We start from the raw sequence: 72,089 nt of genomic DNA on the forward strand, positions 1-72,089 counted from the left end.
TTTTAAACTTCAGCAGAATGGAATAGTTCCGAAGTATTTTTAAACGTCAGCGGAATTCGTTGAACAATGAAAGAGTTCCGAAGCATTTTTAAACTTCAGTGGAATTTCGGGAACAATGGAAGAGTTCCGATGCATTTATAAACTTCAGCAGAATTCCGAGAACAATGGAAGAGTTCTGAAGCATTTTTAAACGTCAGCGGAATTCCTTGAGCAATGAAAGAGTTCCGAAGCATTTTTAAACTTCAGCGGAATCCTGGGAACAATGGAAGAGTTCGGAAGCATTTTTGTACATCAGCAGAATTCCGGGAACAATGGAAGAGTTCAGAAGCATTTTTAAACTTCAGCAGAATTACGAAAACAATTGAAGTGTTCCAAAACATTTTTAAACATCAGTGGAATTCTGAGAACAATGTAAGAGTTCAGAAGCATTTTTAAACTTCATCGGAAATCCTAGAACAATGGAAGAGTACCGAAGCATTTTTAAACTTCAGCGGAATTCCGAGAACAATGTAAGAGTTCCGAAGCATTTTTTAACATCAGCGGAATTCCGAGAACAATGGAAGAGTTCCGAAGCATGTTTAAACGTCAGCGGAATTCCGAGAACAATGGAAAATACCGAAGCATTTTTAAACGTCAGCAGAATTCTGAGAAAAATGGAAGAGTTCCGAAGCATTTTTAAACTTCAGCGGAATTCTGAGAACTATGGAAGAGTTCCAAAGCCTTTTTAAACTTCAGCAGAATTCCGAGAACAACGAAAGAGATCCAAAGCCTTTTTAAACTTCAGCAGAATTCCGAGAGCAATGGAAGAGTTTCCCAAGCATTTTTAAACATCAGCAGAATTCTGAGAAAAATGGAAGAGTTCCGAAGCATTTTTAAATGTCAGCGGAATTCCTTGAGCAATGAAAGAGTTCCGAAGCATTTTTGAACGTCAGCGGAATTCCTTGAGCAATGCAAGAGTTCCGATGCATTTATAAACTTCAGCAGAATTCCGGGAACAATGGAAGAGTTCCGAAGCATTTTTAAACTTCAACAGAATTCCGAGAACAATGGAAGAGATCGGAAGCATTTTTAAAGGTCAGCAGAATTTCGAGAACAATGGAAGAGTTCCGAAGCATTTTTAAACTTCAGCGGAATTCTGAGAACAATGTAAGAGTACCGAAGCATTTTTAAACGTCAGCGGAATTATGAGAACAATGGAAGAGTTCCGAATCATTTTTAAACATCAGCAGAATTCCGAGAACAATTGAAGTGTTCCGAAGCATTTTAAAACATCAGCGGAATTCTGAGAACAATGTAAGAGTTCAGAACATTGGAAGAGATCGGAAGCATTTTTAAATATCAGCAGAGTTCCGAGAACAATGGAAGATTTCCGAAGCATTTTTAAACTTCAGCGGAATTCTGAGAGCAATGGAAGAGTTCCGAAGCATTTTTAAACTTCAGCGGAATTCCGAGAACAATCTAAGAGTTCCAGAGCATTTTTAAACTTCAGCGGAAATCCTAGAACAATGGAAGAGTTCTGAAGCATTTTTAAACTTCAGCGGAATTACGAGAACAATGGAAGAGTTCCGAAGCATTTTTACTCGTCAGCGGAATTTCGAGAACAATGGAAGAGTTCCGAAGAATTTTTAAACATCAGTGGAATTCCAAGAACAATGGAAGAGTTCCGAAGAATTTTTGAACGTCAGCGGAATTCCTTGAGCAATGAAAGAGTTCCGAAGCATTTTTAAACTTCAGCGGAATTCCGGGAACAATGGAAGAGTTCGGAAGCATTTTTATACTTCAGCAGAATTCCGAGAACAATTGAAGAGATCTGAAGCATTTTTAAACGTCAGCAGAATTCCGAGAACAATGGAAGAGTTCCAAAGCATTTTTAAACATCAGCGGAATTCCGAGAACAATGGAAGAGTTCTGAAGCATTTTTAAACTTCAGCAGAATTCCGAGAACAATGGAAGAGTTCCGAAGCATTTTTATTCTTCATCGGAAATCCTAGAACAATGGAAGAGTTCCGAAGAATTTTTAAACATCACCGGAATTACGAGTACGCTTGAAGAGTTCCGTAGAATTTTAAACATCAGCGGAATTCCGAGAACAATCGAAAAGTACCGAAGCATTTTTAAACGTCAGCAGAATTTCGAGAACAATGGAAGATATCCAAAGCATTTTTAAATGTCAGCGGAATTCTTAGATAAATGGAAGAGTTCCGAAGCATTTTTAAACGTCACCGGAATTCCTTGAGCAATGAAAGAGTTCCGAAGAATTTTTAAACTTCTGCAGAATTCCAAGAACAATGGAAGAGTTCCGAAGCATTTTGAAATGTCAGCAGAATTCCAAGAACAATGGAGGATATCAGAAGCATTTTTAAACTTCAGCAGAATTCTGAGAACAATGGAAGAGTTCCGAAGCATTTTTAAACGTCAGCGGAATTCCGAGAACAATGGAAAAGTACCGAAGCATTTTTAAACATCAGCAGAATTCTGAGAAAAATGGAAGAGTTCCGAAGCATTTTTAAACTTCAGCGGAATGCTGGGAACAATGGAAGAGTTCCGAATCATTTTTAAACATCAGCGGAATTACGAGAACAATGGAAGAGTTCCGAAGCATTTTTACTCGTCAGCGGAATTTCGAGAACAATGGAAGAGTTCCGAAGAATTTTTAAACATCAGTGGAATTCCGAGAACAGTTGAAGTGTTCCGAAGTATTTTTGAACGTCAGCGGAATTCTGAGAACAATGTAAGAGTTCAGAACATTGGAAGAGATCGGAAGCATTTTTAAATATCAGCAGAGTTCCGAGAACAATGGAAGATTTCCGAAGCATTTTTAAACTTCAGCGGAATTCCGAGAACAATGGAAGAGTTCCGAAGCATTTTTAAACTTCAGCGGAATTCCGAGAACAATGGAAGAGTTCCGAAGCATTTTTAAACGTCAGCGGAATTACGAGAACAATGGAAGAGTTCCGAAGCATTTTTACTCGTCAGCGGAATTTCGAGAACAATGGAAGAGTTCCGAAGAATTTTTAAACGTCAGCGGAATTTCGAGAACAATGGAAGAGTTCCGAAGAATTTTTAAACATCAGTGGAATTCCAAGAACAATGGAAGAGTTCCGAAGAATTTTTGAACGTCAGCGGAATTCCTTGAGCAGTGAAAGAGTTCCGAAGCATTTTTAAACTTCAGCGGAATTCCGGGAGCAATGGAAGAGTTCGGAAGCATTTTTATACTTCAGCAGAATTCCGAGAACAATTGAAGAGATCGGAAGCATTTTTAAACGTCAGCAGAATTCCGAGAGCAATGGAAGAGTTCCAAAGCATTTTTAAACTTCAGCAGAATTCCGAGAACAATGGAAGAGTTCCGAAGCATTTGTAAACGTCAGCGGAATTCCGAGAACAATGGAAAAGTACCGAAGCATTTTTAAACATCAGCAGAATTCTGAGAAAAATGGAAGAGTTCCGAAGCATTTTTAAACTTCAGCGGAATTCCTTGAGCAATGAAAGAGTTCCGAACCATTTTTAAACTTCAGCGGAATGCTGGGAACAATGGAAGAGTTCCGAATCATTTTTAAACATCAGCAGAATTACGATAACAATGGAAGAGTTCCGAAGCATTTTTACTCGTCAGCGGAATTTCGAGAACAATGGAAGAGTTCCGAAGAATTTTTAAACATCAGTGGAATTCCGAGAACAGTTGAAGTGTTCCGAAGAATTTTTGAACGTCAGCGGAATTCTGAGAACAATGTAAGAGTTCAGAACATTGGAAGAGATCGGAAGCATTTTTAAATATCAGCAGAGTTCCGAGAACAATGGAAGATTTCCGAAGCATTTTTAAACTTCAGCGGAATTCCGAGAACAATGGAAGAGTTCCGAAGCATTTTTAAACTTCAGCGGAATTCCGAGAACAATGGAAGAGTTCCAGAGCATTTTTAAACTTCAGCGGAAATCCTAGAACAATGGAAGAGTTCTGAAGCATTTTTAAACTTCAGCGGAATTCCGAGAACAATGGAAGAGTTCCAAAGCATTTTTACTCGTCAGCGGAATTTCGAGAACAATGGAAGAGTTCCGAAGAATTTTTAAACATCAGTGGAATTCCAAGAACAATGGAAGAGTTCCGAAGAATTTTTGAACGTCAGCGGAATTCCTTGAGCAATGAAAGAGTTCCGAAGCATTTTTAAACTTCAGCGGAATTCCGGGAGCAATGGAAGAGTTCGGAAGCATTTTTATACTTCAGCAGAATTCCGAGAACAATTGAAGAGATCGGAAGCATTTTTAAACGTCAGCAGAATTCCGAGAGCAATGGAAGAGTTCCAAAGCATTTTTAAACTTCAGCAGAATTCCGAGAACAATGTAAGAGTTCCGAAGCATTTTTATTCTTCATCGGAAATCCTAGAACAATGGAAGAGTTCCGAAGCATTTGTAAACTTCAGCGGAATTCCGAGAACAATGTAAGAGTTCTGAAGAATTTTTAAACATCACCGCAATTACGAGTACGCTTGAAGAGTTCCGTAGCATTTTTAAACATCAGCGGAATTCCGAGAACAATCGAAAAGAACCGAAGCATTTTTAAACGTCAGCAGAATTCCGAGAACAATGGAAGATATCCGAAGCATTTTTAAATGTCAGAGGAATTCTTAGATAAATGGAAGAGTTCCGAAGCATTTTTAAACGTCACCGGAATTCCTTGAGCAATGAAAGAGTTCCGAAGAATTTTTAAACTTCAGAAGAATTCCAAGAAAAATGGAAGAGTTCCGAAGCATTTTGAAATGTCAGCAGAATTCCAAGAACAATGGAGGATATCAGAAGCATTTTTAAACTTCAGCGGAATTCTGAGAACAATGGAAGAGTTCCGAAGCATTTTTAAACGTCAGCGGAATTCCGAGAACAATGAAAAAGTACCGAAGCATTTTTAAACATCAGCAGAATTCTGAGAAAAATGGAAGAGTTCCGAAGCATTTTTAAACTTCAGCGGAATTCCTTGAGCAATGAAAGAGTTCCGAAGCATTTTTAAACTTCAGCGGAATGCTGGGAACAATGGAAGAGTTCAGAACATTGGAAGAGATCGGAAGCATTTTTAAATATCAGCAGAGTTCCGAGAACAATGGAAGATTTCCGAAGCATTTGTAAACTTCAGCGGAATTCCGAGAACAATGGAAGAGTTGCGAAGCATTTTTAAACTTCAGCGGAATTCCGAGAACAATGGAAGAGTTCCAGAGCATTTTTAAACTTCAGCAGAAATCCTAGAACAATGGAAGAGTTCTGAAGCATTTTTAAACTTCAGCGGAATTCCGAGAACAATGGAAGAGTTCCGAAGCATTTTTAAACGTCAGCGGAATTACGAGAACAATGGAAGAGTTCCGAAGCATTTTTACTCGTCAGCGGAATTTCGAGAACAATGGAAGAGTTCCGAAGAATTTTTGAACGTCAGCGGAATTCCTTGAGCAATGAAAGAGTTCCGAAGCATTTTTAAACTTCAGCGGAATTCCGGGAACAATGGAATAGTTCGGAAGCATTTTTATACTTCAGCAGAATTCCGAGAACAATTGAAGAGATTGGAAGCATTTTTAAACGTCAGCAGAATTCCGAGAGCAATGGAAGATTTCCAAAGCATTTTTAAACATCAGCGGAATTCCGAGAACAATGGAAGAGTTCTGAAGCATTTTTAAACTTCAGCAGAATTCCGAGAACAATGGAAGAGTTCCGAAGCATTTTTATTCTTCATCGGAAATCCTAGAACAATGGAAGAGTTCCAAAGCATTTGTAAACTTCAGTGGAATTCCGAGAACAATGTAAGAGTTCCGAAGAATTTTTAAACATCACCGGAATTACGAGTACGCTTGAAGAGTTCCGTAGCATTTTTAAACATCAGCGGAATTCCGAGAACAATCGAAAAGTACCGAAGCATTTTTAAACGTCAGCAGAAATCCGAGAACAATGGAAGATATCCGAAGCATTTTTAAACTTCAGCGGAATTCTGAGAACTATGGAAGAGTTCCAAAGCCTTTTTAAACTTCAGCGGAATTCCGAGAACAATGAAAGAGATCCGAAGCCTTTTTAAACTTCAGCAGAATTCCGAGATCAATGGAAGAGTTCCGGAGCATTTTTAAACATCAGCAGAATTCTGAGAAAATTGGAAGAGTTCCGAAGCATTTTTAAATGTCAGCGGAATTCCTTGAGCAATGAAAGAGATCCGAAGCATTTTTAAACTTCAGCGGAATTCCGGGAACAATGGAAGAGTTCCGTAGCATTTTTAAACTTCAGCAGAATTCCGGGAACAATGGAAGAGTTCCGAAGCATTTTTAAACTTCAGCAGAATTCCGAGAACAATGGAAGAGATCGGAAGCATTTTTAAAGGTCAGCAGAATTTCGAGAACAATGGAAGAGTTCCGAAGAATTTTTAAACTTCAGCGGAATTCTGAGAACAATGTAAGTTTTCCCGAAGCATTTTTAAACGTCAGCGGAATTACGAGAACAATGGAAGAGTTCCGAAGCATTTTTACTCGTCAGTGGAATTCCACGAACAATGGAAGAGTTCCGAAGCATTTTTGAATGTCAGCAGAATTCCTTGAGCAAAGAAAGAGTTCTGAAGCATTTTTAAACTTCAGCGGAATGCTGGGAACAATGGAAGAGTTCCGAAGCATTTTTAAACATCAGCAGAATTCAGAGAACAGTTGAAGTGTTCCGAAGCATTTTTAAACATCAGCGGAATTCTGAGAACAATGTAAGAGTTCAGAACATTGGAAGAGATCGGAAGCATTTTTAAATATCAGCAGAGTTCCGAGAACAATGGAAGATTTCCGAAGCATTTTTAAACTTCAGCGGAATTCTGAGAACAATGGAAGAGTTTCGAAGCAATTTTAAACTTCAGCGGAATTCCGAGAGCAATGGAAGAGTTCCAGAGCATTTTTAAACTTCAGCGGAAATCCTAGAACAATGTAAGAGTTCCTAAGCATTTTTAAACTTCAGCGGAATTCCGGAAACAATGGAAGAGTTCCAAAGCATTTTTAAACTTCAGCAGAAATCCTAGAACAATGGAAGAGTTCTGAAGCATTTTTAAACTTCAGCGGAATTCCGAGAACAATGGAAGAGTTCCGAAGCATTTTTAAACGTCAGCGGAATTAAGAGAACAAAGGAAGAGTTCCGAATCATTTTTACTCATCAGCAGAATTCCGAGAACAATGGAAGAGTAACGAAGCATTTTTAAACATCAGCGGAATTCCAAGAACAATGGAAGAGTTCCAAAGCATTATTAAACTTCAGCAGAATGGAATAGTTCCGAAGTATTTTTAAACGTCAGCGGAATTCGTTGAACAATGAAAGAGTTCCGAAGCATTTTTAAACTTCAGTGGAATTTCGGGAACAATGGAAGAGTTCCGATGCATTTATAAACTTCAGCAGAATTCCGAGAACAATGGAAGAGTTCTGAAGCATTTTTAAACGTCAGCGGAATTTCTTGAGCAATGAAAGAGTTCCGAAGCATTTTTAAACTTCAGCGGAATCCTGGGAACAATGGAAGAGTTCGGAAGCAATTTTATACTTCAGCAGAATTCCGGGAACAATGGAAGAGTTCAGAAGCATTTTTAAACTTCAGCAGAATTACGAAAACAATTGAAGTGTTCCAAAGCATTTTTAAACATCAGTGGAATTCTGAGAACAATGTAAGAGTTCAGAAGCATTTTTAAACTTCATCGGAAATCCTAGAACAATGGAAGAGTACCGAAGCATTTTTAAACGTCAGCGGAATTCCGAGAACAATGTAAGAGTTCCGAAGCATTTTTTAACATCAGCGGAATTCCGAGAACAATGGAAGAGTTCCGAAGCATGTTTAAACGTCAGCGGAATTCCGAGAACAATGGAAAATACCGAAGCATTTTTAAACGTCAGCAGAATTCTGAGAAAAATGGAAGAGTTCCGAAGCATTTTTAAACTTCAGCGGAATTCTGAGAACTATGGAAGAGTTCCAAAGCCTTTTTAAACTTCAGCAGAATTCCGAGAGCAATGGAAGAGTTTCCCAAGCATTTTTAAACATCAGCAGAATTCTGAGAAAAATGGAAGAGTTCCGAAGCATTTTTGAACGTCAGCGGAATTCCTTGAGCAATGCAAGAGTTCCGATGCATTTATAAACTTCAGCAGAATTCCGGGAACAATGGAAGAGTTCCGAAGCATTTTTAAACTTCAACAGAATTCCGAGAACAATGGAAGAGATCGGAAGCATTTTTAAAGGTCAGCAGAATTTCGAGAACAATGGAAGAGTTCCGAAGCATTTTTAAACTTCAGCGGAATTCTGAGAACAATGTAAGAGTACCGAAGCATTTTTAAACGTCAGCGGAATTATGAGAACAATGGAAGAGTTCCGAATCATTTTTAAACATCAGCAGAATTCCGAGAACAATTGAAGTGTTCCGAAGCATTTTTAAACATCAGCGGAATTCTGAGAACAATGGAAGAGTTCCGAAGCATTTTTAAACTTCAGCGGAAATCCGAGAACAATGGAAGAGTTCCAGAGCATTCTTAAACTTCAGCGGAAATCTTAGAACAATGGAAGAGTTCTGAAGCATTTTTAAGCTTCAGCGGAATTACGAGAACAATGGAAGAGTTCCAAAGCATTTTTACTCGTCAGCGGAATTTCGAGAACAATGGAAGAGTTCCGAAGAATTTTTAAACATCAGTGGAATTCCAAGAACAATGGAAGAGTTCCGAAGAATTTTTGAACGTCAGCGGAATTCCTTGAGCAATGAAAGAGTTCCGAAGCATTTTTAAACTTCAGCGGAATTACGAGTACGCTTGAAGAGTTCCGTAGCATTTTTAAACATCAGCGGAATTCCGAGAACAATCGAAAAGTACCGAAGCATTTTTAATCGTCAGCAGAATTCCGAGAACAATGGAAGATATCCAAAGCATTTTTAAACTTCAGCGGAATTCCGAGAACAATGGAAGAGTTCCAGAGCATTTTTAAACTTCAGCGGAAATCCTAGAACAATGGAAGAGTTCTGAAGCATTTTTAAACTTCAGCGGAATTCCGAGAACAATGGAAGAGTTCCGAAGCATTTTTAAACGTCAGCGGAATTACGAGAACAATGGAAGAGTTCCGAAGCATTTTTACTCGTCAGCGGAATTTCGAGAACAATGGAAGAGTTCCGAAGAATTTTTAAACATCAGTGGAATTCCAAGAACAATGGAAGAGTTCCGAAGAATTTTTGAACGTCAGCGGAATTCCTTGAGCAATGAAAGAGTTCCGAAGCATTTTTAAACTTCAGCGGAATTCCGGGAGCAATGGAAGAGTTCGGAAGCATTTTTATACTTCAGCAGAATTCCGAGAACAATTGAAGAGATCGGAAGCATTTTTAAACGTCAGCAGAATTCCGAGAGCAATGGAAGAGTTCCAAAGCATTTTTAATCATCAGCGGAATTCCGAGAACAATGGAAGAGTTCTGAAGCATTTGTAAACTTCAGCGGAATTCCGAGAACAATGTAAGAGTTCCGAAGAATTTTTAAACATCACCGGAATTACAAGTACGCTTGAAGAGTTCCGTAGCATTTTTAAACATCAGCGGATTTCCGAGAACAATCGAAAAGTACCGAAGCATTTTTAAATGTCAGCAGAATTCCGAGAACAATAGAAGATATCCGAAGCATTTTTAAATGTCAGCGGAATTCTGAGATAAATGGAAGAGTTCCGAAGCATTTTTAAACGTCACCGGAATTCCTTGAACAATGAAAGAGTTCCGAAGAATTTTTAAACTTCAGCAGAATTCCAAGAACAATGGAAGAGTTCCGAAGCATTTTGAAATGTCAGCAGAATTCCAAGAACAATGGAGGATATCAGAAGCATTTTTAAACTTCAGCGGAATTCTGAGAAAAATGGAAGAGTTCCGAAGCATTTTTAAACGTCAGCGGAATTCCGAGAACAATGGAAAAGTACCGAAGCATTTTTAAACATCAGCAGAATTCTGAGAAAAATGGAAGAGTTCCGAAGCATTTTTAAACTTCAGCGGAATTCTGAGAACTATGGAAGAGTTCCAAAGCCTTTTTAAACTTCAGCGGAATTCCGAGAACAATGAAAGAGATCCGAAGCCTTTTTAAACTTCAGCAGAATTCCGAGAACAATGGAAGAGTTCCGGAGCATTTTTAAACATCAGCAGAATTCTGAGAAAAATGGAAGAGTTCCGATGCATTTTTAAATGTCAGCGGAATTCCTTGAGCAATGAAAGAGTTCCGAAGCATTTTTAAACTTCAGCGGAATTCTGAGAACAATGTAAGAGTTCCGAAGCATTTTTAAACGTCAGCGGAATTCTGAGAACAATGTAAGAGTTCAGAACATTGGAAGAGATCGGAAGCATTTTTAAATATCAGCAGAGTTCCGAGAACAATGGAAGATTTCCGAAGCATTTTTAAACTTCAGCGGAATTCCGGGAACAATGGAAGAGTTCCGTAGCATTTTTAAACTTCAGCAGAATTCCGGGAACAATGGAAGAGTTCCGAAGCATTTTTAATCTTCAGCAGAATTCCGAGAACAATGGAAGAGATCGGAAGCATTTTTAAAGGTCAGCAGAATTTCGAGAACAATGGAAGAGTTCCGAAGCATTTTTAAACTTCAGCGGAATTCTGAGAACAATGTAAGAGTTCCGAAGCATTTTTAAACGTCAGCGCAATTATGAGAACAATGGAAGAGTTCCGAAGCATTTTTACTCGTCAGCGGAATTCCACGAAAAATGGAAGAGTTCCGAAGCATTTTTGAATGTCAGCGGAATTCCTTGAGCAATGAAAGAGTTCCGAAGCATTTTTAAACTTCAGCGGAATGCTGGGAACAATGGAAGAGTTCCGAAGCATTTTTAAACATCAACAGAATTCCGAGAACAATTGAAGTGTTCCGAAGCATTTTTAAACATCAGCGGAATTCTGAGAAGAATGTAAGAGTTCAGAACATTGGAAGAGATCGGAAGCATTTTTAAATATCAGCAGAGTTCCGAGAACAATGGAAGATTTCCGAAGCATTTTTAAACTTCAGCGGAATTCCGAGAACAATGGAAGAGTTCCGAAGAATTTTTAAACTTCAGCGGAATTCCGAGAACAATGGAAGAGTTCCAGAGCATTTTTAAACTTCAGTGGAAATCCTAGAACAATGGAAGAGTTCTGAAGCATTTTTAAACTTCAGCGGAATTCCAAGAACAATGGAAGAGTTCCGAAGCATTTTTAAACGTCAGCGGAATTACGAGAACAATGGAAGAGTTCCGAAGCATTTTTACTCGTCAGCGGAATTCCGAGAACAATGGAAGAGTTCCGAAGAATTTTTAAACATCAGTGGAATTCCAAGAACAATGGAAGAGTTCTGAAGCATTTTTGAACGTCAGCGGAATTCCTTGAGCAATGAAAGAGTTCGGAAGCATTTTTAATCTTCAACGGAATTCCAGGAACAATGGAAGAGTTCGGAAGCATTTTTATACTTCAGCAGAATTCCGAGAACAATTGAAGAGATCGGAAGCATTTTTAAACGTCAGCAGAATTCCGAGAGCAATGGAAGAGTTCCAAAGCATTTTTAAACATCAGCGGAATTCCGAGAACAATGGAAGAGTTCTGAAGGATTTTTAAACTTCAGCGGAATTCCGAGAACAATGGAAGAGTTCCAAAGCATTTTTATTCTTCATCGGAAATCCTAGAACAATGGAAGAGTTCCGAAGCATTTTTAAACTTCAGCGGAATTCCGAGAACAATGTAAGAGTTCCGAAGAATTTTTAAACATCACCGGAATTACGAGTACACTTGAAGAGTTCTGTAGCATTTTTAAACATCAGCGGAATTCCGAGAACAATCGAAAAGTACCGAAGCATTTTTAAACGTCAGCAGAATTCCGAGAACAATGGAAGATATCCGAAGCATTTTTAAATGTCAGCGGAATTCTGAGATAAATGGAAGAGTTCCGAAGCATTTTTAAACGTCACCGGAATTACTTGAGCAATGAAAGAGTTCCAAAGTATCTTTAAACTTCAGCGGAATTCCGAGAACAATGGAAGAGTTCCAAAGCATTTTTAAACGTCAGTGGAATTCCGAGAACAATGGAAGAGTTCCGAATCATTTTTAAATGTCAGCGCAATTCCATAAACAATGGAAGAGTTCCGAAGAATTTTTAAACTTCAGCAGAATTCCAAGAACAATGGAAGAGTTCCGAAGCATTTTGAAATGTCAGCAGAATTGCGAGAACAATGGAGGATATCAGAAGCATTTTTTAACGTCAACAGAATTCCGAGAACAATGGAAGAGTTCCAAAGCATTTTTAAACATCAGCGGAATTACGAGAACAATGTAAGAGTTCCGAAGCATTTTTAATCTTCAGCGGAATTCCAAGAACAATGGAAGAGTTCCGAAGCATTTTTAAACTTCAGATGAAATCCTAGAACAATGGAAGAGTTCAGAAATATTTTTAAACTTCAGCGGAATTCTGAGAAAAATGGAAGAGTTATGTAGCATTTTTAAACATCAGCGGAATTACGAGAACAATGGAAGAGTTCCGAAGCATTTTTAAACTTCAGCAGGTTCCGGGAACAATGCAAGAGTTCCGAAGCATTTTTAAACTTCAGCAGAATTCCGAGAACAATGGAAGAGATCGGAAGCATTTTTTAATGTCAACAGAATTCCGAGAACAATGGAAGAGTTCCGAAGCATTTTTAAACTTCAGCAGAATTGCGAGAATAATTGAAGAGTTCCGAAGCATTTTTAAACTTCAGCAGAAATCCTAGAACAATGGAAGAGTTCCGAAGCATTTTTTAACGTCAGCGGAATTACGAGAACAATGGAAAAGTTCCGAAGCATTTTTAAACGTCAGCGGAATTCCGAGAACAATGGAAGGGTTCCGAAGCATTTTTAAACATCAGCGGAATTCCGAGAACAATGTAAGAGTTCTGAAGCAATTTTAAACTTCAGCGGAATTCCGAGAACAATGTAAGAGTTCTGAAGCATTTTTACACTTCAGCGGAATTCCGAGAACAATGGAAGAGTTCCGAAGCATTTTTAAACTTCAGCGGAATTCTGAGAACAATGTAAGAGTTCCGAAGAATTTTTAAACATCACCAGAATTACGAGTACACTCGAAGAGTTCCGAAGCATTTTTAAACATCAGCGGAATTCCGAGAACAATCGAAAAGTACCGAAGCATTTTTAAACGTCAGCGGAATTCTGAGAACAATGGAAGAGTTCCGAAGCATTTTTAAATGTCAGCGGAATTCTGAGATAAATGGAAGAGTTCCGAAGCATTTTTAAACGGCACCGGAATTCCTTGAGAAATGAAAGAGTTCCGAAGCATCTTTAAACTTCAGCGGTATTCCGGGAACAATGGAAGTGTTCCGTAGCATTTTTAACTTCAGCAGAATTCCGGGAACAATGTAAGAGTTCTGAAGCATTTTAAAACTTCAGCAAAATTCCGAGAACATTGGAAGAGATCGGAAGCATTTTTAAATATCAGCAGAATTCCGAGAACAATGGAAGAGTTCCGAAGCATTTTTAAACTTCAGTGGAAATCCGAGAACAATTGAAGAGTTCTAAAGCATTTTTAAACTTCAGCGGAATTCCGAGAACAATGGAAGAGTTCCAGACCATTTTTAAACTTCAGCGGAAATCGTAGAACAATGGAAGAGTTCTGAAGCATTTTTAAACTTCAGCGGAATTCCGAGAACAATGGAAGAGTTCCGAAGCATTTTTAAACGTCAGCGGAATTACGAGAATAATGGAAGAGTTCCAAAGCATTTTTACTCGTCAGCGGAATTCTGAGAACAATGGAAGAGTTCCGAAGAATTTTTATACTTCAGCAGAATTCCGGGAACAATGGAAGAGTTCAGAAGCATTTTTAAACTTCAGCAGAATTACGAAAACAATTGAAGTGTTCCAAAGCATTTTTAAACATCAGTGGAATTCTGAGAACAATGTAAGAGTTCAGAAGCATTTTTAAACTTCATCGGAAATCCTAGAACAATGGAAGAGTACCGAAGCATTTTTAAACGTCAGCGGAATTCCGAGAACAATGTAAGAGTTCCGAAGCATTTTTTAACATCAGCGGAATTCCGAGAACAATGGAAGAGTTCCGAAGCATGTTTAAACGTCAGCGGAATTCCGAGAACAATGGAAAATACCGAAGCATTTTTAAACGTCAGCAGAATTCTGAGAAAAATGGAAGAGTTCCGAAGCATTTTTAAACTTCAGCGGAATTCTGAGAACTATGGAAGAGTTCCAAAGCCTTTTTAAACTTCAGCAGAATTCCGAGAACAACGAAAGAGATCCAAAGCCTTTTTAAACTTCAGCAGAATTCCGAGAACAATGGAAGAGTTCCGGAGCATTTTTAAACATCAGCAGAATTCTGAGAAAATTGGAAGAGTTCCGAAGCATTTTTAAATGTCAGCGGAATTCCTTGAGCAATGAAAGAGATCCGAAGCATTTTTAAACTTCAGCGGAATTCCGGGAACAATGGAAGAATTCCGTAGCATTTTTAAACTTCAGCAGAATTCCAGGAACAATGGAAGAGTTCCGAAGCATTTTTAAACTTCAGCAGAATTCCGAGAACAATGGAAGAGATCGGAAGCATTTTTAAAGGTCAGCAGAATTTCGAGAACAATGGAAGAGTTCCGAAGCATTTTTAAACTTCAGCGGAATTCTGAGAACAATGTAAGTGTTCCGAAGCATTTTTAAACGTCAGCGGAATTCCGGGAACAATGGAATAGTTCGGAAGCATTTTTATACTTCAGCAGAATTCCGAGAACAATTGAAGAGATTGGAAGCATTTTTAAACGTCAGCAGAATTCCGAGAACAATGTAAGAGTTCTGAAGCATTTTTAAACTTCAGCGGAATTCCGGGAACAATGGAAGAGTTCGGAAGCATTTTTATACTTCAGCAGAATTCCGAGAACAATTGAAGAGATCTGAAGCATTTTTAAACGTCAGCAGAATTCCGAGAGCAATGGAAGAGTTCCAAAGCATTTTTAAACATCAGCGGAATTCCGAGAACAATGGAAGAGTTCTGAAGCATTTTTAAACTTCAGCGGAATTCCGAGAACAATGGAAGAGTTCCGAAGCATTTTTAAACGTCAGCGGAATTAAGAGAACAAAGGAAGAGTTCCGAATCATTTTTACTCATCAGCAGAATTCCGAGAACAATGGAAGAGTACCGAAGCATTTTTAAACATCAGCGGAATTCCAAGAACAATGGAAGAGTTCCGAAGCATTTTTAAACTTCAGCAGAATGGAATAGTTCCGAAGTATTTTTAAACGTCAGCGGAATTCGTTGAACAATGAAAGAGTTCCGAAGCATTTTTAAACTTCAGTGGAATTTCGGGAACAATGGAAGAGTTCCGATGCATTTATAAACTTCAGCAGAATTCCGAGAACAATGGAAGAGTTCTGAAGCATTTTTAAACGTCAGCGGAATTCCTTGAGCAATGAAAGAGTTCCGAAGCATTTTTAAACTTCAGCGGAATCCTGGGAACAATGGAAGAGTTCGGAAGCATTTTTGTACATCAGCAGAATTCCGGGAACAATGGAAGAGTTCAGAAGCATTTTTAAACTTCAGCAGAATTACGAAAACAATTGAAGTGTTCCAAAACATTTTTAAACATCAGTGGAATTCTGAGAACAATGTAAGAGTTCAGAAGCATTTTTAAACTTCATCGGAAATCCTAGAACAATGGAAGAGTACCGAAGCATTTATAAACTTCAGCGGAATTCCGAGAACAATGTAAGAGTTCCGAAGCATTTTTTAACATCAGCGGAATTCCGAGAACAATGGAAGAGTTCCGAAGCATGTTTAAACGTCAGCGGAATTCCGAGAACAATGGAAAATACCGAAGCATTTTTAAACGTCAGCAGAATTCTGAGAAAAATGGAAGAGTTCCGAAGCATTTTTAAACTTCAGCGGAATTCTGAGAACTATGGAAGAGTTCCAAAGCCTTTTTAAACTTCAGCAGAATTCCGAGAACAACGAAAGAGATCCAAAGCCTTTTTAAACTTCAGCAGAATTCCGAGAGCAATGGAAGAGTTTCCCAAGCATTTTTAAACATCAGCAGAATTCTGAGAAAAATGGAAGAGTTCCGAAGCATTTTTAAATGTCAGCGGAATTCCTTGAGCAATGAAAGAGTTCCGAAGCATTTTTGAACGTCAGCGGAATTCCTTGAGCAATGCAAGAGTTCCGATGCATTTATAAACTTCAGCAGAATTCCGGGAACAATGGAAGAGTTCCGAAGCATTTTTAAACTTCAACAGAATTCCGAGAACAATGGAAGAGATCGGAAGCATTTTTAAAGGTCAGCAGAATTTCGAGAACAATGGAAGAGTTCCGAAGCATTTTTAAACTTCAGCGGAATTCTGAGAACAATGTAAGAGTACCGAAGCATTTTTAAACGTCAGCGGAATTATGAGAACAATGGAAGAGTTCCGAATCATTTTTAAACATCAGCAGAATTCCGAGAACAATTGAAGTGTTCCGAAGCATTTTAAAACATCAGCGGAATTCTGAGAACAATGTAAGAGTTCAGAACATTGGAAGAGATCGGAAGCATTTTTAAATATCAGCAGAGTTCCGAGAACAATGGAAGATTTCCGAAGCATTTTTAAACTTCAGCGGAATTCTGAGAGCAATGGAAGAGTTCCGAAGCATTTTTAAACTTCAGCGGAATTCCGAGAACAATCTAAGAGTTCCAGAGCATTTTTAAACTTCAGCGGAAATCCTAGAACAATGGAAGAGTTCTGAAGCATTTTTAAACTTCAGCGGAATTACGAGAACAATGGAAGAGTTCCGAAGCATTTTTACTCGTCAGCGGAATTTCGAGAACAATGGAAGAGTTCCGAAGAATTTTTAAACATCAGTGGAATTCCAAGAACAATGGAAGAGTTCCGAAGAATTTTTGAACGTCAGCGGAATTCCTTGAGCAATGAAAGAGTTCCGAAGCATTTTTAAACTTCAGCGGAATTCCGGGAACAATGGAAGAGTTCGGAAGCATTTTTATACTTCAGCAGAATTCCGAGAACAATTGAAGAGATCTGAAGCATTTTTAAACGTCAGCAGAATTCCGAGAACAATGGAAGAGTTCCAAAGCATTTTTAAACATCAGCGGAATTCCGAGAACAATGGAAGAGTTCTGAAGCATTTTTAAACTTCAGCAGAATTCCGAGAACAATGTAAGAGTTCCGAAGCATTTTTATTCTTCATCGGAAATCCTAGAACAATGGAAGAGTTCCGAAGAATTTTTAAACATCACCGGAATTACGAGTACGCTTGAAGAGTTCCGTAGAATTTTAAACATCAGCGGAATTCCGAGAACAATCGAAAAGTACCGAAGCATTTTTAAACGTCAGCAGAATTTCGAGAACAATGGAAGATATCCAAAGCATTTTTAAATGTCAGCGGAATTCTTAGATAAATGGAAGAGTTCCGAAGCATTTTTAAACGTCACCGGAATTCCTTGAGCAATGAAAGAGTTCCGAAGAATTTTTAAACTTCTGCAGAATTCCAAGAACAATGGAAGAGTTCCGAAGCATTTTGAAATGTCAGCAGAATTTCAAGAACAATGGAGGATATCAGAAGCATTTTTAAACTTCAGCAGAATTCTGAGAACAATGGAAGAGTTCCGAAGCATTTTTAAACGTCAGCGGAATTCCGAGAACAATGGAAAAGTACCGAAGCATTTTTAAACATCAGCAGAATTCTGAGAAAAATGGAAGAGTTCCGAAGCATTTTTAAACTTCAGCGGAATGCTGGGAACAATGGAAGAGTTCCGAATCATTTTTAAACATCAGCGGAATTACGAGAACAATGGAAGAGTTCCGAAGCATTTTTACTCGTCAGCGGAATTTCGAGAACAATGGAAGAGTTCCGAAGAATTTTTAAACATCAGTGGAATTCCGAGAACAGTTGAAGTGTTCCGAAGTATTTTTGAACGTCAGCGGAATTCTGAGAACAATGTAAGAGTTCAGAACATTGGAAGAGATCGGAAGCATTTTTAAATATCAGCAGAGTTCCGAGAACAATGGAAGATTTCCGAAGCATTTTTAAACTTCAGCGGAATTCCGAGAACAATGGAAGAGTTCCAGAGCATTTTTAAACTTCAGCGGAAATCCTAGAACAATGGAAGAGTTCTGAAGCATTTTTAAACTTCAGCGGAATTCCGAGAACAATGGAAGAGTTCCGAAGCATTTTTAAACGTCAGCGGAATTACGAGAACAATGGAAGAGTTCCGAAGCATTTTTACTCGTCAGCGGAATTTCGAGAACAATGGAAGAGTTCCGAAGAATTTTTAAACATCAGTGGAATTCCAAGAACAATGGAAGAGTTCCGAAGAATTTTTGAACGTCAGCGGAATTCCTTGAGCAATGAAAGAGTTCCGAAGCATTTTTAAACTTCAGCGGAATTCCGGGAGCAATGGAAGAGTTCGGAAGCATTTTTATACTTCAGCAGAATTCCGAGAACAATTGAAGAGATCGGAAGCATTTTTAAACGTCAGCAGAATTCCGAGAGCAATGGAAGAGTTCCAAAGCATTTTTAAACTTCAGCAGAATTCCGAGAACAATGGAAGAGTTCCGAAGCATTTGTAAACGTCAGCGGAATTCCGAGAACAATGGAAAAGTACCGAAGCATTTTTAAACATCAGCAGAATTCTGAGAAAAATGGAAGAGTTCCGAAGCATTTTTAAACTTCAGCGGAATTCCTTGAGCAATGAAAGAGTTCCGAACCATTTTTAAACTTCAGCGGAATGCTGGGAACAATGGAAGAGTTCCGAATCATTTTTAAACATCAGCAGAATTACGATAACAATGGAAGAGTTCCGAAGCATTTTTACTCGTCAGCGGAATTTCGAGAACAATGGAAGAGTTCCGAAGAATTTTTAAACATCAGTGGAATTCCGAGAACAGTTGAAGTGTTCCGAAGAATTTTTGAACGTCAGCGGAATTCTGAGAACAATGTAAGAGTTCAGAACATTGGAAGAGATCGGAAGCATTTTTAAATATCAGCAGAGTTCCGAGAACAATGGAAGATTTCCGATGCATTTTTAAACTTCAGCGGAATTCCGAGAACAATGGAAGAGTTCCGAAGCATTTTTAAACTTCAGCGGAATTCCGAGAACAATGGAAGAGTTCCAGAGCATTTTTAAACTTCAGCGGAAATCCTAGAACAATGGAAGAGTTGTGAAGCATTTTTAAACTTCAGCGGAATTCCGAGAACAATGGAAGAGTTCCAAAGCATTTTTAAACGTCAGCGGAATTACGAGAACAATGGAAGAGTTCCGAAGCATTTTTACTCGTCAGCGGAATTTCGAGAACAATGGAAGAGTTCCGAAGAATTTTTAAACATCAGTGGAATTCCAAGAACAATGGAAGAGTTCCGAAGAATTTTTGAACGTCAGCGGAATTCCTTGAGCAATGAAAGAGTTCCGAAGCATTTTTAAACTTCAGCGGAATTCCGGGAGCAATGGAAGAGTTCGGAAGCATTTTTATACTTCAGCAGAATTCCGAGAACAATTGAAGAGATCGGAAGCATTTTTAAACGTCAGCAGAATTCCGAGAGCAATGGAAGAGTTCCAAAGCATTTTTAAACTTCAGCAGAATTCCGAGAACAATGTAAGAGTTCCGAAGCATTTTTATTCTTCATCGGAAATCCTAGAACAATGGAAGAGTTCCGAAGCATTTGTAAACTTCAGCGGAATTCCGAGAACAATGTAAGAGTTCTGAAGAATTTTTAAACATCACCGCAATTACGAGTACGCTTGAAGAGTTCCGTAGCATTTTTAAACATCAGCGGAATTCCGAGAACAATCGAAAAGAACCGAAGCATTTTTAAACGTCAGCAGAATTCCGAGAACAATGGAAGATATCCGAAGCATTTTTAAATGTCAGAGGAATTCTTAGATAAATGGAAGAGTTCCGAAGCATTTTTAAACGTCACCGGAATTCCTTGAGCAATGAAAGAGTTCCGAAGAATTTTTAAACTTCAGAAGAATTCCAAGAAAAATGGAAGAGTTCCGAAGCATTTTGAAATTTCAGCAGAATTCCAAGAACAATGGAGGATATCAGAAGCATTTTTAAACTTCAGCGGAATTCTGAGAACAATGGAAGAGTTCCGAAGCATTTTTAAACGTCAGCGGAATTCCGAGAACAATGAAAAAGTACCGAAGCATTTTTAAACATCAGCAGAATTCTGAGAAAAATGGAAGAGTTCCGAAGCATTTTTAAACTTCAGCGGAATTCCTTGAGCAATGAAAGAGTTCCGAAGCATTTTTAAACTTCAGCGGAATGCTGGGAACAATGGAAGAGTTCAGAACATTGGAAGAGATCGGAAGCATTTTTAAATATCAGCAGAGTTCCGAGAACAATGGAAGATTTCCGAAGCATTTGTAAACTTCAGCGGAATTCCGAGAACAATGGAAGAGTTGCGAAGCATTTTTAAACTTCAGCGGAATTCCGAGAACAATGGAAGAGTTCCAGAGCATTTTTAAACTTCAGCAGAAATCCTAGAACAATGGAAGAGTTCTGAAGCATTTTTAAACTTCAGCGGAATTCCGAGAACAATGGAAGAGTTCCGAAGCATTTTTAAACGTCAGCGGAATTACGAGAACAATGGAAGAGTTCCGAAGCATTTTTACTCGTCAGCGGAATTTCGAGAACAATGGAAGAGTTCCGAAGAATTTTTGAACGTCAGCGGAATTCCTTGAGCAATGAAAGAGTTCCGAAGCATTTTTAAACTTCAGCGGAATTCCGGGAACAAGGGAATAGTTCGGAAGCATTTTTATACTTCAGCAGAATTCCGAGAACAATTGAAGAGATTGGAAGCATTTTTAAACGTCAGCAGAATTCCGAGAGCAATGGAAGATTTCCAAAGCATTTTTAAACATCAGCGGAATTCCGAGAACAATGGAAGAGTTCTGAAGCATTTTTAAACTTCAGCAGAATTCCGAGAACAATGGAAGAGTTCCGAAGCATTTTTAATCTTCATCGGAAATCCTAGAACAATGGAAGAGTTCCGAAGCATTTGTAAACTTCAGCGGAATTCCGAGAACAATGTAAGAGTTCTGAAGAATTTTTAAACATGACCGGAATTACGAGTACGCTTGAAGAGTTCCGTAGCATTTTTAAACATCAGCGGAATTCCGAGAACAATCGAAAAGAACCGAAGCATTTTTAAACGTCAGCAGAATTCCGAGAACAATGGAAGATATCCGAAGCATTTTTAAATGTCAGAGGAATTCTTAGATAAATGGAAGAGTTCCGAAGCATTTTTAAACGTCACCGGAATTCCTTGAGCAATGAAAGAGTTCCGAAGAATTTTTAAACTTCAGCAGAATTCCAAGAACAATGGAAGAGTTCCGAAGCATTTTGAAATGTCAGCAGAATTCCAAGAACAATGGAGGATATCAGAAGCATTTTTAAACTTCAGCGGAATTCTGAGAACAATGGAAGTGTTCCGAAGCATTTTTAAACGTCAGCGGAATTCCGAGAACAATGGAAAAGTACCGAAGCATTTTTAAACATCAGCAGAATTCTGAGAAAAATGGAAGAGTTCCGAAGCATTTTTAAATGTCAGCGGAATTCCTTGAGCAATGAAAGAGTTCCGAAGCATTTTTGAACGTCAGCGGAATTCCTTGAGCAATGCAAGAGTTCCGATGCATTTATAAACTTCAGCAGAATTCCGGGAACAATGGAAGAGTTCCGAAGCATTTTTAAACTTCAGCAGAATTCTGAGAAAAATGGAAGAGTTCCGAAGCATTTTTAAATGTCAGCGGAATTCCTTGAGCAATGCAAGAGTTCCGATGCATTTATAAACTTCAGCAGAATTCCGGGAACAATGGAAGAGTTCCGAAGCATTTTTAAACTTCAGCAGAATTCCGAGAAAAATGGAAGAGATCGGAAGCATTTTTAAACTTCAGCAGAATTTCGAGAACAATGGAAGAGTTCCGAAGCATTTTTAAACTTCAGCGGAATACTGAGAACAATGTAAGAGTACCGAAGCATTTTTAAACGTCAGCGGTATTATGAGAACAATGGAAGAGTTCCGAAGCATTTTTACTCGTCAGCGGAATTCCACGAACAATGGAAGAGTTCCTAAGCATTTTTGAATGTCAGCAGAATTCCTTGAGCAATGAAAGAGTTCCGAAGCATTTTTAAACTTCAGCGGAATGCTGGGAACAATGGAAGAGTTCCGAATCATTTTTAAACATCAGCAGAATTCCGAGAACAATTGAAGTGTTCCGAAGCATTTTTAAACATCGGCGGAATTCTGAGAACAATGTAAGAGTTCAGAACATTGGAAGAGATCGGAAGCAATTTTAAATATCAGCAGAGTTCCGAGAACAATGGAAGATTTCCGAATCATTTTTAAACTTCAGCAGAATTCCGAGAACAATGGAAGAGTTCCGAAGCATTTTTAAACTTCAGCGGAATTCCGAGAACAATGGAAGAGTTCCAGAGCATTTTTAAACTTCAGCGGAATTCCGGGAACAATGGAAGAGTTCGGAAGCATTTTTATACTTCAGCAGAATTCCGAGAACAATTGAAGAGATCGGAAGCATTTTTAAACGTCAGCAGAATTCCGAGAACAATGGAAGAGTTCCGAAGCATTTTTATTCTTCATCGGAAATCCTAGAACAATGGAAGAGTTCCGAAGCATTTGTAAACTTCAGCGGAATTCCGAGAACAATGTAAGAGTTCCGAAGCATTTTTAAACGTCAGCGGAATTACGAGAACAATGGAAGAGTTCCGAAGCATTTTTACTCGTCAGCGGAATTTCGAGAACAATGGAAGAGTTCCGAAGAATTTTTAAACATCAGTGGAATTCCAAGAACAATGGAAGAGTTCCGAAGAATTTTTGAACGTCAGCGGAATTCCTTGAGCAATGAAAGAGTTCCGAAGCATTTTTAAACTTCAGCGGAATTCCGGGAGCAATGGAAGAGTTCGGAAGCATTTTTATACTTCAGCAGAATTCCGAGAACAATTGAAGAGATCGGAAGCATTTTTAAACGTCAGCAGAATTCCGAGAGCAATGGAAGAGTTCCAAAGCATTTTTAAACTTCAGCAGAATTCCGAGAACAATGGAAGAGTTCCGAAGCATTTGTAAACGTCAGCGGAATTCCGAGAACAATGGAAAAGTACCGAAGCATTTTTAAACATCAGCAGAATTCTGAGAAAAATGGAAGAGTTCCGAAGCATTTTTAAACTTCAGCGGAATTCCTTGAGCAATGAAAGAGTTCCGAACCATTTTTAAACTTCAGCGGAATGCTGGGAACAATGGAAGAGTTCCGAATCATTTTTAAACATCAGCAGAATTACGATAACAATGGAAGAGTTCCGAAGCATTTTTACTCGTCAGCGGAATTTCGAGAACAATGGAAGAGTTCCGAAGAATTTTTAAACATCAGTGGAATTCCGAGAACAGTTGAAGTGTTCCGAAGAATTTTTGAACGTCAGCGGAATTCTGAGAACAATGTAAGAGTTCAGAACATTGGAAGAGATCGGAAGCATTTTTAAATATCAGCAGAGTTCCGAGAACAATGGAAGATTTCCGATGCATTTTTAAACTTCAGCGGAATTCCGAGAACAATGGAAGAGTTCCGAAGCATTTTTAAACTTCAGCGGAATTCCGAGAACAATGGAAGAGTTCCAGAGCATTTTTAAACTTCAGCGGAAATCCTAGAACAATGGAAGAGTTGTGAAGCATTTTTAAACTTCAGCGGAATTCCGAGAACAATGGAAGAGTTCCAAAGCATTTTTAAACGTCAGCGGAATTACGAGAACAATGGAAGAGTTCCGAAGCATTTTTACTCGTCAGCGGAATTTCGAGAACAATGGAAGAGTTCCGAAGAATTTTTAAACATCAGTGGAATTCCAAGAACAATGGAAGAGTTCCGAAGAATTTTTGAACGTCAGCGGAATTCCTTGAGCAATGAAAGAGTTCCGAAGCATTTTTAAACTTCAGCGGAATTCCGGGAGCAATGGAAGAGTTCGGAAGCATTTTTATACTTCAGCAGAATTCCGAGAACAATTGAAGAGATCGGAAGCATTTTTAAACGTCAGCAGAATTCCGAGAGCAATGGAAGAGTTCCAAAGCATTTTTAAACTTCAGCAGAATTCCGAGAACAATGTAAGAGTTCCGAAGCATTTTTATTCTTCATCGGAAATCCTAGAACAATGGAAGAGTTCCGAAGCATTTGTAAACTTCAGCGGAATTCCGAGAACAATGTAAGAGTTCTGAAGAATTTTTAAACATCACCGCAATTACGAGTACGCTTGAAGAGTTCCGTAGCATTTTTAAACATCAGCGGAATTCCGAGAACAATCGAAAAGAACCGAAGCATTTTTAAACGTCAGCAGAATTCCGAGAACAATGGAAGATATCCGAAGCATTTTTAAATGTCAGAGGAATTCTTAGATAAATGGAAGAGTTCCGAAGCATTTTTAAACGTCACCGGAATTCCTTGAGCAATGAAAGAGTTCCGAAGAATTTTTAAACTTCAGAAGAATTCCAAGAAAAATGGAAGAGTTCCGAAGCATTTTGAAATTTCAGCAGAATTCCAAGAACAATGGAGGATATCAGAAGCATTTTTAAACTTCAGCGGAATTCTGAGAACAATGGAAGAGTTCCGAAGCATTTTTAAACGTCAGCGGAATTCCGAGAACAATGAAAAAGTACCGAAGCATTTTTAAACATCAGCAGAATTCTGAGAAAAATGGAAGAGTTCCGAAGCATTTTTAAACTTCAGCGGAATTCCTTGAGCAATGAAAGAGTTCCGAAGCATTTTTAAACTTCAGCGGAATGCTGGGAACAATGGAAGAGTTCAGAACATTGGAAGAGATCGGAAGCATTTTTAAATATCAGCAGAGTTCCGAGAACAATGGAAGATTTCCGAAGCATTTGTAAACTTCAGCGGAATTCCGAGAACAATGGAAGAGTTGCGAAGCATTTTTAAACTTCAGCGGAATTCCGAGAACAATGGAAGAGTTCCAGAGCATTTTTAAACTTCAGCAGAAATCCTAGAACAATGGAAGAGTTCTGAAGCATTTTTAAACTTCAGCGGAATTCCGAGAACAATGGAAGAGTTCCGAAGCATTTTTAAACGTCAGCGGAATTACGAGAACAATGGAAGAGTTCCGAAGCATTTTTACTCGTCAGCGGAATTTCGAGAACAATGGAAGAGTTCCGAAGAATTTTTGAACGTCAGCGGAATTCCTTGAGCAATGAAAGAGTTCCGAAGCATTTTTAAACTTCAGCGGAATTCCGGGAACAAGGGAATAGTTCGGAAGCATTTTTATACTTCAGCAGAATTCCGAGAACAATTGAAGAGATTGGAAGCATTTTTAAACGTCAGCAGAATTCCGAGAGCAATGGAAGATTTCCAAAGCATTTTTAAACATCAGCGGAATTCCGAGAACAATGGAAGAGTTCTGAAGCATTTTTAAACTTCAGCAGAATTCCGAGAACAATGGAAGAGTTCCGAAGCATTTTTAATCTTCATCGGAAATCCTAGAACAATGGAAGAGTTCCGAAGCATTTGTAAACTTCAGCGGAATTCCGAGAACAATGTAAGAGTTCTGAAGAATTTTTAAACATGACCGGAATTACGAGTACGCTTGAAGAGTTCCGTAGCATTTTTAAACATCAGCGGAATTCCGAGAACAATCGAAAAGAACCGAAGCATTTTTAAACGTCAGCAGAATTCCGAGAACAATGGAAGATATCCGAAGCATTTTTAAATGTCAGAGGAATTCTTAGATAAATGGAAGAGTTCCGAAGCATTTTTAAACGTCACCGGAATTCCTTGAGCAATGAAAGAGTTCCGAAGAATTTTTAAACTTCAGCAGAATTCCAAGAACAATGGAAGAGTTCCGAAGCATTTTGAAATGTCAGCAGAATTCCAAGAACAATGGAGGATATCAGAAGCATTTTTAAACTTCAGCGGAATTCTGAGAACAATGGAAGTGTTCCGAAGCATTTTTAAACGTCAGCGGAATTCCGAGAACAATGGAAAAGTACCGAAGCATTTTTAAACATCAGCAGAATTCTGAGAAAAATGGAAGAGTTCCGAAGCATTTTTAAATGTCAGCGGAATTCCTTGAGCAATGAAAGAGTTCCGAAGCATTTTTGAACGTCAGCGGAATTCCTTGAGCAATGCAAGAGTTCCGATGCATTTATAAACTTCAGCAGAATTCCGGGAACAATGGAAGAGTTCCGAAGCATTTTTAAACTTCAGCAGAATTCTGAGAAAAATGGAAGAGTTCCGAAGCATTTTTAAATGTCAGCGGAATTCCTTGAGCAATGCAAGAGTTCCGATGCATTTATAAACTTCAGCAGAATTCCGGGAACAATGGAAGAGTTCCGAAGCATTTTTAAACTTCAGCAGAATTCCGAGAACAATTGAAGAGATCGGAAGCATTTTTAAACGTCAGCAGAATTCCGAGAACAATGGAAGAGTTCCGAAGCATTTTTATTCTTCATCGGAAATCCTAGAACAATGGAAGAGTTCCGAAGCATTTGTAAACTTCAGCGGAATTCCGAGAACAATGTAAGAGTTCCGAAGCATTTTTAAACGTCAGCGGAATTACGAGAACAATGGAAGAGTTCCGAAGCATTTTTACTCGTCAGCGGAATTTCGAGAACAATGGAAGAGTTCCGAAGAATTTTTAAACATCAGTGGAATTCCAAGAACAATGGAAGAGTTCCGAAGAATTTTTGAACGTCAGCGGAATTCCTTGAGCAATGAAAGAGTTCCGAAGCATTTTTAAACTTCAGCGGAATTCCGGGAGCAATGGAAGAGTTCGGAAGCATTTTTATACTTCAGCAGAATTCCGAGAACAATTGAAGAGATCGGAAGCATTTTTAAACGTCAGCAGAATTCCGAGAGCAATGGAAGAGTTCCAAAGCATTTTTAAACTTCAGCAGAATTCCGAGAACAATGGAAGAGTTCCGAAGCATTTGTAAACGTCAGCGGAATTCCGAGAACAATGGAAAAGTACCGAAGCATTTTTAAACATCAGCAGAATTCTGAGAAAAATGGAAGAGTTCCGAAGCATTTTTAAACTTCAGCGGAATGCTGGGAACAATGGAAGAGTTCCGAATCATTTTTAAACATCAGCAGAATTACGATAACAATGGAAGAGTTCCGAAGCATTTTTACTCGTCAGCGGAATTTCGAGAACAATGGAAGAGTTCCGAAGAATTTTTAAACATCAGTGGAATTCCGAGAACAGTTGAAGTGTTCCGAAGAATTTTTGAACGTCAGCGGAATTCTGAGAACAATGTAAGAGTTCAGAACATTGGAAGAGATCGGAAGCATTTTTAAATATCAGCAGAGTTCCGAGAACAATGGAAGATTTCCGATGCATTTTTAAACTTCAGCGGAATTCCGAGAACAATGGAAGAGTTCCGAAGCATTTTTAAACTTCAGCGGAATTCCGAGAACAATGGAAGAGTTCCAGAGCATTTTTAAACTTCAGCGGAAATCCTAGAACAATGGAAGAGTTGTGAAGCATTTTTAAACTTCAGCGGAATTCCGAGAACAATGGAAGAGTTCCAAAGCATTTTTAAACGTCAGCGGAATTACGAGAACAATGGAAGAGTTCCGAAGCATTTTTACTCGTCAGCGGAATTTCGAGAACAATGGAAGAGTTCCGAAGAATTTTTAAACATCAGTGGAATTCCAAGAACAATGGAAGAGTTCCGAAGAATTTTTGAACGTCAGCGGAATTCCTTGAGCAATGAAAGAGTTCCGAAGCATTTTTAAACTTCAGCGGAATTCCGGGAGCAATGGAAGAGTTCGGAAGCATTTTTATACTTCAGCAGAATTCCGAGAACAATTGAAGAGATCGGAAGCATTTTTAAACGTCAGCAGAATTCCGAGAGCAATGGAAGAGTTCCAAAGCATTTTTAAACTTCAGCAGAATTCCGAGAACAATGTAAGAGTTCCGAAGCATTTTTATTCTTCATCGGAAATCCTAGAACAATGGAAGAGTTCCGAAGCATTTGTAAACTTCAGCGGAATTCCGAGAACAATGTAAGAGTTCTGAAGAATTTTTAAACATCACCGCAATTACGAGTACGCTTGAAGAGTTCCGTAGCATTTTTAAACATCAGCGGAATTCCGAGAACAATCGAAAAGAACCGAAGCATTTTTAAACGTCAGCAGAATTCCGAGAACAATGGAAGATATCCGAAGCATTTTTAAATGTCAGAGGAATTCTTAGATAAATGGAAGAGTTCCGAAGCATTTTTAAACGTCACCGGAATTCCTTGAGCAATGAAAGAGTTCCGAAGAATTTTTAAACTTCAGAAGAATTCCAAGAAAAATGGAAGAGTTCCGAAGCATTTTGAAATTTCAGCAGAATTCCAAGAACAATGGAGGATATCAGAAGCATTTTTAAACTTCAGCGGAATTCTGAGAACAATGGAAGAGTTCCGAAGCATTTTTAAACGTCAGCGGAATTCCGAGAACAATGAAAAAGTACCGAAGCATTTTTAAACATCAGCAGAATTCTGAGAAAAATGGAAGAGTTCCGAAGCATTTTTAAACTTCAGCGGAATTCCTTGAGCAATGAAAGAGTTCCGAAGCATTTTTAAACTTCAGCGGAATGCTGGGAACAATGGAAGAGTTCAGAACATTGGAAGAGATCGGAAGCATTTTTAAATATCAGCAGAGTTCCGAGAACAATGGAAGATTTCCGAAGCATTTGTAAACTTCAGCGGAATTCCGAGAACAATGGAAGAGTTGCGAAGCATTTTTAAACTTCAGCGGAATTCCGAGAACAATGGAAGAGTTCCAGAGCATTTTTAAACTTCAGCAGAAATCCTAGAACAATGGAAGAGTTCTGAAGCATTTTTAAACTTCAGCGGAATTCCGAGAACAATGGAAGAGTTCCGAAGCATTTTTAAACGTCAGCGGAATTACGAGAACAATGGAAGAGTTCCGAAGCATTTTTACTCGTCAGCGGAATTTCGAGAACAATGGAAGAGTTCCGAAGAATTTTTGAACGTCAGCGGAATTCCTTGAGCAATGAAAGAGTTCCGAAGCATTTTTAAACTTCAGCGGAATTCCGGGAACAAGGGAATAGTTCGGAAGCATTTTTATACTTCAGCAGAATTCCGAGAACAATTGAAGAGATTGGAAGCATTTTTAAACGTCAGCAGAATTCCGAGAGCAATGGAAGATTTCCAAAGCATTTTTAAACATCAGCGGAATTCCGAGAACAATGGAAGAGTTCTGAAGCATTTTTAAACTTCAGCAGAATTCCGAGAACAATGGAAGAGTTCCGAAGCATTTTTAATCTTCATCGGAAATCCTAGAACAATGGAAGAGTTCCGAAGCATTTGTAAACTTCAGCGGAATTCCGAGAACAATGTAAGAGTTCTGAAGAATTTTTAAACATGACCGGAATTACGAGTACGCTTGAAGAGTTCCGTAGCATTTTTAAACATCAGCGGAATTCCGAGAACAATCGAAAAGAACCGAAGCATTTTTAAACGTCAGCAGAATTCCGAGAACAATGGAAGATATCCGAAGCATTTTTAAATGTCAGAGGAATTCTTAGATAAATGGAAGAGTTCCGAAGCATTTTTAAACGTCACCGGAATTCCTTGAGCAATGAAAGAGTTCCGAAGAATTTTTAAACTTCAGCAGAATTCCAAGAACAATGGAAGAGTTCCGAAGCATTTTGAAATGTCAGCAGAATTCCAAGAACAATGGAGGATATCAGAAGCATTTTTAAACTTCAGCGGAATTCTGAGAACAATGGAAGTGTTCCGAAGCATTTTTAAACGTCAGCGGAATTCCGAGAACAATGGAAAAGTACCGAAGCATTTTTAAACATCAGCAGAATTCTGAGAAAAATGGAAGAGTTCCGAAGCATTTTTAAATGTCAGCGGAATTCCTTGAGCAATGAAAGAGTTCCGAAGCATTTTTGAACGTCAGCGGAATTCCTTGAGCAATGCAAGAGTTCCGATGCATTTATAAACTTCAGCAGAATTCCGGGAACAATGGAAGAGTTCCGAAGCATTTTTAAACTTCAGCAGAATTCTGAGATAAATGGAAGAGTTCCGAAGCATTTTTAAATGTCAGCGGAATTCCTTGAGCAATGCAAGAGTTCCGATGCATTTATAAACTTCAGCAGAATTCCGGGAACAATGGAAGAGTTCCGAAGCATTTTTAAACTTCAGCAGAATTCCGAGAAAAATGGAAGAGATCGGAAGCATTTTTAAACTTCAGCAGAATTTCGAGAACAATGGAAGAGTTCCGAAGCATTTTTAAACTTCAGCGGAATACTGAGAACAATGTAAGAGTACCGAAGCATTTTTAAACGTCAGCGGTATTATGAGAACAATGGAAGAGTTCCGAAGCATTTTTACTCGTCAGCGGAATTCCACGAACAATGGAAGAGTTCCTAAGCATTTTTGAATGTCAGCAGAATTCCTTGAGCAATGAAAGAGTTCCGAAGCATTTTTAAACTTCAGCGGAATGCTGGGAACAATGGAAGAGTTCCGAATCATTTTTAAACATCAGCAGAATTCCGAGAACAATTGAAGTGTTCCGAAGCATTTTTAAACATCGGCGGAATTCTGAGAACAATGTAAGAGTTCAGAACATTGGAAGAGATCGGAAGCAATTTTAAATATCAGCAGAGTTCCGAGAACAATGGAAGATTTCCGAATCATTTTTAAACTTCAGCAGAATTCCGAGAACAATGGAAGAGTTCCGAAGCATTTTTAAACTTCAGCGGAATTCCGAGAACAATGGAAGAGTTCCAGAGCATTTTTAAACTTCAGCGGAATTCCGGGAACAATGGAAGAGTTCGGAAGCATTTTTATACTTCAGCAGAATTCCGAGAACAATTGAAGAGATCGGAAGCATTTTTAAACGTCAGCAGAATTCCGAGAACAATGGAAGAGTTCCGAAGCATTTTTATTCTTCATCGGAAATCCTAGAACAATGGAAGAGTTCCGAAGCATTTGTAAACTTCAGCGGAATTCCGAGAACAATGTAAGAGTTCTGAAGAATTTTTAAACATCACCGGAATTTCGAGTACGCTTGAAGAGTTCCGTAGCATTTTTAAACATCAGCGGAATTCCGAGAACAATCGAAAAGAACCGAAGCATTTTTAAACGTCAGCGGAATTACGAGAACAATGGAAGAGTTCCGAAGCATTTTTACTCGTCAGCGGAATTTCGAGAACAATGGAAGAGTTCCGAAGAATTTTTAAACATCAGTGGAATTCCAAGAACAATGGAAGAGTTCCGAAGAATTTTTGAACGTCAGCGGAATTCCTTGAGCAATGAAAGAGTTCCGAAGCATTTTTAAATTTCAGCGGAATTCCGAGAACAATGGAAGAGTTCTAAAGCATTTTTAAACATCAGCGGAATTCCGAGTACAATGGAAGAGTTCTGTAGCATTTTTAAACTTCAGCAGAATTCCGAGAACAATGGAAGAGTTCCGAAGCATTTTTAATCTTCATCGGAAATCCTAGAACAATGGAAGAGTTCCGAAGCATTTGTAAACTTCAGCGGAATTCCGAGAACAATGTAAGAGTTCTGAAGAATTTTTAAACATGACCGGAATTACGAGTACGCTTGAAGAGTTCCGTAGCATTTTTAAACATCAGCGGAATTCCGAGAACAATCGAAAAGAACCGAAGCATTTTTAAACGTCAGCAGAATTCCGAGAACAATGGAAGATATCCGAAGCATTTTTAAATGTCAGAGGAATTCTTAGATAAATGGAAGAGTTCCGAAGCATTTTTAAACGTCACCGGAATTCCTTTAGCAATGAAAGAGTTCCGAAGAATTTTTAAACTTCAGCAGAATTCCAAGAACAATGGAAGAGTTCCGAAGCATTTTGAAATGTCAGCAGAATTCCAAGAACAATGGAGGATATCAGAAGCATTTTTAAACTTCAGCGGAATTCTGAGAACAATGGAAGTGTTCCGAAGCATTTTTAAACGTCAGCGGAATTCCGAGAACAATGGAAAAGTACCGAAGCATTTTTAAACATCAGCAGAATTCTGAGAAAAATGGAAGAGTTCCGAAGCATTTTTAAACTTCAGCGGAATTCCTTGAGCAATGAAAGAGTTCCGAAGCATTTTTAAACTTCAGCGAAATGCTGGGAACAATGGAAGAGTTCCGAATCATTTTTAAACATCAGCAGAATTCCGAGAACAGTTGAAGTGTTCCGAAGCATTTTTAAACATCAGCGGAATTCTGAGAACAATGTAAGAGTTCAGAACATTGGAAGAGATCGGAAGCATTTTTAAATATCAGCAGAGTTCCGAGAACAATGGAAGATTTCCGAAGCATTTTTAAACTTCAGCGGAATTCCGAGAACAATGGAAGAGTTGCGAAGCATTTTTAAACTTCAGCGGAATTCCGAGAACAATGGAAGAGTTCCAGAGCATTTTTAAACTTCAACGGAAATCCTAGAACATTGGAAGAGTTCTGAAGCATTTTTAAACTTCAGCGGAATTCCGAGAACAATGGAAGAGTTCTGAAGCATTTTTAAACATCAGCGGAATTCCGAGAACAATGGAAGAGTTCTGAAGCATTTTTAAACTTCAGCAGAATTCCGAGAACAATGGAAGAGTTCCGAAGCATTTTTATTCTTCATCGGAAATCCTAGAACAATGGAAGAGTTCCGAAGCATTTGTAAACTTCAGCGGAATTCCGAGAACAATGTAAGAGTTCTGAAGAATTTTTAAACATCACCGGAATTACGAGTACGCTTGAAGAGTTCCGTAGCATTTTTAAACATCAGCGGAATTCCGAGAACAATCGAAAAGAACCGAAGCATTTTTAAACGTCAGCAGAATTCCGAGAACAATGGAAGATATCCGAAGCATTTTTAAATGTCAGAGGAATTCTTAGATAAATGGAAGAGTTCCGAAGCATTTTTAAACGTCACTGGAATTCCTTGAGCAATGAAAGAGTTCCGAAGAATTTTTAAACTTCAGCAGAATTCCAAGAACAATGGAAGAGTTCCGAAGCATTTTGAAATGTCAGCAGAATTCCAAGAACAATGGAGGATATCAGAAGCATTTTTAAACTTCAGCGGAATTCTGAGAACAATGGAAGAGTTCCGAAGCATTTTTAAACGTCAGCGGAATTCCGAGAACAATGGAAAAGTACCGAAGCATTTTTAAACATCAGCAGAATTCTGAGAAAAATGGAAGAGTTCCGAAGCATTTTTAAACTTCAGCGGAATTCCTTGAGCAATGAAAGAGTTGCGAAGCATTTTTAAACTTCAGCGGAATTCCGAGAACAATGGAAGAGTTCCAGAGCATTTTTAAACTTCAGCGGAAATCCTAGAACAATGGAAGAGTTCTGAAGCATTTTTAAACTTCAGTGGAATTCCGAGAACAATGGAAGAGTTCCGAAGCATTTTTAAACGTCAGCGGAATTACGAGAACAATGGAAGAGTTCGGAAGCATTTTTATACTTCAGCAGAATTCCGAGAACAATTGAAGAGATTGGAAGCATTTTTAAACGTCAGCAGAATTCCGAGAGCAATGGAAGATTTCCAAAGCATTTTTAAACATCAGCGGAATTCCGAGAACAATGGAAGAGTTCTGAAGCATTTTTAAACTTCAGCAGAATTCCGAGAACAATGGAAGAGTTCCGAAGCATTTTTATTCTTCATCGGAAATCCTAGAACAATGGAAGAGTTCCAAAGCATTTGTAAACTTCAGTGGAATTCCGAGAACAATGTAAGAGTTCCGAAGAATTTTTAAACATCACCGGAATTACGAGTACGCTTGAAGAGTTCCGTAGCATTTTTAAACATCAGCGGAATTCCGAGAACAATCGAAAAGTACCGAAGCATTTTTAAACGTCAGCAGAATTCCGAGAACAATGGAAGATATCCGAAGCATTTTTAAATGTCAGCGGAATTCTGAGATAAATGGAAGAGTTCCGAAGCATTTTTAAACGTCACCGGAATTCCTTGAGCAATGAAAGAGTTCCGAAGAATTTTTAAACTTCAGCAGAATTCCAAGAACAATGGAAGAGTTCCGAAGCATTTTGAAATGTCAGCAGAATTCCAAGAACAATGGAGGATATCAGAAGCATTTTTAAACTTCAGCAGAATTCTGAGAAAAATGGAAGAGTTCCGAAGCATTTTTAAACTTCAGCGGAATTCTGAGAACTATGGAAGAGTTCCAAAGCCTTTTTAAACTTCAGCGGAATTCCGAGAACAATGAAAGAGATCCAAAGCCTTTTTAAACTTCAGCAGAATTCCGAGAACAATGGAAGAGTTCCGGAGCATTTTTAAACATCAGCAGAATTCTGAGAAAATTGGAAGAGTTCCGAAGCATTTTTAAATGTCAGCGGAATTCCTTGAGCAATGAAAGAGATCCGAAGCATTTTTAAACTTCAGCGGAATTCCGGGAACAATGGAAGAGTTCCGCAGCATTTTTAAACTTCAGCAGAATTCCGGGAACAATGGAAGAGTTCCGAAGCATTTTTAAACTTCAGCAGAATTCCGAGAACAATGGAAGAGATCGGAAGCATTTTTAAAGGTCAGCAGAATTTCGAGAACAATGGAAGAGTTCCGAAGCATTTTTAAACTTCAGCGGAATTCTGAGAACAATGTAAGTGTTCCGAAGCATTTTTAAACGTTAGCGGAATTACGAGAACAATGGAAGAGTTCCGAAGCATTTTTACTCGTCAGTGGAATTCCACGAACAATGGAAGAGTTCCGAAGCATTTTTGAATGTCAGCGGAATTCCTTGAGCAATGAAAGAGTTCCGAAGCATTTTTAAACTTCAGCGGAATGCTGGGAACAATGGAAGAGTTCCAAAGCATTTTTAAACATCAGCAGAATTCTGAGAACAATGTAAGAGTTCAGAACATTGGAAGAGATCGGAAGCATTTTTAAACTTCAGCGGAATTCCGAGAGCAATGGAAGAGTTCCAGAGCATTTTTAAACTTCAGCGGAAATCCTAGAACAATGTAAGAGTTCCTAAGCATTTTTAAACTTCAGCGGAATTCCGAAAACAATGGAAGAGTTCCAAAGCATTTTTAAACTTCAGCAGAAATCCTAGGACAATGGAAGAGTTCTGAAGCATTTTTAAACTTCAGCGGAATTCCGAGAACAAAGGAAGAGTTCCGAAGCATTTTTAAACGTCAGCGGAATTAAGAGAACAAAGGAAGAGTTCCGAATCATTTTTACTCATCAGCAGAATTCCGAGAACAATGGAAGAGTACCGAAGCTTTTTTAAACATCAGCGGAATTCCAAGAACAATGGAAGAGTTCCGAAGCATTTTTAAACTTCAGCAGAATGGAATAGTTCCGAAGTATTTTTAAACGTCAGCGGAATTCGTTGAACAATGAAAGAGTTCCGAAGCATTTTTAAACTTCAGTGGAATTCCGAGAACAATGGAAGAGTTCTGAAGCATTTTTAAACGTCAGCGGAATTCCTTGAGCAATGAAAGAGTTCCGAAGCATTTTTAAACTTCAGCGGAATCCTGGGAACAATGGAAGAGTTCGGAAGCATTTTTATACTTCAGCAGAATTCCGGGAACAATGGAAGAGTTCAGAAGCATTTTTAAACTTCAGCAGAATTACGAAAACAATTGAAGTGTTCCAAAGCATTTTTAAACATCAGTGGAATTCTGAGAACAATGTAAGAGTTCAGAAGCATTTTTAAACTTCATCGGAAATCCTAGAACAATGGAAGAGTACCGAAGCATTTTTAAACGTCAGCAGAATTCCGAGAACAATGTAAGAGTTCCGAAGCATTTTTTAACATCAGCGGAATTCCGAGAACAATGGAAGAGTTCCGAAGCATGTTTAAACGTCAGCGGAATTCCGAGAACAATGGAAAATACCGAAGCATTTTTAAACGTCAGCAGAATTCTGAGAAAAATGGAAGAGTTCCGAAGCATTTTTAAACTTCAGCGGAATTCTGAGAACTATGGAAGAGTTCCAAAGCCTTTTTAAACTTCAGCAGAATTCCGAGAACAACGAAAGAGATCCAAAGCCTTTTTAAACTTCAGCAGAATTCCGAGAACAATGGAAGAGTTCCGGAGCATTTTTAAACATCAGCAGAATTCTGAGAAAATTGGAAGAGTTCCGAAGCATTTTTAAATGTCAGCGGAATTCCTTGAGCAATGAAAGAGATCCGAAGCATTTTTAAACTTCAGCGGAATTCCGGGAACAATGGAAGAATTCCGTAGCATTTTTAAACTTCAGCAGAATTCCAGGAACAATGGAAGAGTTCCGAAGCATTTTTAAACTTCAGCAGAATTCCGAGAACAATGGAAGAGATCGGAAGCATTTTTAAAGGTCAGCAGAATTTCGAGAACAATGGAAGAGTTCCGAAGCATTTTTAAACTTCAGCGGAATTCTGAGAACAATGTAAGTGTTCCGAAGCATTTTTAAACGTCAGCGGAATTACGAGAACAATGGAAGAGTTCCGAAGCATTTTTACTCGTCAGTGGAATTCCACGAACAATGGAAGAGTTCCGAAGCATTTTTGAATGTCAGCGGAATTCCTTGAGCAATGAAAGAGTTCCGAAACATTTTTAAACTTCAGCGGAATGCTGGGAACAATGGAAGAGTTCCGAAGCATTTTTAAACATCAGCAGAATTCCGAAAACAATTGAAGTGTTCCGAAGCATTTTTAAACATCAGCGGAATTCTGAGAACAATGTAAGAGTTCAGAACATTGGAAGAGATCGGAAGCATTTTTAAATATCAGCAGAGTTCCGAGAACAATGGAAGATTTCCGAAGCATTTTTAAACTTCAGCGGAATTCTGAGAACAATGGAAGAGTTCCGAAGCATTTTTAAACTTCAGCGGAATTCCGAGAGCAATGGAAGAGTTCCAGAGCATTTTTAAACTTCAGCGGAAATCCTAGAACAATGTAAGAGTTCCTAAGCATTTTTAAACTTCAGCGGAATTCCGAAAACAATGGAAGAGTTCCAAAGCATTTTTAAACTTCAGCAGAAATCCTAGAACAATGGAAGAGTTCTGAAGCATTTTTAAACTTCAGCGGAATTCCGAGAACAATGGAAGAGTTCCGAAGCATTTTTAAACGTCAGCGGAATTATGAGAACAATGGAAGAGTTCCGAAGCATTTTTACTCGTCAGCGGAATTTCGAGAACAATGGAAGAGTTCCGAAGAATTTTTAAACATCAGTGGAATTCCAAGAACAATGGTAGAGTTCCGAAGAATTTTTGAACGTCAGCGGAATTCCTTGAGCAATGAAAGAGTTCCGAAGCATTTTTAAACTTCAGCGGAATTCCGGGAACAATGGAATAGTTCGGAAGCATTTTTATACTTCAGCAGAATTCCGAGAACAATTGAAGAGATTGGAAGCATTTTTAAACGTCAGCAGAATTCCGAGAACAATGTAAGAGTTCTGAAGCATTTTTAAACTTCAGCGGAATTCCGGGAACAATGGAAGAGTTCGGAAGCATTTTTATACTTCAGCAGAATTCCGAGAACAATTGAAGAGATCTGAAGCATTTTTAAACGTCAGCAGAATTCCGAGAGCAATGGAAGAGTTCCAAAGCATTTTTAAACATCAGCGGAATTCCGAGAACAATGGAAGAGTTCTGAAGCATTTTTAAACTTCAGCGGAATTCCGAGAACAATGGAAGAGTTCCGAAGCATTTTTAAACGTCAGCGGAATTAAGAGAACAAAGGAAGAGTTCCGAATCATTTTTACTCATCAGCAGAATTCCGAGAACAATGGAAGAGTACCGAAGCATTTTTAAACATCAGCGGAATTCCAAGAACAATGGAAGAGTTCCGAAGCATTTTTAAACTTCAGCAGAATGGAATAGTTCCGAAGTATTTTTAAACGTCAGCGGAATTCGTTGAACAATGAAAGAGTTCCGAAGCATTTTTAAACTTCAGTGGAATTTCGGGAACAATGGAAGAGTTCCGATGCATTTATAAACTTCAGCAGAATTCCGAGAACAATGGAAGAGTTCCGAAGCATTTTTAAACTTCAGCGGAATCCTGGGAACAATGGAAGAGTTCGGAAGCATTTTTGTACATCAGCAGAATTCCGGGAACAATGGAAGAGTTCAGAAGCATTTTTAAACTTCAGCAGAATTACGAAAACAATTGAAGTGTTCCAAAACATTTTTAAACATCAGTGGAATTCTGAGAACAATGTAAGAGTTCAGAAGCATTTTTAAACTTCATCGGAAATCCTAGAACAATGGAAGAGTACCGAAGCATTTTTAAACTTCAGCGGAATTCCGAGAACAATGTAAGAGTTCCGAAGCATTTTTTAACATCAGCGGAATTCCGAGAACAATGGAAGAGTTCCGAAGCATGTTTAAACGTCAGCGGAATTCCGAGAACAATGGAAAATACCGAAGCATTTTTAAACGTCAGCAGAATTCTGAGAAAAATGGAAGAGTTCCGAAGCATTTTTAAACTTCAGCGGAATTCTGAGAACTATGGAAGAGTTCCAAAGACTTTTTAAACTTCAGCAGAATTCCGAGAACAACGAAAGAGATCCAAAGCCTTTTTAAACTTCAGCAGAATTCCGAGAGCAATGGAAGAGTTTCCCAAGCATTTTTAAACATCAGCAGAATTCTGAGAAAAATGGAAGAGTTCCGAAGCATTTTTAAATGTCAGCGGAATTCCTTGAGCAATGAAAGAGTTCCGAAGCATTTTTGAACGTCAGCGGAATTCCTTGAGCAATGCAAGAGTTCCGATGCATTTATAAACTTCAGCAGAATTCCGGGAACAATGGAAGAGTTCCGAAGCATTTTTAAACTTCAACAGAATTCCGAGAACAATGGAAGAGATCGGAAGCATTTTTAAAGGTCAGCAGAATTTCGAGAACAATGGAAGAGTTCCGAAGCATTTTTAAACTTCAGCGGAATTCTGAGAACAATGTAAGAGTACCGAAGCATTTTTAAACGTCAGCGGAATTATGAGAACAATGGAAGAGTTCCGAATCATTTTTAAACATCAGCAGAATTCCGAGAACAATTGAAGTGTTCCGAAGCATTTTAAAACATCAGCGGAATTCTGAGAACAATGTAAGAGTTCAGAACATTGGAAGAGATCGGAAGCATTTTTAAATATCAGCAGAGTTCCGAGAACAATGGAAGATTTCCGAAGCATTTTTAAACTTCAGCGGAATTCTGAGAGCAATGGAAGAGTTCCGAAGCATTTTTAAACTTCAGCGGAATTCCGAGAACAATCTAAGAGTTCCAGAGCATTTTTAAACTTCAGCGGAAATCCTAGAACAATGGAAGAGTTCTGAAGCATTTTTAAACTTCAGCGGAATTACGAGAACAATGGAAGAGTTCCGAAGCATTTTTACTCGTCAGCGGAATTTCGAGAACAATGGAAGAGTTCCGAAGAATTTTTAAACATCAGTGGAATTCCAAGAACAATGGAAGAGTTCCGAAGAATTTTTGAACGTCAGCGGAATTCCTTGAGCAATGAAAGAGTTCCGAAGCATTTTTAAACTTCAGCGGAATTCCGGGAACAATGGAAGAGTTCGGAAGCATTTTTATACTTCAGCAGAATTCCGAGAACAATTGAAGAGATCTGAAGCATTTTTAAACGTCAGCAGAATTCCGAGAACAATGGAAGAGTTCCAAAGCATTTTTAAACATCAGCGGAATTCCGAGAACAATGGAAGAGTTCTGAAGCATTTTTAAACTTCAGCAGAATTCCGAGAACAATGGAAGAGTTCCGAAGCATTTTTATTCTTCATCGGAAATCCTAGAACAATGGAAGAGTTCCGTAGAATTTTAAACATCAGCGGAATTCCGAGAACAATCGAAAAGTACCGAAGCATTTTTAAACGTCAGCAGAATTTCGAGAACAATGGAAGATATCCAAAGCATTTTTAAATGTCAGCGGAATTCTTAGATAAATGGAAGAGTTCCGAAGCATTTTTAAACGTCACCGGAATTCCTTGAGCAATGAAAGAGTTCCGAAGAATTTTTAAACTTCTGCAGAATTCCAAGAACAATGGAAGAGTTCCGAAGCATTTTGAAATGTCAGCAGAATTCCAAGAACAATGGAGGATATCAGAAGCATTTTTAAACTTCAGCAGAATTCTGAGAACAATGGAAGAGTTCCGAAGCATTTTTAAACGTCAGCGGAATTCCGAGAACAATGGAAAAGTACCGAAGCATTTTTAAACATCAGCAGAATTCTGAGAAAAATGGAAGAGTTCCGAAGCATTTTTAAACTTCAGCGGAATGCTGGGAACAATGGAAGAGTTCCGAATCATTTTTAAACATCAGCGGAATTACGAGAACAATGGAAGAGTTCCGAAGCATTTTTACTCGTCAGCGGAATTTCGAGAACAATGGAAGAGTTCCGAAGAATTTTTAAACATCAGTGGAATTCCGAGAACAGTTGAAGTGTTCCGAAGTATTTTTGAACGTCAGCGGAATTCTGAGAACAATGTAAGAGTTCAGAACATTGGAAGAGATCGGAAGCATTTTTAAATATCAGCAGAGTTCCGAGAACAATGGAAGATTTCCGAAGCATTTTTAAACTTCAGCGGAAATCCTAGAACAATGTAAGAGTTCCTAAGCATTTTTAAACTTCAGCGGAATTCCGAAAACAATGGAAGAGTTCCAAAGCATTTTTAAACTTCAGCAGAAATCCTAGAACAATGGAAGAGTTCTGAAGCATTTTTAAACTTCAGCGGAATTCCGAGAACAATGGAAGAGTTCCGAAGCATTTTTAAACGTCAGCGGAATTACGAGAACAATGGAAGAGTTCCGAAGCATTTTTACTCGTCAGCGGAATTTCGAGAACAATGGAAGAGTTCCGAAGAATTTTTAAACATCAGTGGAATTCCAAGAACAATGGTAGAGTTCCGAAGAATTTTTGAACGTCAGCGGAATTCCTTGAGCAATGAAAGAGTTCCGAAGCATTTTTAAACTTCAGCGGAATTCCGGGAACAATGGAATAGTTCGGAAGCATTTTTATACTTCAGCAGAATTCCGAGAACAATTGAAGAGATTGGAAGCATTTTTAAACGTCAGCAGAATTCCGAGAACAATGTAAGAGTTCTGAAGCATTTTTAAACTTCAGCGGAATTCCGGGAACAATGGAAGAGTTCGGAAGCATTTTTATACTTCAGCAGAATTCCGAGAACAATTGAAGAGATCTGAAGCATTTTTAAACGTCAGCAGAATTCCGAGAGCAATGGAAGAGTTCCAAAGCATTTTTAAACATCAGCGGAATTCCGAGAACAATGGAAGAGTTCTGAAGCATTTTTAAACTTCAGCGGAATTCCGAGAACAATGGAAGAGTTCCGAAGCATTTTTAAACGTCAGCGGAATTAAGAGAACAAAGGAAGAGTTCCGAATCATTTTTACTCATCAGCAGAATTCCGAGAACAATGGAAGAGTACCGAAGCATTTTTAAACATCAGCGGAATTCCAAGAACAATGGAAGAGTTCCGAAGCATTTTTAAACTTCAGCAGAATGGAATAGTTCCGAAGTATTTTTAAACGTCAGCGGAATTCGTTGAACAATGAAAGAGTTCCGAAGCATTTTTAAACTTCAGTGGAATTTCGGGAACAATGGAAGAGTTCCGATGCATTTATAAACTTCAGCAGAATTCCGAGAACAATGGAAGAGTTCTGAAGCATTTTTAAACGTCAGCGGAATTCCTTGAGCAATGAAAGAGTTCCGAAGCATTTTTAAACTTCAGCGGAATCCTGGGAACAATGGAAGAGTTCGGAAGCATTTTTGTACATCAGCAGAATTCCGGGAACAATGGAAGAGTTCAGAAGCATTTTTAAACTTCAGCAGAATTACGAAAACAATTGAAGTGTTCCAAAACATTTTTAAACATCAGTGGAATTCTGAGAACAATGTAAGAGTTCAGAAGCATTTTTAAACTTCATCGGAAATCCTAGAACAATGGAAGAGTACCGAAGCATTTTTAAACTTCAGCGGAATTCCGAGAACAATGTAAGAGTTCCGAAGCATTTTTTAACATCAGCGGAATTCCGAGAACAATGGAAGAGTTCCGAAGCATGTTTAAACGTCAGCGGAATTCCGAGAACAATGGAAAATACGGAAGCATTTTTAAACGTCAGCAGAATTCTGAGAAAAATGGAAGAGTTCCGAAGCATTTTTAAACTTCAGCAGAATTCCGAGAGCAACGAAAGAGATCCAAAGCCTTTTTAAACTTCAGCAGAATTCCGAGAGCAATGGAAGAGTTTCCCAAGCATTTTTAAACATCAGCAGAATTCTGAGAAAAATGGAAGAGTTCCGAAGCATTTTTAAATGTCAGCGGAATTCCTTGAGCAATGAAAGAGTTCCGAAGCATTTTTGAACGTCAGCGGAATTCCTTGAGCAATGCAAGAGTTCCGATGCATTTATAAACTTCAGCAGAATTCCGGGAACAATGGAAGAGTTCCGAAGCATTTTTAAACTTCAACAGAATTCCGAGAACAATGGAAGAGATCGGAAGCATTTTTAAAGGTCAGCAGAATTTCGAGAACAATGGAAGAGTTCCGAAGCATTTTTAAACTTCAGCGGAATTCTGAGAACAATGTAAGAGTACCGAAGCATTTTTAAACGTCAGCGGAATTATGAGAACAATGGAAGAGTTCCGAATCATTTTTAAACATCAGCAGAATTCCGAGAACAATTGAAGTGTTCCGAAGCATTTTAAAACATCAGCGGAATTCTGAGAACAATGTAAGAGTTCAGAACATTGGAAGAGATCGGAAGCATTTTTAAATATCAGCAGAGTTCCGAGAACAATGGAAGATTTCCGAAGCATTTTTAAACTTCAGCGGAATTCTGAGAGCAATGGAAGAGTTCCGAAGCATTTTTAAACTTCAGCGGAATTCCGAGAACAATCTAAGAGTTCCAGAGCATTTTTAAACTTCAGCGGAAATCCTAGAACAATGGAAGAGTTCTGAAGCATTTTTAAACTTCAGCGGAATTACGAGAACAATGGAAGAGTTCCGAAGCATTTTTACTCGTCAGCGGAATTTCGAGAACAATGGAAGAGTTCCGAAGAATTTTTAAACATCAGTGGAATTCCAAGAACAATGGAAGAGTTCCGAAGAATTTTTGAACGTCAGCGGAATTCCTTGAGCAATGAAAGAGTTCCGAAGCATTTTTAAACTTCAGCGGAATTCCGGGAACAATGGAAGAGTTCGGAAGCATTTTTATACTTCAGCAGAATTCCGAGAACAATTGAAGAGATCTGAAGCATTTTTAAACGTCAGCAGAATTCCGAGAACAATGGAAGAGTTCCAAAGCATTTTTAAACATCAGCGGAATTCCGAGAACAATGGAAGAGTTCTGAAGCATTTTTAAACTTCAGCAGAATTCCGAGAACAATGGAAGAGTTCCGAAGCATTTTTATTCTTCATCGGAAATCCTAGAACAATGGAAGAGTTCCGAAGAATTTTTAAACATCACCGGAATTACGAGTACGCTTGAAGAGTTCCGTAGAATTTTAAACATCAGCGGAATTCCGAGAACAATCGAAAAGTACCGAAGCATTTTTAAACGTCAGCAGAATTTCGAGAACAATGGAAGATATCCAAAGCATTTTTAAATGTCAGCGGAATTCTTAGATAAATGGAAGAGTTCCGAAGCATTTTTAAACGTCACCGGAGTTCCTTGAGCAATGAAAGAGTTCCGAAGAATTTTTAAACTTCTGCAGAATTCCAAGAACAATGGAAGAGTTCCGAAGCATTTTGAAATGTCAGCAGAATTCCAAGAACAATGGAGGATATCAGAAGCATTTTTAAACTTCAGCAGAATTCTGAGAACAATGGAAGAGTTCCGAAGCATTTTTAAACGTCAGCGGAATTCCGAGAACAATGGAAAAGTACCGAAGCATTTTTAAACATCAGCAGAATTCTGAGAAAAATGGAAGAGTTCCGAAGCATTTTTAAACTTCAGCGGAATGCTGGGAACAATGGAAGAGTTCCGAATCATTTTTAAACATCAGCGGAATTACGAGAACAATGGAAGAGTTCCGAAGCATTTTTACTCGTCAGCGGAATTTCGAGAACAATGGAAGAGTTCCGAAGAATTTTTAAACATCAGTGGAATTCCGAGAACAGTTGAAGTGTTCCGAAGTATTTTTGAACGTCAGCGGAATTCTGAGAACAATGTAAGAGTTCAGAACATTGGAAGAGATCGGAAGCATTTTTAAATATCAGCAGAGTTCCGAGAACAATGGAAGATTTCCGAAGCATTTTTAAACTTCAGCGGAATTCCGAGAACAATGGAAGAGTTCCGAAGCATTTTTAAACTTCAGCGGAATTCCGAGAACAATGGAAGAGTTCCAGAGCATTTTTAAACTTCAGCGGAAATCCTAGAACAATGGAAGAGTTCTGAAGCATTTTTAAACTTCAGCGGAATTCCGAGAACAATGGAAGAGTTCCGAAGCATTTTTAAACGTCAGCGGAATTACGAGAACAATGGAAGAGTTCCGAAGCATTTTTACTCGTCAGCGGAATTTCGAGAACAATGGAAGAGTTCCGAAGAATTTTTAAACATCAGTGGAATTCCAAGAACAATGGAAGAGTTCCGAAGAATTTTTGAACGTCAGCGGAATTCCTTGAGCAGTGAAAGAGTTCCGAAGCATTTTTAAACTTCAGCGGAATTCCGGGAGCAATGGAAGAGTTCGGAAGCATTTTTATACTTCAGCAGAATTGCGAGAACAATTGAAGAGATCGGAAGCATTTTTAAACGTCAGCAGAATTCCGAGAGCAATGGAAGAGTTCCAAAGCATTTTTAAACTTCAGCAGAATTCCGAGAACAATGGAAGAGTTCCGAAGCATTTGTAAACGTCAGCGGAATTCCGAGAACAATGGAAAAGTACCGAAGCATTTTTAAACATCAGCAGAATTCTGAGAAAAATGGAAGAGTTCCGAAGCATTTTTAAACTTCAGCGGAATTCCTTGAGCAATGAAAGAGTTCCGAACCATTTTTAAACTTCAGCGGAATGCTGGGAACAATGGAAGAGTTCCGAATCATTTTTAAACATCAGCAGAATTACGATAACAATGGAAGAGTTCCGAAGCATTTTTACTCGTCAGCGGAATTTCGAGAACAATGGAAGAGTTCCGAAGAATTTTTAAACATCAGTGGAATTCCGAGAACAGTTGAAGTGTTCCGAAGAATTTTTGAACGTCAGCGGAATTCTGAGAACAATGTAAGAGTTCAGAACATTGGAAGAGATCGGAAGCATTTTTAAATATCAGCAGAGTTCCGAGAACAATGGAAGATTTCCGAAGCATTTTTAAACTTCAGCGGAATTCCGAGAACAATGGAAGAGTTCCGAAGCATTTTTAAACTTCAGCGGAATTCCGAGAAAAATGGAAGAGTTCCAGAGCATTTTTAAACTTCAGCGGAAATCCTAGAACAATGGAAGAGTTCTGAAGCATTTTTAAACTTCAGCGGAATTCCGAGAACAATGGAAGAGTTCCAAAGCATTTTTAAACGTCAGCGGAATTACGAGAACAATGGAAGAGTTCCGAAGCATTTTTACTCGTCAGCGGAATTTCGAGAACAATGGAAGAGTTCCGAAGAATTTTTAAACATCAGTGGAATTCCAAGAACAATGGAAGAGTTCCGAAGAATTTTTGAACGTCAGCGGAATTCCTTGAGCAATGAAAGAGTTCCGAAGCATTTTTAAACTTCAGCGGAATTCCGGGAGCAATGGAAGAGTTCGGAAGCATTTTTATACTTCAGCAGAATTCCGAGAACAATTGAAGAGATCGGAAGCATTTTTAAACGTCAGCAGAATTCCGAGAGCAATGGAAGAGTTCCAAAGCATTTTTAAACTTCAGCAGAATTCCGAGAACAATGTAAGAGTTCCGAAGCATTTTTATTCTTCATCGGAAATCCTAGAACAATGGAAGAGTTCCGAAGCATTTGTAAACTTCAGCGGAATTCCGAGAACAATGTAAGAGTTCTGAAGAATTTTTAAACATCACCGCAATTACGAGTACGCTTGAAGAGTTCCGTAGCATTTTTAAACATCAGCGGAATTCCGAGAACAATCGAAAAGAACCGAAGCATTTTTAAACGTCAGCAGAATTCCGAGAACAATGGAAGATATCCGAAGCATTTTTAAATGTCAGAGGAATTCTTAGATAAATGGAAGAGTTCCAAAGCATTTTTAAACGTCACCGGAATTCCTTGAGCAATGAAAGAGTTCCGAAGAATTTTTAAACTTCAGAAGAATTCCAAGAAAAATGGAAGAGTTCCGAAGCATTTTGAAATGTCAGCAGAATTCCAAGAACAATGGAGGATATCAGAAGCATTTTTAAACTTCAGCGGAATTCTGAGAACAATGGAAGAGTTCCGAAGCATTTTTAAACGTCAGCGGAATTCCGAGAACAATGAAAAAGTACCGAAGCATTTTTAAACATCAGCAGAATTCTGAGAAAAATGGAAGAGTTCCGAAGCATTTTTAAACTTCAGCGGAATTCCTTGAGCAATGAAAGAGTTCCGAAGCATTTTTAAACTTCAGCGGAATGCTGGGAACAATGGAAGAGTTCAGAACATTGGAAGAGATCGGAAGCATTTTTAAATATCAGCAGAGTTCCGAGAACAATGGAAGATTTCCGAAGCATTTGTAAACTTCAGCGGAATTCCGAGAACAATGGAAGAGTTGCGAAGCATTTTTAAACTTCAGCGGAATTCCGAGAACAATGGAAGAGTTCCAGAGCATTTTTAAACTTCAGCAGAAATCCTAGAACAATGGAAGAGTTCTGAAGCATTTTTAAACTTCAGCGGAATTCCGAGAACAATGGAAGAGTTCCGAAGCATTTTTAAACGTCAGCGGAATTACGAGAACAATGGAAGAGTTCCGAAGCATTTTTACTCGTCAGCGGAATTTCGAGAACAATGGAAGAGTTCCGAAGAATTTTTGAACGTCAGCGGAATTCCTTGAGCAATGAAAGAGTTCCGAAGCATTTTTAAACTTCAGCGGAATTCCGGGAACAATGGAATAGTTCGGAAGCATTTTTATACTTCAGCAGAATTCCGAGAACAATTGAAGAGATTGGAAGCATTTTTAAACGTCAGCAGAATTCCGAGAGCAATGGAAGATTTCCAAAGCATTTTTAAACATCAGCGGAATTCCGAGAACAATGGAAGAGTTCTGAAGCATTTTTAAACTTCAGCAGAATTCCGAGAACAATGGAAGAGTTCCGAAGCATTTTTATTCTTCATCGGAAATCCTAGAACAATGGAAGAGTTCCAAAGCATTTGTAAACTTCAGTGGAATTCCGAGAACAATGTAAGAGTTCCGAAGAATTTTTAAACATCACCGGAATTACGAGTACGCTTGAAGAGTTCCGTAGCATTTTTAAACATCAGCGGAATTCCGAGAACAATCGAAAAGTACCGAAGCATTTTTAAACGTCAGCAGAAATCCAAGAACAATGGAAGATATCCGAAGCATTTTTAAACTTCAGCGGAATTCTGAGAACTATGGAAGAGTTCCAAAGCCTTTTTAAACTTCAGCGGAATTCCGAGAACAATGAAAGAGATCCGAAGCCTTTTTAAACTTCAGCAGAATTCCGAGATCAATGGAAGAGTTCCGGAGCATTTTTAAACATCAGCAGAATTCTGAGAAAATTGGAAGAGTTCCGAAGCATTTTTAAATGTCAGCGGAATTCCTTGAGCAATGAAAGAGATCCGAAGCATTTTTAAACTTCAGCGGAATTCCGGGAACAATGGAAGAGTTCCGTAGCATTTTTAAACTTCAGCAGAATTCCGGGAACAATGGAAGAGTTCCGAAGCATTTTTAAACTTCAGCAGAATTCCGAGAACAATGGAAGAGATCGGAAGCATTTTTAAAGGTCAGCAGAATTTCGAGAACAATGGAAGAGTTCCGAAGAATTTTTAAACTTCAGCGGAATTCTGAGAACAATGTAAGTTTTCCCGAAGCATTTTTAAACGTCAGCGGAATTCCTTGAGCAAAGAAAGAGTTCTGAAGCATTTTTAAACTTCAGCGGAATGCTGGGAACAATGGAAGAGTTCCGAAGCATTTTTAAACATCAGCAGAATTCAGAGAACAGTTGAAGTGTTCCGAAGCATTTTTAAACATCAGCGGAATTCTGAGAACAATGTAAGAGTTCAGAACATTGGAAGAGATCGGAAGCATTTTTAAATATCAGCAGAGTTCCGAGAACAATGGAAGATTTCCGAAGCATTTTTAAACTTCAGCGGAATTCTGAGAACAATGGAAGAGTTTCGAAGCAATTTTAAACTTCAGCGGAATTCCGAGAGCAATGGAAGAGTTCCAGAGCATTTTTAAACTTCAGCGGAAATCCTAGAACAATGTAAGAGTTCCTAAGCATTTTTAAACTTCAGCGGAATTCCGGAAACAATGGAAGAGTTCCAAAGCATTTTTAAACTTCAGCAGAAATCCTAGAACAATGGAAGAGTTCTGAAGCATTTTTAAACTTCAGCGGAATTCCGAGAACAATGGAAGAGTTCCGAAGCATTTTTAAACGTCAGCGGAATTAAGAGAACAAAGGAAGAGTTCCGAATCATTTTTACTCATCAGCAGAATTCCGAGAACAATGGAAGAGTAACGAAGCATTTTTAAACATCAGCGGAATTCCAAGAACAATGGAAGAGTTCCAAAGCATTATTAAACTTCAGCAGAATGGAATAGTTCCGAAGTATTTTTAAACGTCAGCGGAATTCGTTGAACAATGAAAGAGTTCCGAAGCATTTTTAAACTTCAGTGGAATTTCGGGAACAATGGAAGAGTTCCGATGCATTTATAAACTTCAGCAGAATTCCGAGAACAATGGAAGAGTTCTGAAGCATTTTTAAACGTCAGCGGAATTTCTTGAGCAATGAAAGAGTTCCGAAGCATTTTTAAACTTCAGCGGAATCCTGGGAACAATGGAAGAGTTCGGAAGCAATTTTATACTTCAGCAGAATTCCGGGAACAATGGAAGAGTTCAGAAGCATTTTTAAACTTCAGCAGAATTACGAAAACAATTGAAGTGTTCCAAAGCATTTTTAAACATCAGTGGAATTCTGAGAACAATGTAAGAGTTCAGAAGCATTTTTAAACTTCATCGGAAATCCTAGAACAATGGAAGAGTACCGAAGCATTTTTAAACGTCAGCGGAATTCCGAGAACAATGTAAGAGTTCCGAAGCATTTTTTAACATCAGCGGAATTCCGAGAACAATGGAAGAGTTCCGAAGCATGTTTAAACGTCAGCGGAATTCCGAGAACAATGGAAAATACCGAAGCATTTTTAAACGTCAGCAGAATTCTGAGAAAAATGGAAGAGTTCCGAAGCATTTTTAAACTTCAGCGGAATTCTGAGAACTATGGAAGAGTTCCAAAGCCTTTTTAAACTTCAGCAGAATTCCGAGAGCAATGGAAGAGTTTCCCAAGCATTTTTAAACATCAGCAGAATTCTGAGAAAAATGGAAGAGTTCCGAAGCATTTTTGAACGTCAGCGGAATTCCTTGAGCAATGCAAGAGTTCCGATGCATTTATAAACTTCAGCAGAATTCCGGGAACAATGGAAGAGTTCCGAAGCATTTTTAAACTTCAACAGAATTCCGAGAACAATGGAAGAGATCGGAAGCATTTTTAAAGGTCAGCAGAATTTCGAGAACAATGGAAGAGTTCCGAAGCATTTTTAAACTTCAGCGGAATTCTGAGAACAATGTAAAAGTACCGAAGCATTTTTAAACGTCAGCGGAATTATGAGAACAATGGAAGAGTTCCGAATCATTTTTAAACATCAGCAGAATTCCGAGAACAATTGAAGTGTTCCGAAGCATTTTTAAACATCAGCGGAATTCTGAGAACAATGGAAGAGTTCCGAAGCATTTTTAAACTTCAGCGGAAATCCGAGAACAATGGAAGAGTTCCAGAGCATTCTTAAACTTCAGCGGAAATCCTAGAACAATGGAAGAGTTCTGAAGCATTTTTAAACTTCAGCGGAATTACGAGAACAATGGAAGAGTTCCAAAGCATTTTTACTCGTCAGCGGAATTTCGAGAACAATGGAAGAGTTCCGAAGAATTTTTAAACATCAGTGGAATTCCAAGAACAATGGAAGAGTTCCGAAGAATTTTTGAACGTCAGCGGAATTCCTTGAGCAATGAAAGAGTTCCGAAGCATTTTTAAACTTCAGCGGAATTCCGGGAACAATGGAAGAGTTCGGAAGCATTTTTATACTTCAGCAGAATTCCGAGAACAATTGAAGAGATCTGAAGCATTTTTAAACGTCAGCAGAATTCCGAGAGCAATGGAAGAGTTCCAAAGCATTTTTAAACATCAGCGGAATTCCGAGAACAATGGAAGAGTTCTGAAGCATTTTTAAACTTCAGCAGAATTCCGAGAACAATGGAAGAGTTCCGAAGCATTTTTATTCTTCATCGGAAATCCTAGAACAATGGAAGAGTTCCGAAGCATTTGTAAACTTCAGCGGAATTCCGAGAACAATGTAAGAGTTCCGAAGAATTTTTAAACATCACCGGAATTACGAGTACGCTTGAAGAGTTCCGTAGCATTTTTAAACATCAGCGGAATTCCGAGAACAATCGAAAAGTACCGAAGCATTTTTAAACGTCAGCAGAATTCCGAGAACAATGGAAGATATCCAAAGCATTTTTAAACTTCAGCGGAATTCCGAGAACAATGGAAGAGTTCCAGAGCATTTTTAAACTTCAGCGGAAATCCTAGAACAATGGAAGAGTTCTGAAGCATTTTTAAACTTCAGCGGAATTCCGAGAACAATGGAAGAGTTCCGAAGCATTTTTAAACGTCAGCGGAATTACGAGAACAATGGAAGAGTTCCGAAGCATTTTTACTCGTCAGCGGAATTTCGAGAACAATGGAAGAGTTCCGAAGAATTTTTAAACATCAGTGGAATTCCAAGAACAATGGAAGAGTTCCGAAGAATTTTTGAACGTCAGCGGAATTCCTTGAGCAATGAAAGAGTTCCGAAGCATTTTTAAACTTCAGCGGAATTCCGGGAGCAATGGAAGAGTTCGGAAGCATTTTTATACTTCAGCAGAATTCCGAGAACAATTGAAGAGATCGGAAGCATTTTTAAACGTCAGCAGAATTCCGAGAGCAATGGAAGAGTTCCAAAGCATTTTTAATCATCAGCGGAATTCCGAGAACAATGGAAGAGTTCTGAAGCATTTTTAAACTTCAGAAGAATTCCGAGAACAATGGAAGAGTTCCGAAGCATTTTTATTCTTCATCGGAAATCCTAGAACAATGGAAGAGTTCCGAAGCATTTGTAAACTTCAGCGGAATTCCGAGAACAATGTAAGAGTTCCGAAGAATTTTTAAACATCACCGGAATTACGAGTACGCTTGAAGAGTTCCGTAGCATTTTTAAACATCAGCGGATTTCCGAGAACAATCGAAAAGTACCGAAGCATTTTTAAATGTCAGCAGAATTCCGAGAACAATAGAAGATATCCGAAGCATTTTTAAATGTCAGCGGAATTCTGAGATAAATGGAAGAGTTCCGAAGCATTTTTAAACGTCACCGGAATTCCTTGAGCAATGAAAGAGTTCCGAAGAATTTTTAAACTTCAGCAGAATTCCAAGAACAATGGAAGAGTTCCGAAGCATTTTGAAATGTCAGCAGAATTCCAAGAACAATGGAGGATATCAGAAGCATTTTTAAACTTCAGCGGAATTCTGAGAAAAATGGAAGAGTTCCGAAGCATTTTTAAACGTCAGCGGAATTCCGAGAACAATGGAAAAGTACCGAAGCATTTTTAAACATCAGCAGAATTCTGAGAAAAATGGAAGAGTTCCGAAGCATTTTTAAACTTCAGCGGAATTCTGAGAACTATGGAAGAGTTCCAAAGCCTTTTTAAACTTCAGCGGAATTCCGAGAACAATGAAAGAGATCCGAAGCCTTTTTAAACTTCAGCAGAATTCCGAGAACAATGGAAGAGTTCCGGAGCATTTTTAAACATCAGCAGAATTCTGAGAAAAATGGAAGAGTTCCGATGCATTTTTAAATGTCAGCGGAATTCCTTGAGCAATGAAAGAGTTCCGAAGCATTTTTAAACTTCAGCGGAATTCTGAGAACAATGTAAGAGTTCCGAAGCATTTTTAAACGTCAGCGGAATTCTGAGAACAATGTAAGAGTTCAGAACATTGGAAGAGATCGGAAGCATTTTTAAATATCAGCAGAATTCCGGGAACAATGGAAGAGTTCCGAAGCATTTTTAATCTTCAGCAGAATTCCGAGAACAATGGAAGAGATCGGAAGCATTTTTAAAGGTCAGCAGAATTTCGAGAACAATGGAAGAGTTCCGAAGCATTTTTAAACTTCAGCGGAATTCTGAGAACAATGTAAGAGTTCCGAAGCATTTTTAAACGTCAGCGCAATTATGAGAACAATGGAAGAGTTCCGAAGCATTTTTACTCGTCAGCGGAATTCCACGAAAAATGGAAGAGTTCCGAAGCATTTTTGAATGTCAGCGGAATTCCTTGAGCAATGAAAGAGTTCCGAAGCATTTTTAAACTTCAGCGGAATGCTGGGAACAATGGAAGAGTTCCGAAGCATTTTTAAACATCAACAGAATTCCGAGAACAATAGAAGTGTTCCGAAGCATTTTTAAACATCAGCGGAATTCTGAGAAGAATGTAAGAGTTCAGAACATTGGAAGAGATCGGAAGCATTTTTAAATATCAGCAGAGTTCCGAGAACAATGGAAGATTTCCGAAGCATTTTTAAACTTCAGCGGAATTCCGAGAACAATGGAAGAGTTCCGAAGAATTTTTAAACTTCAGCGGAATTCCGAGAACAATGGAAGAGTTCCAGAGCATTCTTAAACTTCAGCGGAAATCCTAGAACAATGGAAGAGTTCTGAAGCATTTTTAAACTTCAGCGGAATTACGAGAACAATGGAAGAGTTCCAAAGCATTTTTACTCGTCAGCGGAATTTCGAGAACAATGGAAGAGTTCCGAAGAATTTTTAAACATCAGTGGAATTCCAAGAACAATGGAAGAGTTCCGAAGAATTTTTGAACGTCAGCGGAATTCCTTGAGCAATGAAAGAGTTCCGAAGCATTTTTAAACTTCAGCGGAATTCCGGGAACAATGGAAGAGTTCGGAAGCATTTTTATACTTCAGCAGAATTCCGAGAACAATTGAAGAGATCTGAAGCATTTTTAAACGTCAGCAGAATTCCGAGAGCAATGGAAGAGTTCCAAAGCATTTTTAAACATCAGCGGAATTCCGAGAACAATGGAAGAGTTCTGAAGCATTTTTAAACTTCAGCAGAATTCCGAGAACAATGGAAGAGTTCCGAAGCATTTTTATTCTTCATCGGAAATCCTAGAACAATGGAAGAGTTCCGAATCATTTGTAAACTTCAGCGGAATTCCGAGAACAATGTAAGAGTTCCGAAGAATTTTTAAACATCACCGGAATTACGAGTACGCTTGAAGAGTTCCGTAGCATTTTTAAACATCAGCGGAATTCCGAGAACAATCGAAAAGTACCGAAGCATTTTTAAACGTCAGCAGAATTCCGAGAACAATGGAAGATATCCAAAGCATTTTTAAACTTCAGCGGAATTCCGAGAACAATGGAAGAGTTCCAGAGCATTTTTAAACTTCAGCGGAAATCCTAGAACAATGGAAGAGTTCCGAAGAATTTTTAAACATCAGTGGAATTCCAAGAACAATGGAAGAGTTCCGAAGCATTTTTGAACGTCAGCGGAATTCCTTGAGCAATGAAAGAGTTCCGAAGCATTTTTAAACTTCAGCGGAATTCCGGGAGCAATGGAAGAGTTCGGAAGCATTTTTATACTTCAGCGGAATTCCGAGAACAATTGAAGAGATTGGAAGCATTTTTAAACGTCAGCAGAATTCCGAGAATAATGTAAGAGTTCTGAAGCATTTTTAAACTTCAGCGGAATTCCGAGAACAATGTAAGAGTTATAGTAGTTTGTAGAGCCGAATAAAGACTTGCGTCCATCAAGTTCGACCTGTTAGTTCTGTAATTGCTAAAGTTGATCCAGAGGAGGGCAAAAACCCCAAATGATTTGGCCAATCTTCACCTGAGGAAAAATTCCCTCCCGACTCTGAAACCAGCAGTCAGAATAAATCCCTGTATCAACCTACTATTTTATTTTATTTTTAAGTATATGCTGAAATCTGCCTGGTATCTAGAAATGCATCCAGTCCCCGCTTGAACTGGTGTAGTGAATCCGACATTACCGTCTCCTCACTCAGTGAATTCCATATTCTCACTGCTCTTACCGTAAAGAACCCCTTCCTATGCTGGTGCTGAAACCTTTTCTCTTCCAGTCTTAGTGAATGCCCTCTTGTTACCGTAATATCCCTCCTTTTGAACAAATCCCCGGCTAGATCTCTATACTGTCCCCTAACATATTTGTACACATTTATTATGTCCCCCCTCAACCTTCTCTTTTCCAGGCTGAATAGTCCTAGTTTTGCCAGCCTCTCTAGGTATTGCAGTCCCTCCATTCCCTTTATTAATTTTGTTGCCCTCCTTTGTACCTTTTCAAGCTCATTTATATCCTTTCTATATATTGGGGCCCATAACTGAGCACAGTATTCCAAGTGTGGTCTGACCAGTGCTTTGTACAGTGGAAAAACAATGTTCTCATCCTTTGCAGCTTTACCTCTTCTGATACATCCCATTACCCTGTTTGCCCTTACAGCAGCGGCCTGACTTTGGGCACTCCAGTTTAGTTTGCTATCAATCAAGATGCCCAAGTCCTTCTCCATCTCTGAATTCCCCAATGATTTCCCATTCAGTGAGTACTGGTGACTTCCATTTTTCCTTCCCATATGTATGACCTTACATTTCTCCTCATTAAGCCTCATTTGCCATTTAATGCTCCACCTACCCAGCTTATCCAAATCCCTCTGTAGGTCTGCACTGTCCTCTTTTGTATTAATTGTTTTACATAACTTTGTGTCATCTGCAAATATTGATATTTTACTATTTATCCCTTTGACTATGTCGTTAATAAATATATTAAATAACATTGGGCCTAGTACTGATCCCTGTGGTACCCCACTAGTGACGCTTACCCAATCAGAGTATATTCCATTTATAACCACCCTCTGCCTTCTATCCTTTAGCCAGTTAGCTACCCACTTGCAGACATTTTCCCCCAGCCCCATCATTCTCATTTTGTATACCAACCTATTATGTGGCACGCTATCGAACGCTTTTGAGAAGTCGAGATACACGACATCCACTGGTTCCCCCTGATCTACTCGAGAGCTAACCTCCTCGTAGAAGTCAATCAGGTTTGTTTGGCAGGAGCGATTCCTCATGAATCCATGTTGGTTCGGGATTAAAAGATTATTAGCATCAAGATGCTCCGTAATTGCCTCTTTAATGAAGCTTTCAAAATTTTGCCCACAACGGACGTCAGACTCACCGGCCGATAGTTCCCGGCGTCACTTTTCGCTCCCTTTTTGAATATTGCCACTACATTCGCCTGTTGCCAATCAAGTGGTACAGACCCAGTCTCAACAGAGTCCTTAAATATAAGATATAACGGTCTGTCTATCACATTACTTAGTTCCCTTAGTACCCGTGGGTGTATGCCATCAGGTCCTGGTGATTTGTTTATTTTAATGTTACTGAGGCGTTTCTGTACCTCAACTTGGGTTAGATTTGTCATACTTAGTGGAGGATTAAGTTTGTCACTTCTCATTTCTCCTGTTAGTTCTATTTCCTTTGTGAAAGTTGTCGAAAAAAAATTATTTAATAGATTAGCTTTATCCTCATCTTTCTCTATGATTTTGCCTTCCTCACTTTTTATCGGTCCAATATTTTCCGATTTAATCCTTTTACTATTTATATACGTAAAGAACAGTTTGGGATTTGATCTACTTTCCCTAGCAATACGTCTCTCTGTTTCCTCCTTCGCTATTTTTATTTGTTTTTTACAGGTTCTCGTTTTTTCCTTGTAACACATTAGTGCCTCCTTACTGTTTTCCTGTTTTAATCTCTTGAATGCCTCTTTTTTGCTATTTAACGCCCCTTTTACGTTCTTGTTCAACCATATTGGTTTCCTCTTATTTCTGGCCCTTTTATTCCCATACGGTATATATCTCTCGCACTGAGTATTCAGAATTCTTTTGAAGGTTTCCCATTTACTATTCATATTCCTTTGATTAAGAACTTTGTCCCAGTCAATAAGTTGAAGGTTTTCTTTCAGCTGATCAAACTTCGCCCTCCTAAAGTTTAATGTTTTTGTTGTTCCCTTATTGATAACCCTACTGGAGGGCATTTTGAAGTCGATAATATTATGGTCGCTATTACCTAGGTGCCCCCCTATCTGTACCTCAGTTATTCTATCAGGCCTATTAGTCAATATTAAGTCCAACACGGCCTTCCCTCTCGTTGGTTCCTGCACTAGTTGGGAGAGATAATTATCCTTAATATTTGTCAAGATCCTTTTTCCTTTCTGAGATCTACAGGTTTCTGTTTCCCAGTCAATATCCGGGTAGTTGAAATCCCCCATTACAATCACTTCATTATGTTTTGCTACTTTGTCTATTTGTCCTAATAGCAGATTCTCATTCTCCTCTGTTATATTGGGTGGCTTATAGCAGACCCCCAGTAATATTTTATTATTATTTTTAGTTCCCTCTATCTCTAACCACATGGACTCGACCCCCTCTTCTCCCTCTCCTATATCTTCCCTTAGTCTGGGTTTTAGACATGACTTTACATATAAGCAGACTCCTCCGCCTTTCCTCTGTTTCCGGTCCCTTCTAAATAAACTATAATCTAATAAATTTACCGCCCAGTCGTAGCTATCGTCTAGCCAAGTCTCTGTTATACCTACGATGTCATACCTCTCCTCCGATATAAGCGCCTGCAGCTCATCCGCCTTATTGGTCAGGCTTCTTGCGTTGGTCAGCATGCAAGATAAAACTTTGGGGTTATTTAGCATCCTATTCTTCTCTAACGATCTAACTGTACTATCCCCACCCCCCTCTCCACCCTCATAATATTCACTTCTCCCATTCCCCCTTGCTTGCCTCACATCCCACCTATTTCCTTGGTTCCCCCCCGTCTCTAGTTTAAAAACTCCTCCAACCCATTAGCCATCTTCTTCCCCAGCACCGCTGCACCCTCCCCATTGAGGTGCAGCCCGTCCCTACGGTAGAGCCTGCAGTCGACCGCGAAGTCGGCCAAGTTCTCCATGAACCCAAACCCTTCTGCCTTGCACCAACTCTTTAGCCACTTATTCACCTCCCTAACTTCCCGTTGGCGCTCCTGTGTGGCTTTCGGGATTGGTAGTATTTCTGAGAAAACTACCTTGGAGGTCCTTGCCCTAAGCTTCCTACCTAGGTCCCTGAAATCATTTTTAAGGACCCTCCATCTACTACTCACTTTGTCATTGGTGCCGATGTGGACCATGACCGCTGGGTCTTCGCCAGCCCCACCCAGTAACCTGTCAACCCGATCCGCGATGTGCCGGACTCGAGCGCCAGGGAGGCAGCACACCGTTTGGCGATCCCGGTCTTTGTGACAGATTGCCCTGTCTTTCCCCCTAATAATAGAGTCACCCACTACCAGAACCTGTCTTGCCTACCCTACACTTCCCCCCTCCCCCTCATTACTGGAGCATACACTCCCCCGGCGGTCAGAGGATCTGTCGTGCTCCAATAATGCCGGTTCTGAACCAGCCTTCCTATACTTCTTCCCTCTATCCCTCCTAACTGTTATCCAGCTCCCTGCCTGTTCAGCCTGCACTTCCCCTCTATGCTCCATCCCCAGTATTGACCCATTGAGTGTCTGCTCGGTGAGCAGCAAACTCCGTTTCATGTTGTCGATGCTCCTCAGTAGAGATGAGCGGTGTTCGACTAGAACTGTTCGCCAATCTCAAATTCGAGCTGTTTTGGGCGGTGTTCGAGTTGTTCGACGAACCCGAACGATTTGCAAAAAATTCGGCTGTTCGAGGTTATGTTCGATAACTGTTCGTGCACCAAAAGCGTGTCCTGCATGTCTGGCGCTATTTAGAGCACCAATCATGCAGGGATTATCTGCCACTCACTGTAATGCCACAGCCATGGTGGTTGTGGCATTACAGTGATTGCCCAAATCGATGGGAACAGTGCCAACAGTGAAACATGAAAAGCCGGCAATTCAGCAGCGGCATACCCCTGTACCCGACAATTTAGAACCGAAAGAATAGAGCTTCACACATAGATTAGATAGATATAAACATGTCAGCCACATATATACGAAGTACAGTGAAAGTGCTGCTCACTGTACTTGTCATTTAGCGCAAAGGATTTATCAAAAAAAATAATAGTGTTTTCATGCACCGTCTCTTTAAAAAAGCCGGCCGGCAATCCAGCAGCGGTACCCGACAATTTAGAATAGAAGGAATAGAGAATCACACATAGATTAGATAGATAGAAACATGTCAGTCACATATATAAGAAGTGCAGTGACAGTGTTGATTACTGTACTTGTCATTTAGTGTAAAGGATTTATTTAAAAAAATAATAGTGTTTTCATGCACTGTCTCTTTAAAAAAGCCGGCCGGCAATTCAGCAGCGGTACCCGACAATTTATAACAGACAGAATAGAGCATCATACATAGATTAGATAGATAGAAACATGTCAGCCACATATATACGAAGTACAGTGACAGTGTTGCTTACTGTACTTGTCATTTAGCGTAAAGGATTTATCAAAAAAAATAATAGTGTTTTCATGCACCGTCTCTTTAAAAAAGCCGGCCGGCAATTCAGCAGTGGTACCCGACAATTTATAACAGACAGAATAGAGCTTCACACATAGATTAGATAGATAGAAACATGTCAGTCACATATATATGAAGTACAGTGATAGTGTTGGTTACTGTACTTGTCATTTAGTATTAAAATAAAGGATTTATTATTAAAAAAATTGGCGTGGGGTTCCCCTTAATTTTAGGCTCTAGCGGAGGTTAAGCAGACGGCTGGGGCAGATGTTTGAAGCCTGGGAAGGGGGTAATACCCACGGAGCTTCCCAGGCTACTAATATCAGCCCCCAGCTGAATACATAGCCTTTACTAGCTATTAAAATGGGGGACCCCCCAAAAAAAATGACGTGGGGTCCCCCCTAATTTAATAGCTAGCAAAGGCTAGGCAGACAGCTGGGGGCTGATATTAATAGCCCAGGAAAGGAGCCATGAATATTGGCCCCCTCCCAGGCTAGAAACACCAGCCGTCAGCCGCCCCAGAAATGGCACATTCATAGGATGCGCCAATTCTGGCACTTAGCCTCGCTCTTCCACGCTGCCCTGGTGCGGTGGCAGGGGGTAATAGGGTTGGGGTTGATGTCAGCTTATAATGCCAGCTGACATCAAGCCCAGGTTAGTAATGGAGAGGCGTCTATAAGACACCCCCATTACTAACCCCATAGTCAAAGTTAAAAAAAACACAAACACCCAGAATAAAGTCCTTTAATTGAAATAAAGACACAATCCTTTATTGTTCTAAATTAAACCATACTTAACGTCACGCCCATTCCAGCTGAAGCCAACGATCTCCTGCAATACTAGAAAAATAATAAAGCAACCTCATCCTTACCTTTCCATGGTTCCCACGACAGCTTCAGCTCTGCTACATCGAGATGACAGGCTGGACCGCAGCAGAACGCTGCCATCCAGCCTCTCATCCCGCAGACACTGAGAAGCGCAGGCTTGCTTGCGCTGCTCAGCGTCTCTCTGTGACGACATCCAGATGAGCCGAGTTCATGTCCAATGAACTCGGCTCACCTCATGCACGTCACTGACAGCGTGGGAAAATTCTCAAGCTGAAGCGGTGAGTGCAGGAGAATTCTCCCACGCTGTCAGTGACGTGCATAAGGTGAGCTCATGTCCAATGAACTCAGCTCACCTCCTGCACGTCACTGACAGCGTGGGAGAATTCTCCTGCACTCAGCGCTTCAGCGTGAGAATTCTCCCGCTGAAGCGCTGAGTGCAGGAGAATTTTCCCACGCTGTCAGTGACGTGCATAAGGTGAGCTCATGTCCAATGAACTCAGCTCACCTCCTGCACGTCACTGACAGCGTGGGAGAATTCTCCTGCACTCAGCGCTTCAGTGTGAGAATTCTCCCACGCTGAAGCGCTGAGTGCAGGAGAATTTTCCCACGCTGTCAGTGACGTGCATGAGGTGAGCCGAGTTCATTGGACATTAACTCGGCTCATCTGGATGCCCTCACAGAGAGACACTGTGGAGCGCAAGCAAGCCTGCGCTTCTCAGTGTCTGCGGGATGACAGGATGGATGGCAGCGTTCTGCTGCGGTCCAGCCTGTCATCTCGATGTAGCAGAGCTGAAGCTGTCATGGGAACCATGGAAAGGTAAGGATGATGTTGCTTTATTATTTTTCTTTTATTTCAGGAGATCGTTGGCTTCAGCTGGAATGGGCGTGATGGTAAGTATGGTTTAATTTAGAACAATAAAGAATTGTGAGTTTATTTCAATTAAAGGACTTTTTTCTGGGTGTTGTGTTTTTTTTAAATACTTTACTAGAAATTCATGGTGGTCATGTCTAATATTGGCGTGACCCCATGAATTTCGGGCTTAGGGCCAGCTGATAATGCCAAGCTGGCCCTAACCCCTTTATTACCCAGTGAGCCACCGCACCAGGGCCCTGGATGAGTTGGGTACAGCGCCAGAAGATGGCGCTTCTATGAACGCGCCATTTTCCGGGGTGGCTGCGGACTGCAATTTGCAGCGGGGGTGGCCCAGAAAGCTTGGGCCTCCCTGCGCTGCGGATTCCAGCCCCCAGCTGCCTAGTTGTACCTGGCTGGACACAAAAACAGGGCGAAGCCCCACGTCAATTTTCTTTAAATTATTTCATGAAATAATTAAGAAAAAAAGGGCTTCCCTATATTGTTGTGTCCGGCCAGCTACAAATAGGCAGCTGGTGGTTGGGGGCAGCCCGTTCCTGCCTGCTGTACCTGGCTGGACACAAATATAGTGCGAAGCCCCACGTCAATTTTTTTTAAATTATTTCATGAATTTCCTGAAATAATTTAAAAAAATTGAAGTGGGGCTTCGCACTATATTTGTGTCCAGCCAGGTACAGCAGGCAGGAACGGGCTGCCCCCATCCACCAGCTGCCTATTTGTACCTGGCCGGACACAACAATATAGGGAAGCCCTTTTTTTCTTAATTATTTCATGACTTTCATGAAATAATTTAAAAAAATTGAAGTGGGGCTTCGCACTATATTTCTGTCCAGCCAGGTACAGCAGGCAGGAACGGGCTGCCCCCAACCACCAGCTGCCTATTTGTACCTGGCCGGACACAACAATATAGGGAAGGCCTTTTTTTCTTAATTATTTCATGAATTTCATGAAATAATTTAAAAAAAAGTACGTGGGGCTTCGCCCTATTTTTGTGTCCAGCCAGGTACAACTAGGCAGCTGGGGGCTGGAATCTGCAGCACAGGGAGGCCCAAGCTTTCTGGGCCCCCCCCGCTACAAATTGCAGTCCGCAGCCACCCTGGAAAATGGCGCGTTCATAGAAGCGCCATCTTCTGGCGCTGTACCCAACTCATCCAGGGCCCTGGTGCGGTGGCTCACTGGGTAATAAAGGGGTTAGGGCCAGCTTGGTATTATCAGCTGGCCCCAAGCCCAAAATTCATGGGGTCCCGCCAGTATTAGACATGACCGCCATGAATTTCTAGTAAAGTATTTAAAAAAAACACAACACCCAGAATAAAGTCCTTTAATTGAAATAAAGACACAATTCTTTATTGTTCTAAATTAAACCATACTTACCATCACACCCATTCCAGCTGAAGGCAACGATCTCCTGCAATAAAAGAAAAATAATAAACCAACCTCATCCTTACCTTTCCATGGTTCCCACGACAGCTTCAGCTCTGCTACATCGAGATGACTGGCTGGACCGCAGCAGAACGCTGCCATCCAGTCTGTCATCCCGCAGACACTGAGAAGCGCAGGCATGCTTGCGCTCCTCACTGTCTCGCTGTGACGGCATCTAGATGAGCCGAGGTCATGTCCAATGAACTCGGCTCACCTCATGCACGTCACTGACAGCGTGGGAAAATTCTCACGCTGAAGTGCTGAGTGCAGGAGAATTCTCCCACGCTGTCAGTGATGTGCATGAGGTGAGCTCATGTCCAATGAACTCAGCTCACCTCCTGCACGTCACTGACAGCGTGGGAAAATTCTCCTGCAATCAGCGCTTCAGCGTGAGAATTTTCCCACGCTGTCAGTGACGTGCATGAGGTGAGCCGAGTTCATTGGACATGAACTCGGCTCATCTGGATGTCGTCACAGAGAGACGCTGAGCAGCGCAAGCAAGCCTGCGCTTCTCAGTGTCTGCGGGATGACAGGCTGGATGGCAGCGTTCTGCTGCGGTCCAGCCTGTCATCTCGATGTAGCAGAGCTGAAGCTGTCGTGGGAACCATGGAAAGGTAAGGATGAGGTTGCTTTATTATTTTTCTTTTATTGCAGGAGATCGTTGGCTTCAGCTGGAATGGGCGTGATGGTAAGTATGGTTTAATTTAGAACAATAAAGGATTGTGTCTTTATTTCAATTAAAGGACTTTATTCTGGGTGTTTGTGTTTTTTTTTACTTTGACTATGGGGTTAGTAATGGGGGTGTCTTATAGACGCCTCTCCATTACTAACCTGGGCTTGATGTCAGCTGGCATTATAAGCTGACATCAACCCCAACCCTATTACCCCCTGCCAAAGCACCAGGGCAGCGTGGAAGAGCGAGGCTAAGTGCCAGAATTGGCGCATCCTATGAATGCGCCATTTCTGGGGCGGCTGACGGCTGGTGTATCTAGCCTGGGAGGGGGCCAATATTCATGGCTCCCTTCCTGGGCTATTAATATCAGCCCCCAGCTGTCTGCCTTGCCTTTGCTAGCTATTAAATTAGGGGGGACCCCACGTCATTTTTTTGGGGGGGTCCCCCATTTTAATAGCTAGTAAAGGCTATGTATTCAGCTGGGGGCTGATATTAGTAGCCTGGGAAGCTCCGTGGGTATTACCCCCTTCCCAGGCTTCAAACATCTGCCCCAGCCGTCTGCTTAACCTCCGCTAGAGCCTAAAATTAAGGGGAACCCCACGCCAATTTTTTTAATAATAAATCCTTTATTTTAATACTAAATGACAAGTACAGTAACCAACACTATCACTGTACTTCATATATATGTGACTGACATGTTTCTATCTATCTAATCTATGTGTGATGCTCTATCTTTCTGTTCTAAATTGTCGGGTACCGCTGCTGAATTGCCGGCCGGCTTTTTTAAAGAGACAGTGCATGAAAACACTATTATTTTTTTAAATAAATCCTTTGCACTAAATGACAAGTACAGTAAGCAACACTATCACTGTACTTATTATATATGTGACTGACATGTTTCTATCTATCTAATCTATCTGTGAAGCTCTATTCTTTCTGTTCTAAATTGTCGGGTACAGATGCTGAATTGCCGGCCGGCTTTTTTAAAGAGACGGTGCATGAAAACACTAATATTTTTTTTAATAAATCCTTTACACTAAATGACAAGTGCAGTAACCAACACTGTCACTGTGCTTCTTATATGTGTGACTGACAGGTTTCTATCTATCTAATCTATGTGTGATGCTCTATTACTTCTTGTCTAAATTGTCGGGTACCGGTGTATGCCGCTGCTGAATTTGCCGGCCGGCTTTTTTAAAGAGAGTGTCTTCTGAGCAGTTTGTCAGCTTTTGGACACCTTTGCAGGTGTTTTCTATGTGTTTCTATGTGTTTTTGTTTGCCTGCCATTGGTTTTAACGGTGTTCGACGGTGTTCTAAGGTGTTCGACGAACAGTTAGACGAACAGTTCCTCGAACATCCCGGTGTTCGACGAACCGAACCGAACCCGAACACTACGGGGGTGGCTCAACACTACTCCTCAGTCCCGCTAACTGAGCACTTAGATCCAGAATTTGGGCTTCCAAGTGCACGATATGCTCACATCTCTCGCAGCAGTATTTATCCTCGAGCGGTTGCTCACGGAATGCATACATTGCGCAAGATGTACACTGCACGGCTCCGGCCAAAATGGAAGTCATTCTAAATATGGGGATACAGTCAGTATATATTTACAAGTACAAAACACAATTATTTATATATAGGTGTATGGACGGGGATCAATTAGGGATGTGCAAGTGTATCAATTAGATATCGGCGGGGGATCAGTAAAGTATGGATGGGGGATCAATTAAGTATCAAGTATGGATGGGGGAATCAAATAAGTAGGTCAGGTGGATTAATTAAGTAAAAAGTAAATTAAAAAAAGATGAAATACAGTCAGCAATTCAGTCCTAAGTCCTCCCTTCCAAACTCCCTGAATTCAAAGTCACTGAAAAACAAGTCACACACTTACATTCATTCGCACTTACGCTCCAGACACACGCAGCTCGTTCACACTCGCAAACTAAGAGATTTAAAGAGTTTTTTTTTTTTTTTCTTTTCCAGCAATGTACCATTCACCTCGATGCACTTCCAAAGGACTTGATGTCCAACCAGCTGCCCCTTATAAACCCTTAATTATAACCCCTTCCCCTTAATTAACCCCTTGTGAGTAAATCTACACCTCAGGATTTTAGTGCAATGTAGTTAACCCTTAAATACACAGGTAGTAAACTAAGAAACTAAAACTGTAGTGAGAAAATAGGTTTTAAAAAGCCCAATAAATCTAAACAGGTAGAAAAGCACTCAGCAGGTCACAATGCAGCACTCACCACAATTCACACAGGTATTTTCTGCAGGATTCCCAAATACCTCTTCACTGAAAAACAAGTCACACACTTACTTTCGTTCGCACTTACGCTCCGGACACACGCAGCTCGTTCACACTCGCAAACTAAGAGATTTAAAGAGTTTTTTTTTTTTTTTTCCTTTTCCAGCAATGTACCCTTAACCTCAATGCACTTCCAAAGGGAGTTCCGAAGCATTTTTAAACTTCAGCGGAATTCAGAGAACAATGGAAGAGTTCCAAAGCATTTTTAAACTTCACCGGAATTCCTTGAGCAATGAAAGAGTTCCGAAGTATCTTTAAACTTCAGCGGAATTCCGAGAACAAAGGAAGAGTTCCAAAGCATTTTTAAACGTCAGTGGAATTTCGAGAACAATGGAAGAGTTCCGAATCATTTTTAAATGTCAGCGCAATTCCATAAACAATGGAAGAGTTCCGAAGAATTTTTAAACTTCAGCAGAATTCCAAGAACAATGGAAGAGTTCCGAAGCATTTTAAAATGTCAGCAGAATTCCGAGAACAATGGAGGAGATCGGAAGCATTTTTTAACGTCAACAGAATTCCGAGAACAATGGAAGAGTTCCAAAGCATTTTTAAACATCAGCGGAATTCCGAGAACAATGTAAGAGTTCCGAAGCATTTTTAAACTTCAGCGGAATTCCAAGAACAATGGAAGAGTTCCGAAGCATTTTTAAACTTCAGCGGAAATCCTAGAACAATGGAAGAGTTCTGAAGCATTTTTAAACTTCAGCAGAATTCCGAGAACAATGGAAGAGTTCCGAAGCATTTTTAAACGTCAGCGGAATTAAGAGAACAAAGGAAGAGTTCCGAATCATTTTTACTCATCAGCGGAATTCCGAGAACAATGGAAGAGTTCCGAAGCATTTTTATTCTTCATCGGAAATCCTAGAACAATGAAAGAGTTCCGAAGCATTTTTAAACTTCAGCGGAATTCCGAGAACAATGTAAGAGTTCCGAAGAATTTTGAAACATCACCGGAATTACGAGTACACTTGAAGCGTTCCGAAGCATTTTTAAACTTCAGCGGAATTCCAAGAACAATGGAAGAGTTCCGAAGCATTTTTAAACTTCAGGGGAAATCCTAGAACAATGGAAGAGTTCAGAAACATTTTTAAACATCAGCGGAATTCTGAGGAAAATGGAAGAGTTATGTAGCATTTTTAAACGTCAGCGGAATTGCGAGAACAATGGAGGAGTTCCGAAGCATTTTTAAACTTCAGCAGGTACCGGGAACAATGGAAGAGTTCCGAAGCATTTTTAAACTTCAGCAGAATTCCGAGAACAATGGAAGAGATCGGAAGCATTTTTTAACGTCAACAGAATTTCCGAGAACAATGGAAGAGTTCCGAAGCATTTTTAAACTTCAGCAGAATTGCGAGAACAATAGAAGAGTTCCGAAGCATTTTTAAACTTCAGCAGAAATTCTAGAACAATGGAAGAGTTCCGAAGCATTTTTAAACGTCAGCGGAATTACGAGAACATTGCTAGAGTTCCGAAGCATTTTTAAACATCAGCGGAATTCCGAGAACACTGTAAGAGTTCTGAAGCACTTTTAAACTTCAGCGGAATTCCGAGAACAATGTAAGAGTTCTGAAGCATTTTTAAACTTCAGCGGAATTCCGAGAACAATGGAAGAGTTCCGAAGCATTTTTAAACTTCATCGGAATTCCTAGAACAATGGAAGAGTTCCGAAGCATTTTTAAACTTCAGCGGAATTCCGAGAACAATGTAAGAGTTCCGAAGAATTTTTAAACATCACCGGAAGTACGAGTACACTAGAAGAGTTCCGAAGCATTTTTAAACATCAGCGGAATTCCGAGAACAATTGAAAAGTACCGAAACATTTTTAAACGTCAGCGGAATTCTGAGAACAATGGAAGAGTTCCGAAGCATTTTTAAATGTCAGCGGAATTCTGAGATAAATGGAAGAGTTCCGAAGCATTTTTAAACGGCACCGGAATTCCTTGAGCAATGAAAGAGTTCCGAAGCATCTTTAAACTTCAGCGGTATTCCGGGAACAATGGAAGAGTTCCGTAGCATTTTTAACTTCAGCAGAATTCCGAGAACATTGGAAGAGATCGGAAGCATTTTTAAATATCAGCAGAATTCCGAGAACAATGGAAGATTTCCGAAGCATTTTTAAACTTCAGCGGAATTCTGAGAACAATGGAAGAGTTCCGAAGCATTTTTAAACTTCAGCGGAATTCCGAGAACAATGGAAGAGTTCCAGACCATTTTTAAACTTCAGCGGAAATCCTAGAACAATGGAAGAGTTCTGAAGCATTTTTAAACTTCAGCGGAATTCCGAGAACAATGGAAGAGTTCCGAAGCATTTTTAAACGTCAGCGGAATTACGAGAATAATGGAAGAGTTCCAAAGCATTTTTACTCGTCAGCGGAACTCTGAGAACAATGGAAGAGTTCCGAAGAATTTTTAAACATCAGTGGAATTCCAAGAACAATGGAAGAGTTCCGAAGCATATTTGAACGTCAGCGGAATTCCTTGAGCAATGAAAGAGTTCCGAAGCATTTTTAAACTTCAGCGGAATTCCGGGAGCAATGGAAGAGTTCCGAAGCATTTTTATACTTCAGGAGAATTCCGAGTACAATTGAAGAGATCAGAAGCATTTTTAAACGTCAGCAGAATTCCGAGAACAATGGAAGAGTTCCGAAGCATTTTGAAACTTCATCGGAAATTCCGAGAACAATGGAAGTGTTCCGAAGCATTTTTAAATGTCAGCAGAATTCCGAGAACAAAGGAAGAGTACAGAAGCATTTTCAAACGTCAGCAGAATTCCGAGAACAATGGAAGAGTATCTAAGCATTTTTAAACTTCATAGGAATTCCGAGAACAATGGAAGAGTTTCGAAGCATTTTTAAACATCAGCACAATTCCGAGAACAATGGAAGAGTTCTGAAGCATTTTAAAATGTCAGCGGATGTCCGAGAACAATGGAAGAGTTCCAAAGCATTTTAAAACGTCAGCAAAATTCCGAGAACAATGGAAAAGTTCCGAAGCATTTTTAAACGTCAGCGGAAGTCTGAGAAAAATGGAAGAGTTCCGAATCATTTTTAAACATCAGCGGAATTCCTTGAGCAATGAAAGAGTTCCGAACCATTTTTAAACTTCAGCGGAATTCCGGGAACAATGGAAGAGTACCGTAGCATTTTTAAACTTCAGCAGAATTCTGGGAACAATGTAAGAGTACCGAAGCATTTTTAAACTTCAGCAGAATTCCGAGAAAAATGGAAGAGATTGGAAGCATTTTTAAAGGTCAGCAGAATTCCGAGAACAATGGAAGAGTTCTGAAGCATTTTTAAACTTCAGCGGAATTCCGAGAACAATGTAAGAGTTATAGTAGTTTGTAAAGCCGAATAAAGACTTGCGTCCATCAAGTTCGACCTGTTAGTTCTGTAATTGCTAAAGTTGATCCAGAGGAGGGCAAAAACCCCAAATGATTTGGCCAATCTTCACCTGAGGAAAAATTCCCTCCCGACTCTGAAACCAGCAGTCAGAATAAATCCCTGTATCAACCTACTATTTTATTTTATTTTTAAGTATATGCTGAAATCTGCCTGGTATCTAGAAATGCATCCAGTCCCCGCTTGAACTGGTGTAGTGAATCCGACATTACCGTCTCCTCACTCAGTGAATTCCATATTCTCACTGCTCTTACCGTAAAGAACCCCTTCCTATGCTGGTGCTGAAACCTTTTCTCTTCCAATCTTAGTGAATGCCCTCTTGTTACCGTAATATCCCTCCTTTTGAACAAATCCCGGGCTAGATCTCTATACTGTCCCCTAACATATTTGTACACATTTATTATGTCCCCCCTCAACCTTCTCTTTTCCAGGCTGAATAGTCCTAGTTTTGCCAGCCTCTCTAGGTATTGCAGTCCCTCCATTCCCTTTATTAATTTTGTTGCCCTCCTTTGTACCTTTTCAAGCTCATTTATATCCTTTCTATATATTGGGGCCCATAACTGAGCACAGTATTCCAAGTGTGGTCTGACCAGTGCTTTGTACAGTGGAAAAACAATGTTCTCATCCTTTGCAGCTTTACCTCTTCTGATACATCCCATTACCCTGTTTGCCCTTACAGCAGCGGCCTGACTTTGGGCACTCCAGTTTAGTTTGCTATCAATCAAGATGCCCAAGTCCTTCTCCATCTCTGAATTCCCCAATGATTTCCCATTCAGTGAGTACTGGTGACTTCCATTTTTCCTTCCCATATGTATGACCTTACATTTCTCCTCATTAAGCCTCATTTGCCATTTAATGCTCCACCTACCCAGCTTATCCAAATCCCTCTGTAGGTCTGCACTGTCCTCTTTTGTATTAATTGTTTTACATAACTTTGTGTCATCTGCAAATATTGATATTTTACTATTTATCCCTTTTACTATGTCGTTAATAAATATATTAAATAACATTGGGCCTAGTACTGATCCCTGTGGTACCCCACTAGTGACGCTTACCCAATCAGAGTATATTCCATTTATAACCACCCTCTGCCTTCTATCCTTTAGCCAGTTAGCTACCCACTTGCAGACATTTTCCCCCAGCCCCATCATTCTCATTTTGTATACCAACCTATTATGTGGCACGCTATCGAACGCTTTTGAGAAGTCGAGATACACGACATCCACTGGTTCCCCCTGATCTACTCGAGAGCTAACCTCCTCGTAGAAGTCAATCAGGTTTGTTTGGCAGGAGCGATTCCTCATGAATCCATGATGGTTCGGGATTAAAAGATTATTAGCATCAAGATGCTCCGTAATTGCCTCTTTAATGAAGCTTTCAAAAATTTTGCCCACAACGGACGTCAGACTCACCGGCCGATAGTTCCCGGCGTCACTTTTCGCTCCCTTTTTGAATATTGCCACTACATTCGCCTGTCGCCAATCAAGTGGTACAGACCCAGTCTCAACAGAGTCCTTAAATATAAGATATAACGGTCTGTCTATCACATTACTTAGTTCCCTTAGTACCCGTGGGTGTATGCCATCAGGTCCTGGTGATTTGTTTATTTTAATGTTACTGAGGCGTTTCTGTACCTCAACTTGGGTTAGATTTGTCATACTTAGTGGAGGATTAAGTTTGTCACTTCTCATTTCTCCTGTTAGTTCTATTTCCTTTGTGAAAGTTGTCGAAAAAAAATTATTTAATAGATTAGCTTTATCCTCATCTTTCTCTATGATTTTGCCTTCCTCACTTTTTATCGGTCCAATATTTTCCGATTTAATCCTTTTACTATTTATATACGTAAAGAACAGTTTGGGATCTGATCTACTTTCCCTAGCAATACGTCTCTCTGTTTCCTCCTTCGCTATTTTTATTTGTTTTTTACAGGTTCTCGTTTTTTCCTTGTAACACATTAGTGCCTCCTTACTGTTTTCCTGTTTTAATCTCTTGAATGCCTCTTTTTTGCTATTTAACGCCCCTTTTACGTTCTTGTTCAACCATATTGGTTTCCTCTTATTTCTGGCCCTTTTATTCCCATACGGTATATATCTCTCGCACTGAGTATTCAGAATTCTTTTGAAGGTTTCCCATTTACTATTCATATTCCTTTGATTAAGAACTTTGTCCCAGTCAATAAGTTGAAGGTTTTCTTTCAGCTGATCAAACTTCGCCCTCCTAAAGTTTAATGTTTTTGTTGTTCCCTTATTGATAACCCTACTGGAGGGCATTTTGAAGTCGATAATATTATGGTCGCTATTACCTAGGTGCCCCCCTATCTGTACCTCAGTTATTCTATCAGGCCTATTAGTCAATATTAAGTCCAACACGGCCTTCCCTCTCGTTGGTTCCTGCACTAGTTGGGAGAGATAATTATCCTTAATATTTGTCAAGATCCTTTTTCCTTTCTGAGATCTACAGGATTCTGTTTCCCAGTCAATATCCGGGTAGTTGAAATCCCCCATTACAATCACTTCATTATGTTTTGCTACTTTGTCTATTTGTCCTAATAGCAGATTCTCATTCTCCTCTGTTATATTGGGTGGCTTATAGCAGACCCCCAGTAATATTTTATTATTATTTTTAGTTCCCTCTATCTCTAACCACATGGACTCGACCCCCTCTTCTCCCTCTCCTATATCTTCCCTTAGTCTGGGTTTTAGACATGACTTTACATATAAGCAGACTCCTCCGCCTTTCCCCTGTTTCCGGTCCCTTCTAAATAAACTATAATCTAATAAATTTACCGCCCAGTCGTAGCTATCGTCTAGCCAAGTCTCTGTTATACCTACGATGTCATACCTCTCCTCCGATATAAGCGCCTGCAGCTCATCCGCCTTATTGGTCAGGCTTCTTGCGTTGGTCAGCATGCAAGATAAAACTTTGGGGTTATTTAGCATCCTATTCTTCTCTAACGATCTAACTGTACTATCCCCACCCCCCTCTCCACCCTCATAATATTCACTTCTCCCATTCCCCCTTGCTTGCCTCACATCCCACCTATTTCCTTGGTTCCCCCCGTCTCTAGTTTAAAAACTCCTCCAACCCATTAGCCATCTTCTTCCCCAGCACCGCTGCACCCTCCCCATTGAGGTGCAGCCCGTCCCTACGGTAGAGCCTGCAGTCGACCGCGAAGTCGGCCAAGTTCTCCATGAACCCAAACCCTTCTGCCTTGCACCAACTCTTTAGCCACTTATTCACCTCCCTAACTTCCCGTTGGCGCTCCTGTGTGGCTTTCGGGATTGGTAGTATTTCTGAGAAAACTACCTTGGAGGTCCTTGCCCTAAGCTTCCTACCTAGGTCCCTGAAATCATTTTTAAGGACCCTCCATCTACTACTCACTTTGTCATTGGTGCCGATGTGGACCATGACCGCTGGGTCTTCGCCAGCCCCACCCAGTAACCTGTCAACCCGATCCGCGATGTGCCGGACTCGAGCGCCAGGGAGGCAGCACACCGTTTGGCAATCCCGGTCTTTGTGACAGATTGCCCTGTCTGTCCCCCTAATAATAGAGTCACCCACTACCAGAACCTGTCTTGCCTGCCCTACACTTCCCCCCTCCCCCTCATTACTGGAGCATACACTCCCCCGGCGGTCAGAGGATCTGTCGTGCTCCAATAATGCCGGTTCTGAACCAGTCTTTCTATACTTCTTCCCTCTATCCCTCCTAACTGTTATCCAGCTCCCTGAGTGTTCAGCCTGCACTTCCCCTCTATGCTCCATCCCCAGTATTGACCCATTGAGTGTCTGCTCGGTGAGCAGCAAACTCCGTTCCATGTTGTCGATGCTCCTCAGTAGAGATGAGCGGTGTTCGACTAGAACTGTTCGCCAATTTCAAATTCGAGCTGTTTTGGGCGGTGTTCGAGTTGTTCGAAGAACCCGAACGATTTGCAAAAAAT

Source organism: Phyllobates terribilis, unplaced genomic scaffold, assembly GCF_046119375.1.
Source record: "Phyllobates terribilis strain yellow unplaced genomic scaffold, ASM4611937v1 Scaffold_5__5_contigs__length_657084704, whole genome shotgun sequence".
In the NCBI taxonomy this organism is placed as follows: Eukaryota; Metazoa; Chordata; class Amphibia; order Anura; family Dendrobatidae; genus Phyllobates; species Phyllobates terribilis.